The 70,732-nt window shown below is 39.3% G+C and overlaps 5 protein-coding genes and 1 non-coding gene across 10 annotated transcripts in view; 1 reads left to right on the plus strand and 5 right to left on the minus strand.

Annotated features, from left to right (window-relative positions):
- Positions 1-10,949: 10,949 nt before the first annotated feature.
- Positions 10,950-16,499, minus strand: mtx2 (metaxin 2). 2 transcript variants are annotated; one of them, XM_046071264.1, is made up of 10 exons: positions 16,393-16,499; positions 14,164-14,211; positions 14,018-14,064; positions 13,855-13,927; positions 13,316-13,392; positions 13,099-13,191; positions 12,686-12,724; positions 12,464-12,589; positions 12,236-12,312; positions 10,950-11,731 (listed from the first exon to the last, which is right to left on the minus strand). In XM_046071264.1, the coding sequence occupies exons 4-10, from the start codon at positions 13,913-13,915 to the stop codon at positions 11,572-11,574; spliced, it is 633 nt and encodes a 210-aa protein (XP_045927220.1). In that variant the 5' UTR covers positions 13,916-13,927; positions 14,018-14,064; positions 14,164-14,211; positions 16,393-16,499; the 3' UTR covers positions 10,950-11,571. The 2 variants fall into 2 exon arrangements, with proteins under 2 accessions (XP_045927220.1, XP_045927219.1); XM_046071263.1 differs by lacking the exon at positions 16,393-16,499 and adding an exon at positions 14,781-14,962.
- A 1,325-nt stretch (positions 16,500-17,824) lies between these two features.
- LOC123984403 (homeobox protein Hox-D4b-like) lies at positions 17,825-19,301 on the minus strand. The gene is made up of 2 exons (XM_046071265.1): positions 18,863-19,301; positions 17,825-18,150 (listed from the first exon to the last, which is right to left on the minus strand). Exons 1-2 carry the CDS (start codon positions 19,299-19,301, stop codon positions 17,825-17,827), a joined length of 765 nt encoding a protein of 254 aa, XP_045927221.1.
- A 15,499-nt stretch (positions 19,302-34,800) lies between these two features.
- trnaq-cug lies at positions 34,801-34,872 on the minus strand. Its single transcript has one exon. It is a non-coding gene; the product is annotated as a tRNA-Gln (tRNA).
- Positions 34,873-39,352: 4,480 nt separating this feature from the next.
- Positions 39,353-42,868, minus strand: LOC123984241 (homeobox protein Hox-D9b-like). The gene is made up of 2 exons (XM_046071020.1): positions 42,110-42,868; positions 39,353-40,449 (listed from the first exon to the last, which is right to left on the minus strand). Exons 1-2 carry the CDS (start codon positions 42,789-42,791, stop codon positions 40,205-40,207), a joined length of 927 nt encoding a protein of 308 aa, XP_045926976.1. The 5' UTR covers positions 42,792-42,868; the 3' UTR covers positions 39,353-40,204.
- A 3,897-nt stretch (positions 42,869-46,765) lies between these two features.
- Positions 46,766-50,369, minus strand: LOC123984527 (homeobox protein Hox-D11b-like). Its single transcript, XM_046071449.1, has 3 exons — positions 49,715-50,369; positions 48,472-48,613; positions 46,766-47,436 (listed from the first exon to the last, which is right to left on the minus strand). Exons 1-3 carry the CDS (start codon positions 50,367-50,369, stop codon positions 47,343-47,345), a joined length of 891 nt encoding a protein of 296 aa, XP_045927405.1. The 3' UTR covers positions 46,766-47,342.
- A 6,124-nt stretch (positions 50,370-56,493) lies between these two features.
- The window catches only part of lnpk (lunapark, ER junction formation factor), a 28,794-nt gene continuing 14,555 nt past the window's right edge, over positions 56,494-70,732 (plus strand). Inside the window, exons 1-2 of one of the 4 annotated variants that reach the window (XM_046070490.1) lie at positions 56,494-56,683; positions 58,908-58,977. In XM_046070490.1, coding sequence (XP_045926446.1) covers positions 58,951-58,977 — 27 coding nt within the window. In that variant the 5' untranslated portion in view covers positions 56,494-56,683; positions 58,908-58,950. The remainder of the gene's footprint in view (positions 56,684-58,907; positions 58,978-70,732) is intronic. The other 3 variants (XM_046070488.1, XM_046070489.1, XM_046070491.1) reach the window with 3 other exon arrangements.

Genomic DNA, 70,732 nt, shown 5'->3' on the forward strand with positions numbered 1-70,732 from the left:
GTGTGTGTTTTATGTGTGAGAGAGAAGTTTCTCCGACCAGCCACAAAACATTGTCAAGAATAAATGTTACAGTTGAGTGGTTTAAGTCTATTGAAAGTAAAGCCTGTCAGGGAGGGCAGAGCACTAACTGTAACTGATAGAAGTTTATTTTCCTGGCCAACCAAACCAAATGTCAACCAAATTATTCAAAATGGAGAAAATGTCGACTAGTGAAGTTCAATCTGTAAATGCTGGTTCTGAGGATATTTATTCGGGTCCTCACTTCTCAAAAAACAAGTTTGAGATTTTAGATTCTATGTTTGTGATTTGAAGTAGGTGTAGCTTAAGGGTTGGGTAAATGCTTGCCAAACACATTACACAACTACCATATTGAATATGTATGTGTAATCATACAAATTAGTTTACAAAGTCATAATGTGGGGACCGTGAACTTACCTCTGATCTTATCAGAGGATAAACCATTAATTTGGAGTTCAGACTTGGTTTAAAGGTTAAGTTTAGAATTATATATGTTAGTCATGTCATGATGAAATTTTATGTATCCTTTCTGCAATTTAGCAAATTGCCTGGTCTAACATTACCTGTCAATGTACTGCACGCTTTCTCCCTACTGTGTCCAGTTCTCCCTACCGTTCCCCAGTTGCCTGATCATCACCTACCTGCAAACCTTCCCCTCATTATCCAATCAGCCACCAAGTATGTGCACCGGTCAGAACCGGTCCTGACCTCTCTGGGGCCCTAAACAAAATTCTGCCATGGTGCCCTCCTACTTGATTCATGAGGTATGTAAACAATTTGCCATTGCTGCACAGTCAGTGCTCTCACTACAGTCCCTCTTTTAAAACAGTCTGTCTTTGTAATAAGCCTGAATGGAAACCTATTTTAAACTTGTCTTTAGGGCAAAAAAAATCCATTGCTGGTTTAAATGGACCTCTGTGCCGTAACTCAGTCTTCATAAATTCTGTTAGACTGGGGGCCAATCTGCTGGGTCATATGGTGGAGCAGCAACTGCATTTACCTGGGTCTGTGTGACTTGCTAAAGATGTCTGTATTGGGTCTGTGCTAGCTGAGGCTGGATGTGGATCCACTGTGCTTGTATTGGCTGGCAATTCAGCATCTACTCTACTGATAAACTTCAGCATAGCCCCTGTAAATAATAGATAACAATACTAGCTAGATATTGATGTTATCAGCTCCATCAGGTCTATTCAAACTGGCTCCCCCAGGTTTCCTTTAATGCATTTTCAAATGTAAAATACTATTTATTCTATGACTGTATGCGTGATGCTTATTATTTATTGAGATATGTGTATCTATATTGCCCAGTCTGTCCCACTAATCAGCATTTTAACAGCCATTAGTCAATTGTCAATCTATTACTTTCCATCTTGTATTAGTCCAGAGTTGTAACTAAACTTTGACTGAGAGACAGATAATCACTTTCTTCTTTTAAAATGAGGATTGCTATCAGGCCCATACACTGTCTATTTTTTTTCTATGTCTATTTTTTCCGAGCTACAGTTTATAAACACTGTTGACCGTTGTCGGTTTTATCAGATGTAAGAAACAGTAGTATTTCACTCTTACATTAGTCAGGCACAAAGTCTGTCAAGCAACCAAGACACAGACAAACCAAGAGATGCCCAGCCAGCTAGGTAGGTAGATTAGCAAGACAGACAGACCAGAGAGAGATTTACTGCGAGCTAGTACATTACCATTACTGTTATCTGCTGACATCAGACTTTGTGAGGAGAGAGCACAAGTTCACCTGATTGCTGTTCTGCAATTCATTCTCATTAAAAATTTTTTCTCTTCCCTCTTCATCCTCTCATTTAAGATGTAAACACTGACATGAGAATGAGGCGTGGCCCTTTGCAACGTGCGTAGTGAGCGTTTAGGACTTTCTAGCTCTGACACCGGTCCACTAGCAGCTCACGTCTGCAAGATTGTTTATTGTGCTTCTTACCCTTCACATCCAGCCCTATAGTTTGGCATGTCTATACCTGCTAATTATCACAGCTAAATTTTGGTTTTCATTACCTTCCTGCTCTGTTTTTGGACTTGTTGGCTTTCACTGACTGTTTTCCTGATCCAAACAACATTTTCCCGATTTTAAAGGTATTAAATGTTAGGGTGGACAAAATCCCCTAAGGTTTGCAGTGTAGCACCACTCTTTTTTCTGTTCAGGTTACAAACATGTTCTCCTTATAATGTATAGGTTATGGCCAGCCCACTGGGTGTAGACCCTTTTTTAACAGATGTTTACGAATGAGTTCATCTAGATCTCTGGAGCATGATAGAATGGCTGTGGGATTTTATGAAAACCATGTATTTCTATGTTGGGTTCATGCTTTTAGATCTTTACTTGCTACCTCCTAGGATTTTCAAAACCTTTAAAAACTTACTTAGTCATATGTTACAGGTACACGGTTCTCAGCAACAGATTATTTGTTCAGGTGGGGCAAATAACTGCTGAGTGAGTGACAGCAATCGTTCTTAACTACAGAATGTAGCAAAACATAATAAGTATCCAGTCCCAAGGACCACATCTTGGTCTCCCCACCCTTACCCCTACTGAAAAAGCTGTGACATTCAACCACTATATTTAGTATGTCCTGGCACTGCCATGTCTTTCCTGCACTGAAGGCTTCTTACTTTTTGTCTCTTCTTTGGTAGATTTCTTTCTGTATGAGTTGAACACATCATTGCAAAATGACAGCTCTAGAGAAAGGCTCTTTAATTTTGAGTGACTGACACTTAAACCGGACATTTGTCACAGATTTTTTAGATGACTAAAATATAAAAAAAATAAACTATGAAACTCCAGTGTAGCTGCGCTGGATCTGTCTCAATATAACATTATCATTTACTCTTTGCCAGTTGTCTGTAGGAATAAGAAATTGATGCCATAACAAATTACGACATCAACCCAGTAATGCAAAGCACATGACTAAGACAGATCCAGTAAGTAGAAGAAGAAGCAATGACATAAAAGAGACAACAATAAGAAGTGAAACAGAGGACCACTTAAACACTGTGCAGTATAGGGACTTGACAAGAACATGATAAACACATTCTTTCACACCCGAGCACACACAATTTCACTTTCTGTTCTCATGTTTCCTGTAAACATCACTCTCTCACTCACAAAAACACACACACACACACCGTGCTGAACACAGCCAGTGGAAATTTAACGTAAGGGGAAAAAAACACAAATCCCACTGAAACACAAAGAAGGCACAGCATCCATTTCCTCTCAAATACAGGGTAATGCCTCTGTAGGGACATTGACATTAATATTTGTGTTTATGTATACTTCTCCAAAAGCCAGACACCAAAAGTTAGAGGATTTTAAAACAATAACTGCATCTTTGAAACGCACAACAGTGTAGGTGAGTGTGTGTGTGTCTCAAATAAGCAAGTGAAAGAGAAAAAATACAAATGACAGAAGGTAAAAGTGACTGAATAGAAACTTACCTACCTTTCTAGTAAAACTGCAACAACAGTATCGCCCACAGCCTTTGTCAAGACAAAGAGTATTCTGCCTTGTGCAGACTGGATCTGGGGTATTCATGGACCATTGGGGTGTATGTGCATGAGTGTGTGTGGGTGTGTGTGTGCTAATGTGTATTTGCATGTGTGTTTTAGGTCTGGTGTTAATAGGTCTCATTATGAACTACCTCTAATCAGTTACAATAGCAATGTAGATCAGTGTTTAGTCTGCACACACATGCATATAGTATGACACACACACACATTCTTTATGTTTCACATGGTCATTAAATTTCAAGGCACATATGTGTGCGTGATTACATGGTGCTGGGGTCTCTGAGGCGACTTAAGCCCCATGGTCATAGAGGGCCTCCACACACACACACACACGTATACACACACTTGGAGTGAGGTCATTGGAGAAAGAGTGACAGCTTCAGGAAATGAAACACACCTCAGATTACAGTTAAACAACATTAACTAACATTTAAAACATGTGGCTTTTGCGTGACTCGTTCTCTTCATCAGAGCCGTGGGTATCTTGATTGAAACCTTTCCCTCTTCTGTCGGTTGCTTTAAACGCAAACAGTGTGAAAATGTCACTCGGAGAACACCCAGGCTTTCTATCCTGGTTGAATTCTTCTCTGTGTTTCTTTATTCTTATTCTTTGTGCAGCTCTTGTAGTTTCTCCCCTCTTTCACATTCTTCCTGTAGGTGTACGCGCACACTCAGCATGGTAGGCGATATCAAGGCTTATTTTCCTCCCCTCAGAAGAAACCATCTGCTGCTGCTTAATATTAAAATCAAGTTTCAGAGTTAAGTAAACCGTCACAGCAAACACGTAGGTTTCTGTTGAGTGTTTTCATATAAACACGTGCATCAAGTTACCCATTGCTTGCTGTCAATCACTCAACATCACAAGAATTCTCCACCTGGAAATAAACTTTAAAAATATTATGTTGCCTCACAAATTTTACTGTTAAATCCATGCGGTGCTTGAACTTAAAGATAAAAGGTGTCTTTACTCTAAAGCAGCAACTGCACAGCATGCAGCCTTTATGAATAAGTGTTTATGGTTGGCTTACTGTGACAAAAGACTATTAAGAGTATAGTTGTGTTTTTTCTCATTTGTCTCATTTAAAAACTACATACAAGTTAAAAAGTGAGGCCCTTATGTATAATACCATCTTTCATATAAGTCCATTCATCCCAATGTTCTCAGGTTTGATGCTGGGAGTCAGGGTTGTCTTAACGCACACTAAAGTCTGCCACAATATCTGTTTTGATCCTATTGCTGGAAGTCTCAAAAAGACCCCCATTCTTCTTTTATTTACCACATTTGACTTGTATTGAGTCAAAAAACTGTTGAAACCACTTTTCAGAAACCCAGAAATCGAAACACACTACGAGTCTCCTCGTCGTAAAGCTCAACAACAACATAAAAAGCTGAGGAAAGTGAGTTCAAATGAGTTTACAGAATCAGAGGACAGTTTTGATGAGAACCACTTTGAAATGACTTGGGAAAAAGGCACCTCACACCGGTCCTGTCAGCAAAATCAAAGTTTTTCACCAGCTGCTGTGCAGCTTAATTAAGCCACACCATCTCAAACAATGAGAGCGGAGCACAAAATGTAAGGGACGGTATGCTAATAGAACTAACTAATACTAACTACTGCTGAAAGGTGTCTGTAAAACGTTTTTAGTCCTTGACTGAAGTTGGAGGCAGGGATGTGTTTTAGTTTACAGTGGTTACAATGGATCCAATAATACCAAGCTTTCATGCTGGAGAAAGTCTAAAAACCGTACTCCATAATCCACTCCTTCACCAGTCATCCGTGTACTCGGTACGTTCTAAACAGTCATATTTTTGCCAGAATTTGGTTTAATATGCTGCTTTCATCTCAGTTTACATGCACAACCCTGTAGCTCAGTCACTGATTATACTATAAACTAAACACAGACAGATGTAAATACTGCCTCTAAATGACACCAAGAATCTACTTTGAAACAAGCAAAATAATTGCTGTCTTGTCCACAAAACTCATCATACATCATCACTGGAGTTCCTGACTGACTTACAAAACAGAAACATTATAGTTTTTCAAACATTGTCAGAAACCTATCGGATAACAGCTTACTTACAAAATGGATTTAAAGTGTTTTGAAATGAAGCCCTTCAACTATGGTGGAAGATTTCCAACACAGACTCTGGGCTCAAATCCAACTTGTTGGTCTTCGTTTGTCCTTAATTTGGACACGCACGTTTATATTCTGGTAAGTGAGAGCAGGAATGTGCCGCTTGGATTGGCTTGAAGTCTCGTTATTTTTGATGAAATGAACACTTACACGTGTTCCTTACACTCTCTCTGTCTCTCAGACATCAATATGAACCCTTCCTACACCTGACTGGACTATTTCCTACATTTCTATCTAGTTGAATGCACCTGAAGAGCACTCATGTGGATTACAGTCCCTTGCATGCCTTGCTCAACTTGTGGGGGAGCATAGAACATTTAGTATTTATTTTTAAATGGATGTCGCCTACTACACCAGGGTGAGAATAATCCACTAGGTGATCTGTATGTAAAACTGTGAATGACTAAAAGCAAAGCAGAAGAATATGAGAGTCTGAAACCGTTAAATGTTTACACTTTTTAGAGTAAATACCAACCTTTCCTGAGACAAATCAGACTTGTTGGGTTATTTCAACATGTAAATTCGCACTTTAAGTCTGCTGCAGCAAAGCACGTTTATCTGCGTAAACTGTGAAGGATGAGGCTAAACACGAGTATAAGAAACATCATGGTCAATTAGAAGAGACATGAAAATCATGGAGGAGGGAAGTAGCCAAGTGTTGAAGAGTGTGTGTGTGTGTGTGTGTGTAAGCATGAGGGGACGGACTGTGAGAAGAGGAGGGGATTATCGACACACAGCTAATCTCTTTATTCCACTCAAATCTACATCGCCTCAAAAGAAACCCCACTTCCTAGCACTTAATGAAACTACATAACTACGCACACACACTTACAAGTACAAATGGTCGCATTCTCACATTATGGAGGCACATATGTGCTGGATGAAGGAAGATGTTGGAGGAAACTCATGCTTACAGGTATAAATTGCCACTTATACACACAAGCTACACAGGCAAAGAAACAAACACACATTCCTTGGTATAGGTGGACCTTCCATAAGGCGTAGTCCAGCTGTGCAACCTCTGGACTGATGAAGTTTGTTTGCAAACTTCGGCTGCACGCTACAAATAACCAACAAATGTATATGTATGGCTTCTTCCCCTCGCTGTTTGTACTCATGTTACTTTGAGCTAAAGACACAAATCTGTCTGCTTGACGAGAGACAGTGTAAGAAGCATTTTCTTTTTGCTGTTATGGTTATTTACTGTACAGTTAAAATAAACCAACACTAACTGCTTGTAAGAAATGAGACAGGAACAGTGTTCTCTGTTGTAAATAGCAGATTTTATTGACCCAACCCAAAGGTGCATTCAGGTTCCAGGCTGTTGCTAGCTACTATCAACATACCGTACATGTCTAAGCCTCAGTTTGAGCCACCCAGAGTAAATACACGTCTATATGCTACCATTAATTTACATTACAACAGTACTGTCTGGTACTAGACAGATTTAAATAGATGACCTGACTTTTAGTGTGTAGAATGGTTCAAGATTTCCCATAACAGCATTTTTTATTTCCTGATGACATCAGGGTTATTTTCCAGGACTTTAGAAAGCACTCTCCAGAGCCACAGAAGACATTTTGCAACTGTTTCCACAGGCTGAGTAGTGCTCCTCATGGCAAATAAACTGAACTTCATGTGAATGTAAAGCAAATGCTAATTTTGTTGTAATTATACAAAAAGTAATTATTCAAACAACCACAGGAAAACATAAACACAGTTTATTTAAATTGTTCAAGCAAATGGCTAATGCGGTCATTTTTCTACTTAAGACATCAAGTTTGCGCAGGCTTTAATTTCACAAAAGTAAAAATGTGTTTAATTTTGAAATGACTTAATTTTTAATCATTTTCTTGTCCCTTTGTCTTCTTCTAACTGAGTGAAGGGCGATTACCACACATTCAAAAGCCTTCAGTGAGAAGGCTCATTTGGCTTTGTTCACTGAAAAGAGCAAATCGTTTTAGTTTTCTTGCCAGGAGTGTGTAATGCGAGGTAGAGAAGGGCAGGGTTTCCTGCAGCGCTGTCACTGTGCCCAGCCTTGGCAGGGTGGTGGTAAATCACAGTGAATGTAGGGGATTGTGTCATGTCATATTCTGCAAAGTCAGCCACTCAAGCTTAATGAAATAATTTTTTCTAGGTTCAAATGATTTTGTCATGTAAATTCTCTTAAATGTTCTGTGTAGCCTAGCTTACGCGCGCACACGCATGCAAATACACACAGGCCCTCAGCTCAGTCTATGCCTGCCTGGGGCCTCCAAATCACTAAAACTGTCCCTGTGCTTTGACACCTGAGACATCATGCTAATCCTGTTTATGTGAATGAGATTACAGATAAACTGGGTCACAGCACCTGAGATGACTTATTGCATTGGTTTTATCAAATTACAAAAATACACCATTTGCATAGACATATGAAAACCATCTCACCCACACTCTCCAGCTACATTAAAAACATTCTTCTCTTGCTGTCTTCTCTCTCACTCAGAAAGTCCAGATTATGTATCATGACTCACTCTGATAATCAAGCTGTGTAATTATACGCCTCCAGTTATATTGTCTAATCTGACACTTCACATCAAAGCACATGTACTTATATACATTCACACTCATGAACACAAACTCTTCATTTTTATCTGAACGAACACACACACACACACACACACACACACACACACACACATATCAGATGTGTCTTTATGAGGTCCTTTCAGTGACTATATGCGTTCTCTACCACACCTACCTAAGACCAATACTTATCCCAAGTTTAAATCTCTGTCAGAATGGAAAGGAAATAGTATCTAATAGCATTTGAGTTGCACACATATTTTTCTTATCACACATTCAATTACGCATTATTACGTTGTTAAGTGAGCTTTGTTCCAACACAACATCTGATTGTGATTAACTGGTTTTAATAAAAATCTGTTTGCTATCCAGCAACATCAGTAAATGAAACCGTGATTGTGCCAGTATGTGTTACATGTCACCACATAAAATGAACAGCTGAAATAACTGAGTGCATTTAGACTCCACAGCTCTACCCATTCAAATTCCTCATGGAGTTTTTTGTTTTGTTTGTTTTGCATTTTGTTGCATCATGGCCCAGCATGCATCAAAAAACAGAATCAGTGCAACCAGCCCAGAAGCCGATCCACCCAGTGCATCACCTACACTCGGTCAAATAAGTGACACATAAAGGAAACACATTCTAAAAATAAAACTAACAAGAACTCCTCTAGGAAATAAGTCCAAATTTTGTCAGATTCGCCCAAAATTGCAGAGTAATTAAAAATAAACTATATTACTATACTAATCATTTTTTCAGCTTCTTAAATATATCCATGTACAATTTTGCCTAATCAGCAGTAGGCCGCTAAACTTTACAAATCTCTGCAGCAGCAGGTTCCTTTTCTATCCTCATGCTGCCCTCTCCTGGAAATAAATTGTTATTACAATTTGTGTATCTGATGCTCAGAGTAAATCTTTGCTCAGTGCAATGTTTAAAAAAAAAATAAAGGTTATTAAGACAATATGATTATGTTTCTCACACTTTATCCACTTTGTGTATGTATGTATGTATGTATGTATTAGTTTTTAATTAGTTTGTGTTAATTTGACCAAGCACAAATGTGTTTCAGTAAAATGCAAACATGAAAAAGGGTCTTCACACTATACCTCCCTTAAATGCAATTTATTGGCATCCATTTGTGACATTTTGGGTTAATGCTCATTGGCTGAAGTGCCAATAAATTGCACTTAAGGGAGCTAGTGTGTGTGTGGACCCTTTCCATGTTTTCATTGTTGTCTTACATTGGCCCAGCTGCCTCAAACGGTATTTGGACTTGTGTGACTACTACGCATGGTTTGTTTTTGTAAAAGGCATCATTATAAACACATTAAATAACGAAATATTTAACACAAGACCACTATACACAAGTTTTTTATTGTCCTTTAGTCAGGGATCTAGTATTAAGAAACTGTCAGCAGATTTCCAGCTTCCTGTGGTCTCTCCCAGCAGGAGAGCTTCCTGACTGCTATAAAGGCTGCTGAGCTCATGCCAGTCAGTCTCTTTTACTCTCACAGCCCATTATGTTGTAAATAGCCTACATTATTTTCACTTTAGCTCAAGAGAGTTTCTTATGTGTAATTCTTAAAAGAAATCACATGGGTTCTCCTCATCAGCATGGTTGTGACAGAGTTTTCAGCTGCGTGTAGGACAGTATGAGGGAAGACACTTGTATCTCTCTGTCTCTTTTTTTGTGATGATTTCTCCTGTAGGATGGTTCAACATCTGTGTAAAATGGCGGCTCTAGAAAGAAGCTCTTACCCTTTTATGGTAAGGAACTAACACCAAAACACATCGTAGCTGCAATGTCAGATGACTCTGCATCATCTGCAACTGACCCATTATCTTCCAGAAAATGACAAATAAACAAGAAAAGATATGTACATTGTTCAAGCATGTTTCTTAAGAGTAGGTATTTGATCTACAACTTCATATAGGTTATGGGGTCAAGTGGCTATTGGTGGCCTGAGGCTCCAGGTCATCTGGTCTAAAAATCCACAAATTACTGTGGACTTGTACCTTTCTGTTTATTTCTCTCTGTCGTCTGCCTGTTGTCTGGCTGACGACCTCTAACTGTGCAGAGTTTGGCCATTGCAAGTCATCACTCATGATGTCACAGCTCCTGGAAGTTCAAAGGTCACACTCTGACCTCACAGGAAACCTGGAAGACAGACACTGGCTCAGTCACACACACACACACACACACACACGCAAACTGGTCAGTTGGAGGGCAATCAGAGGTGATCAGACATTACCACTGAGCTTGTCTGTGACCTGGAGGCAGAAACACACAGCTGTGTGTGAACCATCTGGCCCAAAAATAGAATTCAAGTGATCTTCTCATAGACTGAAGCTGTGGACTTTCCTCAGTTAAAACTTTTTCTAACTAAAATATTTCAGATGGTGAGAATGTTTCAGCAACGCTTCATGGAGGAATTTAAAAAAATCATCAGTTACAAGTGTGTGTGTTAGGGTTAGGGTGATTTTTATTATTTGATGACAGCATGCTTCCTTTATTTCTATTATCATTTATCAATAAATTATTATACATGAAATGTTAAACACAGCATAACAATTACAACTGGTGTAATTTTGTAATTATTATACATTTCTGTTATGAAATCCAACATCAAATAAATAACTTCCATGCTCAAGTCAAAGCTTTATATTGGGAAGAAAATAAACAAAAATATAAATTCAACGACTTTTATTTTGTAGGCACTTTCAATTCACAGAAATAAAACAATGTTGGAAAAACTAAGGAATAAGTCACATCCTCATCATCACCTTCTGGGATTTGTGAAGAGTTGCATTATTATCATCAATATGCTTGTTGTGATCTTAAAGGCGCCATGGTCTACTGAAAACTAATTTGGTGCTTTCCTGAAGCACTTCATCTAAAACAGTTATGCATATCAGACTGACTAGCGCACGTGGTGTGTTCTCGCCAACATCCATATTTATTCTGTGTTTAACTGTGAAATATTTTTTTAAGAGAATCATCTTTACTGTGATGTTGGGGTACTCTGATGCCAGCCATGCATGGACTTATATGTAAGAACTCCCTTGCTGGTATATTTATTTATTTGCAGTAGATACATCTTATTCCTTAAAAGAAGTGGCTCCTCTGGATTCCTATCAGCATCATGCAACAATGTTTGAAGCAAAAGGGAGAAGGAAAGGAAAAAAAATCACATAGGGACAGGTATGTGAAAATAAGCTTCTGAGTGCTACAGTGAGGGAATGAGAGAAGGAAGGACATAATGTACAAGGTTTAATACACAAGGATAATACACAGGTTATTTTAAAGTCACTCAAGAGGTCTTGTCTTCAAAGTAGGTCTGTTCGATGCGTCTGCAGAAGGACAGCAGGTTGCTGTAGCTCTTGATCCTCTCTGCCAGCTCAGTGCTGGTCAGCCTGGTGGTCAGTATTGTGAAGAGGTGACCAAACACCAACGCATCCAGTTCTGTAGGCCTACAACACACAAGCACACACTTAGGTTAATTTACTATTTTTACTTTAATTTTAGTTATGTGTTAAGCCACATCTCATTTTTTGACCTGAGTGGCTGAGTAAAGCTTAGGTCAGCACTAATATTTCTAAATAATTATGTTATAAATGAGATATCTAATCTGTGAAGTTAAAAGAAGCCGAAGAAACATTGGCTATGGTTTTTATAATTTATTTAAAGGCATTAACACATGCTAAACCTTCTGAGGCGTTTAGGAGATCATTACAGTATTACACCACAAGGCGGTGCTAAAGAAGATGCTTCCAAACACTTCCTTTTTTGCGTGGCCCTCAACAAGATCAGCTACAGAGCAGAATCTGCAGGGACTCAGCATATTTTTTAAGTACTGAAGCCTACCCCCTCCCTGTGCCACCCTATTCCTGTTTTGTTATTCAGCTGCTATAACAAACAAATAGAAACAATTCACATCAGATGGGCATCATTCAAAGAGATAGACAATTGCGTACTGTTTATTAAAGAAGTATGGTTGTGTTCCCAGCCTCTGGGAGAGAGCCTGGCAGCACTGACTCACATCCTCATAAACCTGAAACACATGAAAGGACAAAAAGTTTTGTTTAATCATGTTTTTGTCAATTTATGTCAATTTTTTATGAGAATATAGTATCTGGGTTGGCATGAAAACAATTGCCAAGCATGTAAAAACCTCAGACATTTGTTGCCGGGCAGCTGCTAACCTGCTCCAGGGTTTTCCCTCCCCAGCCGATGGCGTTCATCTTCCTGCGAACCTCCCACTGCTTCTGATAAGCAAGGATGTTACTGAGAGGCCACGAGTAAGGACTGCTGTATCTGGGGCGGGAGATCTACACAAAACACATACGTGTAATTAAGAGGCACTGAATTATCACTGCCAAATCTTTTTTTATTTTCTTTTTAAATCTACAGACAAGTATACACACCTCAGCAGCTGTAGCCTCATCACACCACTGGATATACAACTGTAGAAAGGAAAGGAGACTTCAATGAGAAGATATTATACACAAATATTGATAATTGTGTAACCTACCAGTTTATGGTTTCCTGGAAATGATTGTACGAATGTGTGTGTGTACGTCATGTTTTTATATCTCGGTGGGGACTTTAATGCACACTAACCAATCGTGATGACGACGGCCCCCTCAGGTAGAGACTGCTTTTCGAGGGGTAAGACTTGGTTTTAGGGTTCGGGTTACAGTTGGGTTAAGGTTAGGCATGTAGTTGTGATGGTTAAGGTCAGGGTATGGGGTTAGTGAATGCATTATGTAAAACAGATGTCCCCATGGGGATAAAGGAACAAACATGTGTGTGTGTGTGTGTGTGTGTGTGTGTGTACCTCAGCAGTAAGCAGCATGTTGTTGACCAGCTCCATGTAGGCTTTCATTTCAGCTCTCTGAACATCATCTAAGCCATCGCTCAAAGAATGACCCTGAGAACCCAAAAACACAGAGAATTTCTCTCATTTTAAATAAATCCTTTTTTGATGAAATGTTTTAAAGGTGTCTCTGAGAGTTAATCAAAATCAATAACTTAACGATATTTGTGTTACACACCTTAGCTTTGGTGAATTGCACTATCGGTGCCAGTTCAGACACGACCTGGTTCCCTACGTGGATAAAGGGAATCTTACCTACAGACAGACAAAAACAAAACAGAGAGAGTGAGGGAAAATTGTTATTTTTTTTTTATTTTTTTTTTAAAGGAGCAACCCCAGTGCCTTCAAGTTGCTATCTGTTTCACCTGCATCTAGACACAATCTGGATACAAATTAGTGGGACAGACCAGGCCACAAGGATTGAAAGGGACATACAAGTTATCACACTTAATGTCCAATTAAGAACAGCTGAAAATTTCTGAAGCAGCTAAAGTATAGAGACATTAAAATCTTAGTCTTAACACCTGAATCAACTTTTGGTTAAATGTTGACACAATACTGGATTTCAAAATGTCTCTGTTTCTCTGAACTGAAAGATACAAAATCGATTTTTTCAGTGAGATAGACCACACCACAAAGACCACATGCCAGAATCCCAACATTGTATTCATAGCATGGCAACGGTAAATCCTCCTCTGCAGCAGCAACTGTACTAACCAGAAGGTGACATGTATTCAGCATTTGCTCTGCAAGCCACCTGCACTGGTAGACCGCACATCCTGAGGTATGCCTGTACAGGAGAGAAACAGGACATGGGTGATTCAGTGCTGATTCACAATGTGCAGCCATATTTGCTGAGAAGATGCAGACACAATTTCACCTGAACAGCAAGAGATGAGGCGCAGTCTGACAGCAAAATCTGATCTTCTGTAAAAGCAACACCAGAGTAATATAAACAACTAATATCCATGTCTCTATAGACACAATTTATATTGTTTCTCCACTTTAAAACAAACGCTGACGTACCCTTCAGCGGTTGGTACAAGGTTGCAGTTTCAGGCCAAGGCTCAGCAGCTGTCAATGTTAAAAATAAAAATAACACACAGATGCACAATTATAAGGCATCCTGACTGAAAACATCACCAACTGTCATGGGACGTGCACAGCCGAGACCCTCAGGGCTCTACAGCAGGTGATTAAAACTGCTCAGACGATCATTGGTGCTCATCTCCCGAGCATCAGTGAGGTGAGGTGCCTCACACGATTTCCGGCTTAAATTCGCTGTCCTCCAAAAGGGTTTGTATTCTTAACATTAATCTGATAAACAGATTTATTGGCATCAAAAGCCGAAAATGGGTGCTACACTTGGTTAGCCATCTAGGACTGAAGCCAGAGTGACAGTCATGTATGTGGGCTAGGCTAACCCAGCTAGTCTTTGCTAAAGAAACGAAACAGGGTGGACAAGGACAACCATCGCTACAGATGTATTTGAACAATCCTGCTAAGTTAAACGGCAGTGATCTCTTATATGTAATTAACTAACGTTAGGAAAAATTGGCATGACTGTAAACGTTAGATGGTGTTAGCTAGCTACTTAGCTTAATAGACAATAATAATAATAACGGGGAAAGTCAACACATTACCTGCCATCTGCGACACGAAAGCCTCTGCCGCAAGAGACATTGCGATGTTGTAATATCCTTTATTGCTAATTAATAATTATAATAGCAGATGAGGTCAATTCTACTGCATGCAAGTTTAAGGGCAAGTGCCTGCTCTGCAGTCATCGACTAGTCCGCCGGCGATTAACGTCCCGTGGATCAATGTAACTCCGATTTTAGTTCCGCTTTACGCCTGAGCTGGAGACGACAACTGTATGGCGCAGTCGCTGTGTGTGAAATATCCCAGTCTGTCATAAAAAAAACAAACCTGTCTGTAGGTGTAGTGCGGCTTTCTCTACAGTCTGATGGGCGGTGACACTGTACACGGGTGGACAAAAAAGTGTCAGTAGAGCTAGTGTTGAATCAATTTTGACACAGTTTTAACAACTGAACATGAAAAGCTTTGCATACGGAAGTTTGTATTGCCGGTTTGTTTCCATACTTGCATGTGTTCCTTTCATTGTCACTTCTTGACGTTATGCCAATCAGCGTTAATGCAATCTCATTACATCTCACATTTTCCTAATCCATGAGGACTGTATAGCCAATCCAAAACTTTGCCATGGCATTTTTTTTTTTGAGAACATCTCTCTCTCTCTCTCTCTCTCTCTCTCTCTCTCTCTCTCTCTCTCTCAGGCTAGTACTTAATGTAACCAGTCGGGGGCGTTCCTGCCTCACCACAGTCATACTGCAGAAAGGCAGGTTACATGCATAACGTTTCACCAAGCACAAACGCATACATCTCGGCATTACAAAATATGTTTAGAGATGTTTACAATACAAAAAGCACAATGCACAGTATACCATTAGTGGGACATCAGGTTAAATTGAATTCAGTAGAAATAAAGCCTATTTTGCACCCTGGGAATCTCCAGAGATGCACTGCTGTACTAGTCTTTTGTCCATTTAAATGGACATAACAAGAACAAATTGTCACTGAGCATATACCGATATGTTTTATTTTCTTTTACTGATTCTGTACTTATAAAAGGGTCTGTTGTCGTTTAGTGGTTTACTGAATTCCCCACAAGTTGAGTGTCCCTCAGTTGGTCAGCCCCGCTGTGCCTTCCCTGCACACTTACCGCTTCTCGACCGGAAGCCACCAATTAATGCCTCTCATTTCCCTTACATTTCACCACTCACACACAGACACACACACACACACAGAACGAGTGTATTTCTTTCACCTGAAATAGTCCATGACGTCCTTGCGCTGTGCGTAAACAATGCGTTTTTTAACTATACAAAGACGCTGATATGTAAAGCAGACTACAATTCATGTCTGCCATTTCAGGCAATATTAAAGTCTACTAAACCACAGTCACATATTTTAACATTTGACATTCCATCGACTTGTGCGCAACAACAACTTTTGTGCAGAAACATCTGCCTCCACCACCGGGTCTTTTAGGCTACTAAATCTCAAGACAACAGTTAAAACAAGCTGTCGCTCTAATGATTAAACGTTAAGGATCGCCGTTTATCCACGGAAGAATTAGGAGCACATTTATAAATCCTCCCACAGGAGAAAATCCTTACTTTTAAAAATCTTCTCAGTTGAGACATCGCGGACTAGGTATGTGCACTGGCTCACCTCAAGTGACTTCACGCTCCGTTAAATTATGATTGTAACAAATATCGTGTTTGGTACAGACGATTGCTCTGTAAGGGGAATCATTATGCTGAGCGCTTTAAGTTTTCGTCTTTCATTCCCAAACCATCTTTGGAGTAATTTTCGCGTCACTTCCGTTGATCCTCTCAACATCCCTTAGAAAAAGCCACAGGCTACTTACTGTGTATTTGTGCGTATGTGTGCTAGAGAGAGATGAGAAAAAATATTTCCAGTTTTGCAGCTTGAAATATTTTTTAATTTTTATCATCTAAGTGTTTTTTATCAAAACATTTCCACATATAAACTTCTTACACAAAGAGAATGTTTCTTTTGTTTTTCAAAGATGAACACATTCACAAAAGAACAGAGAAGATGCTTGCTACAAAGAATAAAATATGCTTCTAAATAATACAAATAAAAATAAGTACTGGCGTATAGGCTATAATAGAAATCAATAGCATATTAAACTGGACTCAAAGAGAGAACATATTCTGTGAAAATGCGAAAGTATGCTGTTTCAGAGATCACTATTTAAAACCTCTCGGTGCTGAATCAGACAAACGTTTCAAAAAGTTCCTTTCGTTAAAACCCTGTAACCCTGAGAAAATAAGCTGGATTTACAGTCAGCGTCGTGCATTAAAAACCGGTACGTTTTTTATTTTCTTTATTTCCCCTGTGTACAAATATGACACTTCCCCTAAAATATTCAAAAGTTTATTCACCTTTTGGATATAAAAATTCCGCACTATATGGCTACTTATCCTAAATATGCATTATTTTTGGATGCTCCTATGTACAAAACAAAAGCTAAAACATTATTTGTCCAACCATTCTGCAAGTCAGCCGCCGAGCAATTTGGCTTTCTTCTGTTTATTGTTTTGCCCGTGTAAGCGCCAGTTGGTGGAAACAACATTTGGTCATGTGCATATTCGACTATTTCATCTTTTAAGTAGCTATAATAAAACCCTGTATTATGTTTACCCTGTAGAAATAAAACCCTGTTTTCTCCAAAACACGCTATCTCTCCTCACGGTGGAGCGCCTTTAACATCAGATGTCTAAATATGAAACATCTCCCTAATTTCACCAGAGAGGTGTCAGACCATCTACAAACTTGTAGTTTACCTAAATGTAAGACTCAAAAACATTCAGTAATGAATTAAATATCAGACTGGAATAGGATGTAACCTCTACACAACAGAAAAATATTAAAAACACTTAAAAGTAAACGTTAAAATATTAGGCGAAATACATTAATGAATTTATAAAGCCTTATTTAGGCCTATAGATGGATGGCCTCGAATTTTAAAGCAGTTTAGAGTTGTTTCAGGACTGCAGTCACCCTGGATCAGTTAAGCAACATCAGTTTTGGAGAGTGAAGGTGCTAACGTGGCTGCCTCAGCCAAAGTCCGTGTTCAGACAGTTATCACCGCCCTCACATCACTGTCGCTGCTGCTGCTGCTGCTGCTGCTGCTGCTGTTGTTGTCGTCCGTTGTTTTCTTGTTTTTGCTCCTTCCTTTGGTGTTCGGTAGCTTGTTGTCTTTCTTCCAGCGCATGCGCCGGTTCTGGAACCACACCTTCACCTGCCGCTCGGACAGGCAGAGCGCGTGGGCTACCTCAACACGGCGGCGGCGCGTGAGGTACCGACTAAAATGAAACTCCTTCTCGAGCTCCAGAACCTGCTGGCGCGTGTAGGCTGTCCGTAGCCGCTTTGGCTCCGGGCCCACATGGTTCGGATTGACTGTACAAATAAAAATAATAAAAAGAGAGAGAGAGAGAGAAAAAGGAGAATTAGATCAAGTTTTGTTTGTTTGTTTATTTAATTGTAGGCCTAATTACTTTTATTTTCGTATTAATATTATTGTGGTCAGTGTCGCCTAAACACCTATAGCCTATAGCCTGCACACTAAATTAAGCTACATGAAATGTAACCTAATTAGCCTGGAAGTCTAGCATCTTAAAATCTTATTTAAACATCATTGCAGATATTATCACTTGGCCATTTTTTGTGTTAACCTTCATTTGTGGTTGACTGCGAAGAGGTCCAGAAACGAGTTTTACTTTAACTTGCAGATTTTTGTTCAGCCACAGCGTTGCACACAAGAGACACACAATTTCGTAGCCTACACGCACACACACACACACACACACACACACACACAAAAGCACACACTGTGGCAGGGCCATAAAACTTTATAGGGGTTGTAATTCTCCCCAACTCTCACTGAGATCATAAATAACTCGACAACAAAAAGCGATGTTCACAAATGGACAAAACACTAGAAAGAAAGAAAGAAAGAAAGAAAGAAAGAAAAAGAGAGAGAAAGAAAGAAAGAAGAACGAGAGGGCGCCTGGCAGGCAAAATAACAAACATGGGAATCAAACTTAAATTATGGAGAAAATAAAATGAAGAGAGCATGAAGTAGAAAGATGAAATCTTCAGGCTATCTCACCATGAGCGATGTGCACTTTCTTCATCCACGGGTAGACAACAATAGGCGGCTTGTCTTTCCCCTGGCATGCCGTTTTTCTCTGCACCTGAGCGGACTTTGTACAGGTCATCCAGGCCTGGCACTGCATGTCACCCACGGAGAACCTCTCCTTACTACCGGGTGCGTTTGTCTCTCTGTAGCCGGGGAAGGGCGCACCTTGGTGCTGCGACTGGACCTCTCCATCCTCCCGGTGATTCCCCTGCACAGAGGGTTGATAGCCGGTTTGTTGTGGTGTGTATGGAGGTGGAGGGGGCTGCACGGACTGATAACCCCCTCCATAACTACCACTGTCCTGGGAGTTGTTGTAATACCCCACTTGGTTACCAAAATTACTATAATCTTCTTCACAAGGCGGGAACTGCGGCTCAGCATATTTACAGCTCACCACATAGGACTCCATGATTGATTTATAGCGAGGTTGGTAGGAGAATACTAATTTTTCTTTCTCTCCCCTCTCTCTGTCTCTTTTTCCCCCTCTGGCATCAAGCCATCCTGCGGCTGTCAAATAGACGGACGGCCGCGCGGGCCACGTGACCCTGCGGCCAGCCAATGAGAGAGGGCACATCGGGTTGTTTATGTCAGACGTAATGGGATAATTTGAAAGGGGGGAAAATGTTCATTATTAGACTAATGAGGTTTTGCTGGCGGGGAATAATGGGTAAGAATAGATGTGTGTGGAAAATAACGATAAAATCCGATACCTGGCATGTGGAGTCTAATCACTCAATGTGTAGCCTATTAGATTTTAGTATACATGGATCTATCTATCTAACTATCTATCTATCTATTCATCTATCTATCTATCTATCTATATATCTATCTATCTATCTATCTATTAATATATCTATCTATCTATCTATCCTATTCTTTCCTCTTTATCTGCCCACCCCCTCTCACACACAGCACCTATTGAAAACGCACGGACTGTAGATTTATGACTTTTAGCTGAATGACTTTAACACCCACACAGATGGTCGTAGCTGCAAAATTAATCTAGCCCATATTGAGGGACGGCGGGGCCATATTTGGCCTTGTGGCCAGTCAAAAGATGGACAACAAAACATGGTCGGTCAGAAAGGCCTCCAGTAAAAGAATGAGATAAAAGGTTCCCAGACAGTGACTAGTAGTTGGCTTTGTTAGGCCGGGGTCAGCCCGAGGTGTCCCGTTCACCACCACCAACTCGGCTTTTAAAGGGGGAAAATAAATGCATTGCTTGGCTTGAAAAAATTATGCTAAAGCAAGCTGGATGAGAGAGAAATGCGACAGGGTTGAAAAATGAAAGCGAATTAGACTGCTGCTAAAATCGAAAAACGTGAAAGAGATAAGTGAGAATATGCTAAATTCAAGCCCCACACGAAGTCACATAATGAGGGTGCTTGTATTCCGGGAGCACTTCATGCGTGAACATCTTGTCTTTCGCTAAAATCAACTCGTTTTTGTCCAAAGTGCTAAATCACAGATGCCAGGGTTTTAAAAATAAATATTCTTTGCACAGAGGAGCCAACCATAAATCCGTTAAGGATTTCATGAGGATTTCTTCTTTAGCTGCAGCTGCTCTCTGAGGATGCTGTAGGTCTGATGCTCAGCCAAAACCTCTTAATAAGTCCTGCAATGTATTATTACCTCTGCCTAATATCCTGTAATAATACTCCAATAAAGACAAGAGGGAGAAAATGTTTTTGCTTGCCTGGGACATTAAAGGAGCTCATGTGGAGGGTGTAATGAGTTTGAAAATGTGGGCATGGTTGACAGAGTGCAAGTGAACTAAAGATTATATGGGCTTAATCTATCTGATCTAATGAGTTGCAGAATACTTTATAATGAATGACTGGGCTACCATATAGGTAATAAAGTGGCTAAATCTATCTCTTTTTGTCAGTTGAACTATTTTTCTCTTCGTTTCATTGTTTCAACTGTTTTAACTTGAAATCAAAATATAGGTGGTGAATGAGGCCCTTGCCTCAACATATTCCATTGAGATGCCATTGGGCAAAGCATTTACACCATATTTTGTGATGGGAGGTGTTAATGCGCACTGTTAAGTGGGTGCATTTGCAACTTTTTTATTTCACAGGAGGATGTTCCGCCACTAAAAAATATTTTGAAGTATCAATTTCAGACATTTAGCGCCGTTTAGGCAAGGTAAAGAAACATTTATACGAATTACTGTGAAAAAAAATATATAGCTACAATCCTTTATGAATAGAGTGGGCTGCAGAAGTGATTTCATCAGGGCAGCAAGCCATGTAAATAGTTCTGAGATCTTTATTAGGTTCTAACCAGAACCCAGATCAAGGCGTAATGTTGTTCTGATTGCTTTTTTTCTGTGTTTAAGCTTCATGCTGCAACCAAATTAGTGTTTTGCTTCCTTTAATCAACACTCAACTGAGCACACCTTAATGCTACCAGGGAATTAAATAGTATCACATCGCATACTGTGTAACGTGGTGTGTGAAAACCATCCTGCTCAATTTGATAATCAGTTTGGATGCAGAGAAAAACATGACAACCTATAGACAATTGTCGTAGGTAGTAGCCGCTAGGAAAGGGTGCATTGTAGAATGTATAAGCGAGGAGTACCACAAAGCAAAAGCACTGTTAACAGTCATCAGTTTTCATTCTCTTCCCTTGAATTTTGATAGATGGTTAGTCATCGCCCATAGACTCCCCCAGAACCCAATCTGTGACTGAGGCAGCTCCACACACATTCGGTTCTACAGGGTATGTATAGGCGAAGGTTCACTTCACGGCTGGCTGCTGATGACTTCTTCTTGTTGTTAACAGTGATTTAAATTCTCATGTTCACCCACAGGAAAAAAAAAAGTCATTGTATTTACTATGACTCAAAATAATTGCAGTAAAAGACCATTCGACCATTCATTTTTAAGATGTGCATGCATGTTTCCATTGATGTATCAGCGTTGTACAATTTATTGAAACCATTTATGATGCTGTAGCATGTAGCTGTTTGTCATCAATAACTCATTAAGGCAAACCACATTAATTCTGATAGATGCGTGTAATTACTGTAAGCAAGCAAGACCATCACCTAGAAGACTGTCAGCCCAAAGAGTGCACTTTGGACAAGGTGGATATTGTGCTAGAGAATATGGATAAAGTCTGTCTTGTAGCGCAGCGGGAGCGTGATTTACAGAATGAAATAGCAGGAGGGGGAGCTGCTCGTCCACTGGACAGGGATCTGAATGTTTTTACGTAGTGAAACACCAATGAAAGAATAAAGTAGCTATGATAAACACCAGCATTAACAACACCAGTGGATACGTTTGTGACATGGAGTCGGCCACCTTGTCTCAGCCACAGTCTCAATTAAAGTAATTAAACTATACCAAGGTTTCAGATATTCTTGGAAATAATTTATGTATTGATCTTTAAATACACTCCATCATAATCATCCAGCTCAGCACTGCAAGAGCATTTCAAATTAATTATGTGTGACCTCGGTGGTATGTAAGCACCTATGGCTCTTTCAATAACTGCCAAGCTCTTTGTTGAGGGATAACATGCTTACTGGATTGGTAAAAGTACAAGGATTATAAATTGAATAGCAAAATGAACGATTTTCTTCCATAGAAGAGAAACCTGTGTTATGTTATACAGTTTGTTATGGAGGTGGTTGAACAAGCCTTGTATATTTTGTTATTTTAAACATCTGTTGTACAGGCCACAGCAGTTGGTAAATCCACCCTTTTCACATTTCCACCAGACATCTTGGTTTTGAGCTGAGAATGATGACAGTTGGTCACCTGCCAAAGTTGGTGAGTAGCTTGTTTACAAGTTACCAGCCGCAATACCAACGTGACCAGCGTCGGGATAGTTGTTAATGGCAAATTTCCGAACTTGGCCTGAATTGACCTCAGATTGGACTAAAATGAAGATTGCAATGCTTAAAAGAGCATGCCCTGGGGGCAAGTGTAAATTTCTCAATTAGAACCTGCTGAAATACATTCATGATGGACCCCAGCCCCTGTTCAACATCTGTTGTCAGCTGGCCAGTGGAGGCACTGAAGGCTATATATCCAAGGATGCTTGAGTTTAAACAATAATCAGGCAATCTGCAATGAAAGGCCATTTTACCAATATGATTGATAACATATACATTATAGATTATATCGTTAATATCTTTTTGTACACTGTGTTTGCTTGGGTAGGCCTATTTTATTTATATATATATATATATATATATTATATATATATATATATATATAATTGATTTTTATCCCACTCAAGAATCAGTGTCATGCTCTGCTGAAGGCAATGTTATTGTCTTTCCACAGATCATGTCTTTGTTCACACACGTAATGTATTATTAAGGATGTTGCTGTCATTTACTTGCAACATATGCGCAAATAACATAGGGTGTGTCATGCATGTGCATTTACTGTAGGTTTTGGTCAAGATGCCATAAGGGTTTTCTGTTTCAAGTTCTTGCCTTGGGCAATTTTCTGTGTTCTGGCAGGAACTCATTTTAGCTGTTTACGTTTGCTAAATTCCCATGGCAATGATGAGGGCTGGTGAAAACCCTGCTCTGAACCATTTATTGCTGAAGCAAAAAAACAAAGCTTGCGTTGCATGGAATAAGAGGAACAGCAATAGCAAGATTGGTTTCATATTTTGGGAAAGGTAAACACAAAAGAGTTTTAAAGCTGAGCTAAACATTGATTCAAACGGATTTGATTGAAAAATGAACCTATAGTTTAGAGCTCCCATGTGCACATGTAGAAAGTACAAATGATCAGAAATCTATTCAGTTTAGACAATTAATCCATGCCTTGACTAAAAAGGACTTTGACCTAAAACTTTCATTTTTCACAGTGATTCCAGCCTAAACTCCCCCGTTGAATAGAGGTTGAAGACTGGAATCATTAGCTTACACCTTTTGAATAGGGTTCCCTAGCTCTGAACTTTGGTGGACTCCTTTTAGAGGCAACAACAACAACGGAGTGGTGTTTCGGTTTTTTGAAAGAGCATTCTTCTTTAAGAATGTAGCCTAGCTGCTGTCAGGTCGCCAGAGGGTCAATCAGAATCGTTGACCGCTGGTTCACAGTTTCATTAGTCCTCACGCTGGACAGGGCCATGCAGGGGCTCGAGCTGGGGACCATCCAGAGTTCACGCGGCCTGCGGGAGTCGCGAGGCCATTGTTTCGCTCTCTGCCTCTGTAGATAGATTATTGTTGTGCAAAGGCAAATGCTGGTTGGAAATTAAAGGGTTAAAGGGTGAGAAAACAGCACCATTTTATATCAAAATTTAGTCCACTCATTTAATTTTAAAAGATGGCATTAGCAGAAATTGAATAGGCTAGATTTTCTACCTTATTGACTGCTGTTGCTGCGTTTAATTATCCCTTATATCCATTTTCAATTATTGGTAGAGTAGGCTATTGATTACCGTCAGCTCGTAGATTGTAAACCTGTAGCTTACTAGGACCAATCTCCATCTAATATTCACCTAGTTTTTTTCTGGATAGTCTAGCTGTAGGCTGGATTATTACTTTATATATGATTTTGAATGTATAATTTTGCATACCTCCCAGTTCTGATTTCAACACTACGGTCATAAAACCACAAACAGCACAGTAAGACTATAAAAAGCCTTTTCAACGCCTTTTAGACAAACTCGTAAATAACTTCGCCTCTCATCCCGAGTTGGGTCTGTGATATAAAGCCATTCAGATGTGTCTTTTCTTTCTGGGGTCGTTTCACTTTTTCATCTTAGACAGGCTGACCGCCGGCTCACCCCTCCGCCCCCGGCCCTCTGCCGGGTCAAAGCCGAGCTGCGAGCTGCTTTAACCCGGTTTAGACATTAACTGCGACCTCCAGCCCTGGGAACCGTGCACCGTCTCGGACTGACCAGTGCGCACAAGTGGACGCCGCAGCTTCTGACTGTATATTAGGCAGATGAAACGCTGAGCGCGATTTAATGGAAGCAAATGCAACAAAAACACTTGAGTCGAGAAATGCAGAATTTTAGAATTTGTTATTGCCTGCAGCACACAATCTGTGGGGATCACTGTTTAATTGGTCTATATGCATGAGCGAATTGTGATTACAATTGAATCAGATCAGTTTAACTGCTCTGAAACTAAAAAGGAATTACAGCAAATGTTGGTTTGCTACAAGGAAAAGCACGTTTCACATACTAAAACTAATGACCACATCACAGAGATCATTAAGTAAAGAAATGTGCAGGCCAGGAGCATTTATTTATTTATTTAGCATAATTTAGACTACAAACTAATATCTAATCAAATTGATATTAAAATATTGCACTGTGAACAACACAAATCCTGTTGTCCTAACCTATGTATTAATAGCTGTATGTTGTCTTGAATGAGTCCATTGGATGTCGGGCAATATGATCTAAATACAATAGTTTGCCGTTTTCCGCTATAATAAAAATAAATAAATAAAATTAACTTTTTATTTTATTTTATTTATAATAATAAAATTATAATTTTTGCCTGTGTGCGGTTAAGATGTAACTATAATCAAAAATTCCTCCTGGTCATAACAGCTGGCAAATAGTTCTTATTCGCTTCTGTTCATGTAGCCTGTGGAGGAGGGCGGCTTTGTGTGAGCAGAGATCGTCGTAAAATTTAACATCACAAGAAAGTGCCATAACTCTTGATACCTCATACTGTGTTTACACGAAAACATCCACCGATTTTGAACGCGCCAAGCAACACTGTTGCTCTCAGACTAACGACAGATTATATTGCTATAGGCTACTGCTTATATAATATGTTAAATTGCTATAAAGTGAAAACTTACAGTACAGCCTGCAAACATAAACAGTGCAGGCCTATGTACATGTGTTTTCTGATACTATATAATCTCAATGACTTGGCTAGTATTATGCGTGTGGCTTACTAAGACGTCCTTAAATGGCAGATTATGATGTCAACATCCTCAACATATGGAATACCGTTCTGCCGCGTCAGAAAGTAAAGGATATAGCTTACTGTCTGTCCTCTGAAGAACACACACGCTGTGGTACCAGTGCACACACACATACACACACGCTGTTTCGTTAGGACTTCCTAGGAAACACGTTAAACCACGGACTGTTAACTTAAAAACAGAATCACAAGGGACTGATATTTGATATCAACCACCTCTGGAGTGTGAGGTCAGGGCAGACAGCAAATACTGAAGACGTGATCCTAAAAAGCCCTCCCTAAAAAAAAAAAAAAAAAGGTTGCCCACGGGCCTTGAACACTTTTGATTGAAATAAATAAAGACAGACTGACCTCAAATGTAGGGGTCTAAATTATTTAATAATCCTTCATGTCTGATGAGATTTATGCTTTATTGACTAGTTGTGTTGCAATTTTTTTTCTAATTCTAATTTGACACGAAGAGATAAAAAAAATCATCCACAATATGTAAAGTGAACCAATGTCACGTCTTACCGCTGAAAACACGCCTTGAATGTCACCAACACAAGGCCCTAAAAGGGATTGAATTTGATGTCCAGCAGCATTTAAGTGCCCTTTTAGCCAAAACTATAACCTCTGGAGTGAGTTAATTAGATTATATGTTGGACCACAGGTGGATCTCTGGACCCCCTCATTCACTTAAGCAAGGGCCCATGGGGGCTTCCCGGACCACAGCTTTAACCCCCACCCCCACCCCCCCACCCCATCCGCCACCTCTGTCCCTCCAACTGCCCCCCATGCCCCTTACAGTCATAACTTTATATCTGTGCCAAATATTAAAACAAGACACACTTACTTGTTCTGCTCTGATCTCGCGTTAAAACACGGATGTTCGTTACTGTAAAATCCCGTTGGAGCGGATCGAAACTGATTATTGGAACCGTCTCCGTTGTTTCTCTCAGCGACACAAAGAGCATTCTGTTGATTTCGGACAAATATCTGCTACCAATCCCATCTGGCCGCCTGTCGGCTATTCTCTCTGAGTTATATTTTGGGGCTTGTCAAACCGCCGGCAATAAAACACACTTTATTACCGTCACGTGCTCGTTTTTTTTTTTTTTTTTTTTTTTTTGCTGCTCCCACGCGGGTTCATAAATTATTAGGCCCTGCACCGAGAACCACTTTATTCGATAATGGCGCCAACGAAAAAAAAACTTTAATCTCTGGGGTTTGTGCTGTTGGGGATTAAAAGATTATGCCTGTTGTGTCCATTTCAACTCACACACAGCGGCTGGAGTTTTTTTTTCTTTCGATTTTGTTGTAGCTTGTTTTTGAATATAGGGTTCTCGTTTTTGAAGGTACCAACGAAAAGTATTTTAATTGTGTTTCTGGATTTTTAATAGAATTACTTCATTGATCGTTGATATAATTGGGTATTTTGGCTGGTATAATAAAGAAGGGCGACATGTTCCTTCAGGAAATCGTGTTGGACATTTGTGAACGGAGTAAATTCCCTGCGTAAAAGCGATATTTCGTGTGCGTAAAACAGAGTCTGCATGCCGTTACCCTGTTGAGACCCCCATGTAGGTTACACCGCAGTCCCTTCCTTCAAAACAAGCAGAGGGTGAACCCTGTTTGCATTTTTCCGGATGTTTCTGGAATGTTGTTTGGAGCATTTGTTTCCTGCTTTGATTTCCGTAAATGGGGAGCAATAAAACCATAAAGTGTCTCTGTGAAAACAGACCGCGGGTCAGTGTGTGTGGTTGTGTGTCAGCTCTGAGGCTGCTGATGACATATAGGTGTCACAACAACACGTTAAACCAAACGTTACATATACAAAAACCTTTAAATATAGGCCTACAGCAAATTACTGATAAGTTAATAATAATAATATTAATAATAATGCCAAAACGTTTGGAGTTTACGTTATTAATTCACATTAATTCAGCCATCTCTCTATAGGAAAATACATTTTGAATAACACACATTTCACGTGCATTTTTAATGACGTGCAGCAAAAAAACAAAATATTTGGGCTATTTATTGTCTTTTTGCAACTGGCTGCAAATTTTTTATATTTGATTGGTTTAGAAGACAAGAAATCCAAATGTTCAGGAACTGTAGTGCAAAGGTATAGGCTACGTTTTCTTTAGGCTATCTTTCCTTTCATTTTAATTAAGCGTCACCGTAAAACACATCCCACTTGATTCCGTGATTTATAGCGCGTTAGCTTGGCTTCCTGCCTAATAACGCCTCCCAGCTGCTGTAGCATAAAATCATGTCCAGACCAAAAAAAAATGTCCCTGGACAACAGAGTGGAAGGAGTCGCCCTGTTCGAGGTGCATTCATGGTAACTGGGAGAAGAGAGTTCTCATGGCCTCCAATGTGAATGAACTGGAGGGTAAGATGGTGTCGTTACCGGAGTCTGAAGTCTTGTAAGTGAAAATCCGCAGAGCTGGAATCGATGTCCTAATGCTATTGGAGAAAATATCATCATTGAATCTGTAGCGCCATCTAGTGTTCAAAAGATACACAACACAGCCAGCTGTGGCCTGTGTGAAGCCAGTGAAGGATGTCGCATTAGATCCACACTGTCATAGTTTGATTTTAAGATTTTTTTTCCCTACTTATTATGATTTTGATAATGAACAAGGATAATGTATTTGCATTTGTGCGGAGTATTAGTATTTTCCCTAGTTATATCGATAGTATTGGAAACATTTTTGTTACACTTATTTGTTACTCAGTATGTGTATTACCATGCAGATATGCGTCAAAGATGCAAGTTAAAAAACAGTCTGATCATTTTAAAATATTATTCAAATAATATATTTAGAGAACAGTTTTGATGGAGGTATTTGCTTTTAGCACTTGCACTGTGTTTCACCGATTTCCTGACTGTTAGCACCACCTGGTGGCTCATAATGACAATAGCACTCAGCATTCGTTTACTCATTTGGCAGAAAGTCATTTTCATTCAAATTTAAAATAGATTGGCCTGAACATCCATCAGCAGTTTAACCAAAGTAGTTCTTCCAATATAAAGCCACAAATTCAAAATGGTCCCATGTGACACAACATAAAAAAATTATCTCACATTTCTTATAATCCAGACAGAAAATAGACAGTCTATATGGCAGAAATATTCCTTAGGCCTACTATTTGAATGGCTGATGATGAAATTAAATAGCATTTGGTTTTTGTTAGCTCATTCTTTTCTCTCTCTCTTTTGTTACCTGCATCACAAGATAATGTCCAACTGCGTCATTTTAGGGAAACTGCTCAAGCTGTGTGAGATCTGAAAAATAAAACATGAAGGAAACACTGTTATCAGTGAAATGCATGAGAATGAGCTTCCAAAAATGTTAGTGGATAAACACATTATCAATTCTTAAATTCAGTTGTGCTTTGTTTAGTGGCTGTTTGGTTGTTATAAATCTAGCCAAGTTAGGATTGTTCCCTTAAAATCAGGCTCTCAAGACAAACCTGCAGGTTGTTTTCTTCTATGTAAATGTCTGAATCTGAAGTCTTTGCACCATCTTGCAGGGACAGCGAGACAGACGTGTTTTGTAATATAGTGACAGGGGACACAAACACACCTCTAGCTGTAGGTTTCTGTCTTTGTTATTTTGTCTCTGTTCTGTTTTGATCTGTCTTTCTGTCTGTCCCAGGCTTTAATTTAATGTTTGCCTCTTTCTCTGCATCACTGTCTCCCCTATCTCCTTTTGTCTCTTTGTTTCTCTCTCTCACAAACATTGACACATAAACACTTACACACACACACACACACACACACACACACAGATTCCCTGCTGCATTGCAGTAGGTTGTAAATAGTGAGTGCCAGCTGAGCTTGACTGAGCAATACCAGTGAAATACTGTCTTTGTTTCTTTCTTTCAATCTCTCACACCCCGCCTGCTGCCTTCATAAGAGAAAAAAAAAGGAAATGTAAAATAAAAAAGGGCAGGGAAATACTGTCTCTCTGTCTCTTTGTCTCTCTGAAACAGAGGCTGCCCTCATAAAAATAAAAAGGACGTCAATGAAAACAAAAACACAGAGGAAAGGATTCCTTCTGTCTTGTTCTATCCATCTGTCCAAGTACGTTTTATGGCGTAGGAGCAAGAAATTCAACTTCTTTTACAGAGGCCTCAAATGATATCATATAAAAGCAGTATGAAGAAAGCTAACCAGACAAAGAGGAGAAAGTGTAAAAAGAGGACATTATCTGATCTGTCTCCGCAGAGTGCAGGTGATCTGTAATGGCATCTAAATGTCCATTATTGAAGTCTGTTTGTTTGCATTGAAAAAAACAATAGTTGTTCTTTTTCAGCTGAAGGACAATCATAATGCCACTTTGATAAATAAAAAATTCACATGCATGTGCATTTTGTAAATATTGTATGTGTGGTATGGCCACAGTGAGAACTGTTAAGGGCTCGAGGCTGCACTTTGAGAAACAGTCCTTGTATCTGCATCATACATCCTTCATCCCACATCCCAACAGTTATAATAGTTATATTGTTCTTTAGTGCAATTTTTTTACTGCACTGAATCATCTGTTAGTTTGTACACAGACTTATACACACTTATAGTAGATATAACTTAAAGTTCAGGCTTAGTTAATGTAACCAAATGCAGTTGTGTTATTATAGTAAAGGAATCAAAAAGGATGGCACTGTTGCATCTTGTATTCCATTTTATCCCAGTAGCTTTATAACTTGTTTGGATCATTTGGAAATACAGGAACATGCATGTTACAAGGATCTCATGTCTCAAAATATGCAATTTAGTCTCAAAGGAATTATGTTAAAATGCATCTAAGACCTACATTTTAGTTGTTATATGTTTGTTCGTTAGCTACAGTAACAACAGCATTAGTAGTTTAGTGTGCAGATTAAGGGAATTAACGCATTAAAACGAAACATCACAATAAAACACATTAAATAGGAACACATGCAAACATTAGCCTGAGATGGAACAACCAAGCAAATTGGTCACAAAGCCATTCACTCTCACACAGGCATACATCTCAAAACATACACACCTTGATTAGTTCTACATAGTATGCAACATTAATCTACACACACTCATCTAGTGGAGCAATGATTGGATATTCGTTTTCACACCATCACGAGTGTTAAATTGCAGTTCAAATGTCAAAGCTCAGTGTCGGTACCTGGTGTGAGCTTTATGCTGGACTCCATTTTCCTCTGCAGCATCCTGAGATCAGCAGAATAAAATAGAAAACGAAATGAAAACCTCAACGTAGATAAAAATTTCGGTCAGAAATCTGTGGAAATTGCATTTGTCCAAAGAAAGTTTGGAAAGGTAGCCTGTAGTCTCTCTAGACAGTCGGAACAGGAGAGGAGACATGCGAAATAAATCACTATACGCATTTTCTATTTCGCCTGAGAAGAACCGGTTCGAGCAATAAACGTTATTTTATGTTACATGTGTGTAAACAAAAGACATTTTAACATTAAAACACAACATTTAACGAATAAATTAGGAAACTCTAGATTTTTGTTCGGGGAAAATGTTGCAGAGAGACAAAAAACCTAAGAGAAAGAATCGGTGCGTGGAGGCGCGCGGGTGCAGAGGAGCAGCTCTGGGCCACCGAGAGCGCGCGAGGTAAAGCTGCCAGTGGGTACGCACTGCACGCGCACACATGACAGTTTTGCGGCCAATGGCGGGCATTGTCGGCTCGTAAAACGGTTTTATGACGTGTGTGTCAGAGAATCATCCCGACAGAAAGGGGAATTTGTAGCAGCTGCACTCAAGAGAAAGCTGCATTTCCAAATTAAAGAAAACAGACAGAAACGTAGGCCTACACACGCGCGCGCGTGCCTTGTTGAATCAAGCCCACACAATTTTATAGCTGCAAAAGGCCTTTAAGCCAGACCCCTGACGTCGGAAAGGTATTTCAAATGTACAAAATTAAATGTCATGTAGGCCTGGAAAACAGCAAAGGAAACCTAAATCTTAATCAGTTCGCCAAACCTACAGCAATTTAATCGTACATTTCCCCATGAAATGGAATTAACAAGAAAAACAAACGACATGTTTTTTTCAGCAGTGTAAAGAACAATTTTACTCTGATGAAAAAATATAAACAAATCGACGGCTGTTTAAACTAAAATGCTAATTTGTGTAATACAAAGAAAATGTGCACTTTTTCATAATAACAGATTTTCAACGCACCAATTTATGTGAGATCCTTTTGCGCCAGCTCAGTAAATTTACAAGCCAGGCATGGTAGCTATTCTGCTTATTTTCTTCTGTGGCGAAATTATTAAATGAATAGGCTATAACGGTTATTACGATTGTTTGGGGGGGGGAAGTTTAATAATAGCAATATTAGGAACATATCACAAAATACTGTGTTCTTACTGATGTTGATTAAACCACTTGGGGCACAGCACACACAGAACACAGCATTGACATATCATCATCTTTTAAGTGGATATAGCATTAGCATTCATTTGAAGTCATGTTATGGCCACCTGGTGAACTCCAGTCTGTTCTTTAAGCTCTGTTATTGGTGTCTTCCAACTCCTGACTAAATGTCCATCTCTTTAGCTATGTTCACAAGTTGCTTACTTTGTCTGTCTTTTGTTGCTGCAGATACTGTACTGTGGTGTTTATAGAGCTTTAAGGGCTAAAAGCAGCTACCCAGTGCAGCCAAAAACACTTCTGAGAACGATAAGACTGAAACAAAACAGTAAAGTTGCAGCCAGGCAGCTAAACAATGAGCTGAAACTCACTATGAACCTAAAGTCAAGGGCAGATTTAGGTGATAATTCTCTAGGTTCAGTATGATTGACCCCTTTCATGGTGTGATGTGTTTTTCACATTGTCATTTGATCACTTGTTAGTGTAAATTACAGCAGCTTTAAGAATACTTTATTTTTTCCCTAAAGAATAAGCAATAAAGCTTCACAACCATCCTTTCTTTCACCTTTTACAAGTCAAACCCACAGTTGACTGCATTAAAGTCTTGCTTTTATCTGGGGATCTTTGGAAGCAATCTGGAAAACATAGTAAAAGACTAACTGTAGGTTAACTGAAAGTAAGTTCAAAAACTTATAGTACTTTGTTGCTCTTGCAGAATAAACTCCCTTCCTTTAAGGTCCACATTATATGTAGCTGAACTTTTCATGAGCCAAATGTCCCAGTCGACCACATTTTTTTTGTAACTTAATACCGTTTGTCTGCCTGTGATGTGAAACACTTTTAGGATCTGATGAAGGTGTAACACTAATGTGCGCTGTTTATGGTTTAGTCCTTTAATAAAATCTGTTTATTATTCAAGAACACAAAACCCCCACAGGCTTTAATCTTTTATGCTATAATACTATAATACATTCTGTGGTCTCTTACCTCTGGCATAGCTAATAAATACATATAAGGCTGTCTCTCTTTGCTTCATCATCTTTATCCTTAAAAGAGGTCAGAAGTTCTGTTTTTCCTCAACAGAGTTGAACAGTATATTCACTTACTTTCTTCTCCTCTTACATTGTTTCTTCAAGGGAAAATGACTGCCATAACAAATACTGCAGTGTCAATAGTTCAAGCTCTTTTCAGTTTTCATTTAACTGAGATTGAACTGTTGCCAGACTTAAGGTAAAAATCTTGGGAGTGCATTTTGGGGTAAAACATTCACATTCTTACTCTTTTCCATTTGCATGACAATGACACCCATCTTGCTTTATGTAACCAAATATCACAATCCATCTGTACATTTCTGCCATTTTAGTTTAAAGGGCTCTAATAGAAAGACGCTTGAAACACACAGGGCAAAAAAACAAACAGAAGCCATGCAATCAGGTGTTAAAATGCATGATTTCTCTTTCTTGAAGCTGACACATATTCCTTCCTGTATTTTGTCATCTTGTCCTGAGGAAACATACAATTGTCCTAAAAACAACTCTCCAAAACTGCAATTCTACATGATCATAATCACAGAGTTGAGCAGAATCTTTAATATTTTCAAGGATCTTTGCAAGGAAAAAAAAACCTTGTAATTATTCTACAAGGTGGTAACATATCTTGTTAATGTCTATTATTTATGGTTTGTGTTTTTATAGCCATGCAACTTTCTGAGAATATGAGCAGAAAGATGACTTGACAACATTTTAATGACTAGTAATTTATGTCATACTTACTGAGCAGGGAGTGGGCTTTTTTTTAATGAACTGACTGTAACATCACGATTTGTCTTTGCATTCATGATAGTCTCTTACAAAAAAAAATAGTTTTTTATGTGCTTCTTCTAATTTTGTTATGATATATTTGTAATTCTCCCTTTTCTCGGCTTAAAGTAAATAAAGCCAATGTCTAAAGCCAATGAGAGAAGAAGGAAAGGGGTAACAATGTTAAGCCATAAAATGTGTTTTTTCTGTTCAGTTAGAGGTATGTTGAGTTTGTTAGTGTGCTTGGGATGGTGGGCAGCAGCTCAAGCTGACTGCAGAGACCTTAAGGTATCGGTTTTATTTTGAAGAGGAACCATAGAGTGCATTATCACACCCCTCTGACTGCAGTAATGAACCCAGATGCCAGCATTTTTATCCACTTTTCACATATAAACGATTTGCTGAGCACGAGTTGGTTCTTATTCGTGTAACTTTGCTGTCTAAATTAAAACAGAAAAATGAGCATGGCCTCATTACAGAAAGGCTCTTCCCCTTTATATAGTATCTTTCATTATCTCCAAATTAGGGAATTTCCGAAGAGGTTGAGAAATTAATTATTATATCATTTTCAAAAACTCTCTAAGCAGACTAAATATCTAAACTCACCTGTGTTACTGGGCAGAAACAGAGCTATTTCCTGGAATGATTTCAGAACAACAGCCGCTGTTTCTCATGCTAAATGTTCAATCTGTGAGTACAGCCTTGAAAGAGGAAACAAGTCATGTTGTATAAATGCTGTTTGTTAAATGTAAAAAGTCTTTGAAATGCTTATCCAAACGTATTTCGTCGTTGTACATTTTTGTGAAAATTCAGGTTCTACTGAGATTTGAACTCAGATCGCTGGATTCAGAGTCCAGAGTGCTAACCATTACACCATAGAACCGGTGGGGGGACAGTTCTCAGTTCAAAATACACAACGCCTCCACCCAGTGGACACAGTCGGTTATTACACGTTCAAGGATCAGTGCTGACTCCTGGTGCTGTGTTTTTACTTGTTTTTTAGTTTTTAAAAACCATTTCTCATCTTTAAATGTCCCTATCCAGTGGCGTCACTGTGAGACAACAACATTAACAGGATCTGTTTAAGGACGAAATGTGTTTCTAATCATTTTATTCCACACAAAGGTGCCACGTTAATTTTGTCCCTTTGAAATGGACAGCTGTATCAAATATGGGTACTAAACTATGCTACAGGAATCCTTTTTATAGTAGCCTATGTAGGCCAATAATTTTGCAGCATGTAGGTATAGCCTACTATGTTAATGCACTGCTGTGAATAACTGTGTTACTGCAGACATTGTTTTCTGCAGACATTTGTTTGAACATTACTTACCGTCCTATTTAATTTCCACAGCATAATAAATATTTCCGTTGTTGCAGCTGACTGTTAATGTGGTTGTTTCGTTCATTTTATTTCAGCACATTAGTTAATCGGAATTTCTAAACTCTTTTTCTAGTTATTGTTCCATTTTCATTTTTGTAGCCTATAATTAGTTAGTGCAGTTTATCAGATTGTTATTTTGTTTTTAAGGAATGTTTAGCTGTGCATTTGTAATATATTTGTAGCCTATAATTTAGCCGATAGAAGTCATTTTGCTGTGCAGTTTAACAGATTTTTAATTTGTTATTAAGGAATGTTTAAAAAAATATGTCAGCTTTCTTTTTTCAGCCTTCATCTAGGCTACTTTATTCTAAAGCTTTATCAGCCCTCTCTCAACATTTGGAAATAACTCACACAACGCGTGCATAATTAGCACTGACATTTTAATTTAGAAAATGAGATGTTCTTAAGGAATGTTTAGCTGGGACGAGAAGGTTATTTTCTACCACATCTTATTCAGAAATTAATTAATTGAAATTATGTCATTTCAATAAATTGTGGCATTAAAGCTATAGGTCACTTTCTTCTGTTGGCTTTAGGCGGCTACATTCCAGTGTTAAATTATTTACAGGCTAAAATCAGGGAGGTAATCCTGATTTTAAAAATGAATGACCTCCTACGTTAGTGATCGTCGATACAACTATAGGCTGAAGACAGATTTTATAGCCTAGCAAAAAACGGAGACAAACCCGGACTCCAGCGCTATTCAGGCCTTTGTTTTACGTTTTAATTCCCTGTATAATGACATTTCCTGTTTTGTGGTCTCCAGGTCTGTAGAATATGTGATTGAGGCTGTCTGGTCTCATCTGCAGACAATGACTTTAACATTTAGAAGGACAGTTGAGCCCCCAAGGCAGGAAGGGGTGTCCAATAAAACCATATAGTCACAATGACTTGTCTGGGCTAAATTACTTTATGGTACGTGTGTGTGGGTGTGTGTGTCTGTCTTGAAGGTGGGGAAAGTCACGTTTATTCTCCAAATGCATGGTGTTGGTTTATGACCCTGCAGTAGGATGAGCTCTGAGCAGATTATATGGCCGCAATAAATGAGAGAAGCTACGAGGCACTGCGCTGACTTTGACAAAACAAGGAGGCAGAAATGTCTCTCTGTGGACTGAAACCCAGACTACATACCTGAGAGCGGTGGAACACCTTGACGTTGGAATAATATAATCGTAATAAAAAACATAACACATGGTATTATTGGTCTGTAATCCGGTGAAACGTGATACTGCGTTTGTACTGTTTTTTTCTCTTGGAGGATCACACCATAATAATACAGGAAATACCATCAGAACAAGACACATTTTCTTTTTGTAAGTAATAATTTTAGTGCAGTAATGTAGTGGTATTTAGTATTTATCTAGTCTATTTCATACCAAAAAGTAAACACTGAACAAATGAAAAATAAATAACAAAAAAACGGCAATTTTATTACAGTTATACTAATCTAACCAAACGATTGCACAGGCCTACGCACAATTTGTAGGAATATTATTATTATTTGTGTTAGTAGTAGTAGCCTGGTATTATGACCGTAGGCCCAATTATAGAACCGTACGGTTACTACATAAAGCCTCTATAGAACTAGTAGCTATTAGTGGAAATATCCAATAAAACCAATGTAGCCCAAATGTCTAATCCGTCACATAAAATCGCAAAACCATCCTCTTCAGTGAGTTTGTAACTCTTCCCTAGTTGTAGATTTAGTGCCACGATTCAAGTGCAATCGGGGGGAAAACGCCTTTGTTCCCCGTGTAGCTCATCGTCACAGGTAACCTCACATTTTAGAAATTGATTCATGTTTTTTTTTTTTCAGTATACTTTATGGTCACATTGTTGTAATTTATTTTTGTTGTTTATCTGATCCTTGTAGGCCTGTTTTGTCGTGTGCGCTGACTCTGACATGTCTTGACTTGGGATAATAACAAATGAACTGAACTGAATATGAAGTGAAAACAACAACAAACCGCACAATTAACAATGCTGTAATCCATCTTTTATTTTATAAAAAAAAAAAATCACCACGAGCAGCATATTCAGCCTAAATGAGCAGACGAAGGCCTCTTTTCATCACATCTGGACTCCAGTAAAATCACAGCGCAGGACAACTGCCGCTGTAGGCTAACATAGCCTGATGTGTTTCCTTTTCTCCCAAAGAGAATGTGTTTATTTTTGAGTCCATCTCATCCTCGTGAAAAAACACAAAAATAGGCTACCTTTTGATATGCCTATAATATTTCAACATTATTGTAGCTACGATCTAAATGAAAACGGGTTGTGCGTTGTGTCTGTATGTGATCCTTACAAAACGTCTTGTTTATTCTTACATGAGGTAACAGCGAAACAAAAATAACCATCAGACTGCTGCCACACCATAGCTTAGCCATGACTGGTGTGCATGTGTGTGAGGAATATAGGCATGACCATATCTGCATATTAGACCCACAGTAACAACAGATATACACAGCAACAATGACAACAACAGCAACAACAACAATAACAACAAATATGCCTTTAGGCTACATGCACAGTTTATAAAACAAAACAAGGAAGCTTATTCTGTTTTCAGGAACAAAATGTTAAAAGTCCCCTCTGATAATTGATAATTATTTTAGGGGGGCTGGGATTGGTTGTAACACAGTAAAGTGCTCCACTCTGGAGCAAGATAAACAACTACTGAACTACTGAACAACTACATGATTATAGGCCTTTTCCTGACAGCATTACTCACCTGGGTGCACCTGGAATACATCTTGAATTACTCAAAAGTCTTTGATATTACAGTTTTTAATTGTGTTTGCTTGTTTGTTTATTTTAATTAAGTTTATAGTTATAATTGTGCAAACGTGACATTCTTTTCTGCTCCAGAATAAATGCTAATCGTCCACACTGAGGTTATAGATGTAAGCTAAGGTTGTGGATAGATATAACATATTTCAGCATGTTGCGACATGTTGCAAATAACCTCAGGTTGTCCAACTATTATGATTTACAACTGTTTCTTTATTTTTAGGTTGTGGTAACAAGAAATGCACTATTGGATCTACTGCAGAGCCTCCAGAGCCATTCTTGTAGCATCTCATCTCGTTGTAGGAGAAAGAAAATATCAATCTTCAATTGCTCAAGAAGCATGATGTTGCATGTTTCAGTTTACAAAGGAAGTTCCTTGTAACTTGCGTATTTGACACTTCTGAGTCTGGTTCGAACAACCTTTCAAAGCACATGTGAATTCATCACATTTGAACATGTGGACAAATCATTTACCATGTTAAAAATAAACATTTAGCCACATGTGGTTTGCGAAACAGTATCTCACGTTGATGATTTCACATATATGTGCGTGTTGTTTTTATTTATTTCACATATAGGCTAATATCTTGTGTGAAATCGTGACATGTGATAGATTTACATTTTTGTAAAGGTAAGACAATTGTAAACCAGTACCAATGAGCCTGAATAGCAGCACATTGACAGCAAGTCCAGCCACAGTAAATGTGGTTTGTGTCTTAAAGCTAGGGAAGGCGACGACAGAGAAACTAGCAAGAGACTGCTAGATTTTGAAGGTATCCAAGCGAAGAAATTCCACCTACTCCTTACAGGCCTCCCTCCAAAGCCACTCCACCACATCACATTTTCATGTGCAGTGAGTGCACAAGCAGACTATGTAGGAAGGATTTTTTTTAATCATTTTTGTGTCAGAGCATTTGATTTATTGATTGATGTGGTTGATTAATATAACACACCAATAGAAGAAAAATGCTTCTCAGTCTGAATCCTGAGTCAAATTCCTTATGTGTACACATGGCTAGCAAATAAAGCTGATTCTGAAATCACTCGCCTAGCTCAGCTTTAAGCTCAAATAACGATCAGTCATGCAAATGATTGAGAATTACAGTATTTTAAAACAAGAATATGATCAGATTTCACCTTTAAATTAAGCTAACTAAGGGTTCAGCAAACTACCGGTACATCAGTTGCTCATCTTCCTGTTTACATCACTTGCCACTGAAACTCACAGCTTAATTTCCCCAGTTTGGCCCACCCTCTTGTCTGTCTTAAGCAATAATTTCATTAGAAGTGTCACGCTTCTGTTTGTTTAGGTTTCTTTTCCACAATTATTTTATTTTAATTTCAAATAAACACTCTGCGACGAGTTTTCAGACATAAGACAGGCACTCATTCACGGGATCACTCATGGGATTTATCTTTTGATAGCACAGTCTCGTCTGGCACACTGAGAGCACTTTTTATGAGGCTAATAGTTTTTAAAACATGATTCACATTTTGGCAGAAAGCACAGACAATTTATGTGAAGTCAAGTATGTGTCAAGTAGTTTCAGTTTTTGGACATTGTGAGATATACACCCTTATCAAAAACAGATGTGTTTTAAAGTGAACAAAGTCTTTGATATCAGCTAGTGTGTTTTTTGCCTAAATTTATGGATCTCCCTATAAATGTTAACATTTCATTCTGAGCGTTATTTACAACTACCCCACGTTACAGGTTGACTGTCTTCATTTTGTAACATGCAGATGGAAGAATTCTACACCAGAGTTCAGAAGATCTAACATGAAAAGGCCAAAAGACTTTGATAGGAGTCTTTTTGTGTTACAACCCATCCTGGTCTCCCCTGAGGAGTTTGACCACTGCAGTGCTCCAAGGCAGCCATGTTAGCTCCACAATCCCTCGCTTAGTAGCAGCTGATCATGATAGCTGAGGTTAAAGATGTTGGACATCTCGGAGCACTGCATTCTCTTTTATCAGCTATAACCTCACCTCCTCCTCACCTATCCTGCAAAAAAAACAACCCCAGCCTCTTCTCCAAATCCATCATTCATTCAAACTCCTCCTCTCCCGGGTCATCAGCTTCTTCATCTTCATCCGCCTGTTCTGGAACCAGATTTTGACCTGTCTCTCTGTTAAATTTAAGAGCCCTGCCACCTCCAGGCGCCGGTCCCTGGTTAGGTACATGTTGTAGAGGAACTCCTTCTCCAGCTCCAGGGTCTGGTGTTTGGTGTACGGACACCTTTTCTTCCGAGTGGACTTGGCATAGATCCAGCTAGCTGATGGATTTTCTGTAGAAGAAACAGGGTGGCATATATTTTAACTTTAACCACACACCAGTATTTACTTTCAGCTGGTTGGCTTGTATTTGAGTGTGTGTGTGTACAAGTGTGCTGTGGGGAGTTCAAAGACTGACATAAAAATCAAAGACAATATTCTCAGGAACAAATTTTATGAGCCTGCTACTTCTGGCTCATTAGAAAAAGAAACAACACCACATGCTCAAAACACAGCTCCATAAATAAAGGCAATATTCAATTCCTTTTTTTTTAAACCACATTGCTCCTTTTATCAAAGCTAAAACTGTAATGGAGTTTTATTAGCCCTAGGGTTGTTTATGCTCTCATTTTACAGTTCCGTCATTTCATTAATTTTCACTAAACATAATGTGACATTGTGTAAAATAATTTTTGTGGATTCTGATGTAGCTGAAGCCCTTTTAAGATGAAAATGTTTTTGGGAGGACAGCAAGCAGCAATAAATAGAGCAGAGTGTTCCCAATAAAGATCTAAAGAGTAAATCTCTGTCTGAGTGCAAGCAGTGTTGATAAACAGCCAAACTGAGCCTCATTTTTAGAATTATTAAACTGCAATTGGGGAGAGATATCTGAACCTTTGACTGATATAAAATGCTTTATTGGCCACTTAGTTAGACAGAGAGCCACCAAGAGAGCAACAAGTTTTTTGGCTTTGGCTTGGTGCTCAAGGCTCACACCACACAGTTGTTGCTCCCTTTGTTTCAGTTTCTGAATTATTTATTTGATCAAGTGGGACTTCTGGTTGGAAAAGGTCTCCTGAAAATCTGTATTTAACAATAAGTAAAACTTGTCTAATTAAAAATTTCAAACCTAATTTCTGACACAAAAAGCTTATAGAATGTCATGGTGTTTTATTCTGTTGTACATACATTTTGACAATAAACCATTAGCCCATTTGTAAAAATGTAATGCCAGGAAAGAAATATTTTATCAAAGAAATATATGTATAGCCTAATAGTCAATAAAATGTATTTTTCTTCTTCTACTTATTATTATTATTAGTAGTAGTAGTAGTAGTAGAAGTATAAGCCCAGTCATATTGTTTATGTGTTGCTTGACATCATGTATTTTATTCGGTGTCCCTCTTTAATTTCTGTTTATTGTAATTCAGACTTTTAAAAAATACTTTTGTGGGTCTTAATTTAAAAAACGAATAATTAGGCCTTTGTTTAATGCATGCTGCAATCATGAGGTTACATCTGTGCAAGCTATGAAACATAAAATTGCCTGTAAATTAATATGGCGTTTTTGGACAGACATTCTAATACAACATATTGGCTATAGATTAGCCCATATTTGGCAAAATAAGCTTCCAGCATTAATTGAAAGAAAAATAATAGTGTAGCCTACTTTCTGCACAAATCCAATCCGAGGAGTGCAGTGCAAGCCTACCTGTGCTTTCCCTCTGGTGAAACATTTTTAAATAATAGCAATAGCAACTTAATTATTTTAATGGTCAATAAAGTGCTCTATTTACAGTTTACAAGACATTTATAGGGCTATAAAAGTCACACGCACTTACGTACTCACTAGGCCACGTTCTTCTTCTCTGTCACACTCTCACACAGACACACACCTGTGTATGCACATGCTAATAAACATTCCTGAGTTTGGTATAGCCTATTTGTCTTTACCGGGGTCAGGCTGTTCTGTTTCTCTCTCCGCGTCCTCTTTTTTGGGCTCCGGCTTTCTTCCCAGCTCCTCCGCGGTCCCAAGCCGCTCGAGGACCACCTCAGTCGGGCTGGCGAAGCTGGAATCCTCGGGGCTGCCGTGTGGCGGCGGTGAACTCTCGGGTTTAACCACCTCGAACCTCGGGCTCAGATTGGAGAGGTCACCCTGAGAGGGGAGACACCCGGGAAAACCGGCAGAGGCATGGGACAGAGAGGTCTCCGAGGTGGGAGTCGCCCCCTCCCAACAGCGTACGAACCGGCTCTCGGAGGCGACCGCGGATGAGAGGTGTTCGGCGTGGGTCTGCGTCTGCGGACCATAGTATGGGTGGTGGTGGCTCAAGAGGTGATGTGGATGAAAAAGGCCAGAGATGGAAGCGCCGGGGGTGGACTGCAGCTGCGGAGAGGAGGACGAAGAGGAAGTAGATGTGTTTGTCCAAGGAGAAAAGCCGTTTAAACTCGTTTGTTTGTTGGAAAAATGTGAAAAATCCGGAATGTGTGAGCCCGGGGTTCCCTCCTCCTCCTCCGTTCCCCGGACTGGCTTTGCGCAGCCGGCCGTAGATCCCTGCAAGCCTCCCGTGATAAAATGTGTACCGTACGGCTCTTCGGTCTGGAGCCCCATCATGGAATAATAATTCGTTAGCGACATGTTTATTTTATTATTTCAATAAAAAGACACTTAAGTGCGACTGTAAAACGTTAGATGGGCTGGTATAGTGGCTTACATCCTCCCCTAAAATGGTAGTAATTTTTTTCCTGCCCTTACCTTCTTCTCGACTGCCCATTGGTTATACTGTGGATCACATGGTTAGACTGTATTTACCCAGAATAGGAAATAAATCAAATCATTCTTTTGTGCTCAGAAATGTGTTAGTAGGCCTACTAGCCTGTTGCCAGATGGGCCTGAATGTAGCGCGTAGGTTCATAAAACTGTATTTGAAACACCGTACAAGCTGAATAAAAATTAGCAGGGAGTCTTTACAAGTTTGTTTGAAGTTAGCGCGCGCGCGTGTGTGTGTGTGACGGGATTGAGATTAACAGACAAGAGAAAGTGATTTCCTTGATCTTGAGTTTACAATGAAAACATTTTGTTGGGATAAACTCTCCCTCGAAGTGGCATCACATGCGCTTTCTTTTGCGCATGGGCTATTCTACTACCCAAAACAGGGCATGTCTAATTGGATTTGTGTTAGTAGACTGGTCAAAAAATGCTGTTATTTTCAGATCACATGATTATATTAAGCTGTCATTTGTTTTATTTATTTAGTAGCCTTCTTATTATTGATAGGCTAAATAAAATTCTGATATCCGTTTGCGCAAAGCCGCATTAATGTTACATGATTGCTGGTCAGATAAACCCGTGTTTACAGCCTATTGCAGTTGTATCCTATATATTATTTAGATCTAGGCCTAGATTGTTCTAAGATGCTGATTTCTCTATTCACCATCATTGGGCCCATGTTTGTGTGTGAAAGTGAAATTTCATTGGCTGGAGAAGTGGGTGACGAGAAGAATGGGGGCGTGGTCTACGTAGACAAACTGGTTGTGCTCCTTTCCTAAATTCCGTATCAACCCTCTGCTAACATAGACCTTGATCGCTGTCTCTTTTGCACTCTTAGCGCCATCTACTGGCTGGATGAGATAAAACAGGAGGCATTCCCAAACGCCATCATGTATGGTAAGAAGGCACATTAGATCTGATCCTGTGGAACATCATTCTTAGAATATTTTTTATTAAATATAACTCCGGGCACACTGTAAGTGAGTTGATTCCAACAGGATGAAGCAAAACAATCCTTTCAACAACTTCCAAGGAGTGACATAGCTTAATAGTGAAAAAACAACATTGCAAATGATCTTGTACCGGGGATCCACTTGCCTCTGGAAGTATCAAGTTCCTTTTTGACAACCAAGAATGTCAGACTATTAAATAAATAAACAAAATATTACAAAAAAAAAACAATATTTGAGCTGCCAACCCTCTGGTGTATTTCAGCAAGCTGGGCTCTTTACTGCATCGTTTTTTATTTAGCACAGTATCACGTTAGTTTAATCTCTATCTACTGGTCTCAGTAATACAATGAAGAAACACATAATTAAATCAAAGGATAGACTATCCTTTCATTTAGCTGGACCCTGGAGGATTCAGGCCAGATGCATGTTATTGCAGTAACTTCCTGTAGGTGGCAGTGTCATCATGACTGCCCTGGTTGGGAGGGGGTCAAGCTCAACCCGCTGTTCATTTGCCAGTCTATGTTGCAAGCAGGTAAAAGTCGTGCAGGCTGACAACATTTATTTGACAAATTGATGTCAACTGTTTCAGAAATGATCATTGAGAAAATCGTCAGGGGAAGTATTATTGTCATTATTATTTGCTCTTACATTACTATTTCTATTACTGTTAAGCTACCTTGCTATTGCTGTTACTAGCACTCCTACCATTACTTTCACTTCCTTACTAGCATTTAAAAAATATTTATAACACACTATAATTAAAGCAGATGTATGGGCTTATTAAGTGTTTATTAATGTACAGTATTTGTCAACAATTCTAACTTCTTCTATACATATTTTCCATTTCTACAACTGTGTTTTACTTTATTGTCATTCATTATCTGTTTATACACCAGCCTTACCCACAGGAGTTATGTACATTAGTAAACACTTATATCTGCTTACAAGCTAACACAATGTTAAAAATACTAATTCTACAAATCTTAATACTACTACTAAAAATAATAAAAATACTGCAATGAACTACTGCTCCTGCCACTTTTTCTCCTTTCCACAGTAATGCTGCTGCTACAACTACTACTGCTACAAAAACTGCTACTATTACTGCTGCTGATACATATACCACCCCTTATACTGCCTCTTCAATTTATTACTATTGTTTAACTACTCAGTAACATTCACTGTTGCTGCTTCTACTAATAGTTTTATTAGGCTACTGTGCTTACTTTCTACTTGTCGACAATGATTACTGTTACTGCACTGTCAATTTCTTTAAAATTCAAAAAACTGAAAAATAAAATAAAAATAACAATGCTTAGCATTTATTAAAAAACAGCATATAAATAAATCAGTTTAAAACATCTCTGTTGGTAAAAGAAAAAAATGGGCCAGCAGGTTTGTGGTCGAGTTTATTGTAGGCCATTAGTATAAATGTCTTTCAACCAGAAACACAATCTCTTCTTTCATCTCTTCCTTTTTTTACGTCACACACAAATACACACTTACACACGGACTGGGTGAATGTGTGAGACGAAGAAAGAGAGAGACAGCAGACTGTCTGTATTGCCCCAATAAAAGTCATTACATTGACGAAATGGTGGTCGTGTCAGTGTGTTTGCGGTTCAAGGTTCATCTGCAGCCTTGGACTCACTGTGTGTTTCTGCTGTCTGGTCCTGGTGTTGTTCAAAGTCTGGGTCGGAACCTCAGAGTGAAAAAAATTGAGAAAACATGACAGAGAAGCTATTTACTACTTTTACTCATTTTCCTTTATACTTTGACATTTCTACTCTTCACTTCTTCTAATATTTTATATTAGTATAACCTGGGGTTGCAATGACCTGCTTAATAACCTGTATTTTAATTAGAATGGTTGTCTTTACAATTTAAACATTATCCAACTAAAATGTGATCCTATTAAATTGTGTTTCTGTTTTTTTGTTGAAGTGATCACACATGATGCTCATTTCATTTCATACAGTGTGATTATATATTTTATTTCAAAACTGGGCTTGAGTCTTCTTTTCGGAGAGAAAGGAAGGGGAAGGAGTTGTCCTGTAACAACCATAATGTAATCGACTAAGAAATGAAAAGAATATGATTAACTACAAAAGGAAATGAAGAAGATCATGATTTTATTAGTATTTGATTAAAATGTGTGTGTGAAAAGAATAAGAGAAGTAAAGAGTAAGAGAAGTGAAGGAACATGTTGAGACAAGTGCTATGTTGAAACATTCAGACCCCTCTGAATGACCCAACGCTGTAACAAAAACAGCATTTAAAATAAGTAATATTTGTATAAATATATTCTTATTTTATAAGAAATTCTATTATATATGTACAATTTGACATTAAACCATAACATGAATTTGTTGTGTTTTTATTTTGTTTTGAAACCCGTGTAATAAAAATTTAAGTAAAAATGCTTGAAAAACTTGAAAAAGCATATGGTAAATCTTTCACATCTTAAAAGTATTTAACATCAAATTAAAGATTACACACTCCTCTATAAATTCCCTCCAATCCATTTGAAAACAAACACCAAACTGTTTTCCTCACAGAGATATTGTATAATGTTGTCAAATATTTTAATACATCACGCTTACATGTTTTGAAATATAATCCATGAATATTTAGAAATGCAAATAATACTGTTGCAATAAATGGCCTCACACTTGACACAAACATACAGTATTGATTCATTGATAACGGTGGGTCATTCAATATTTATTCACATTTAACTAATCACAAATTACTTCGTGCTATTTCAAAGTACATCAAAGTAAACCAAGCAATATGATTGCACTCATATGTCTTTACAGCCTAGATGTTATTGAACACAGCAAAATGGTACCCAATTTTAAATGTCACAAATATCAGAATGATTCATGTAGATTGTATTCGCTTGCCTGAAAATGATTTTATTCATATGCTAAATAGATGGTTACACTTTATCAAGTATTTCGTCATTAGTTATTAGCTTTGAGCAGGTACATCAATTATAACCAAATTCACATAAACAACAAGAGGATTCATAATTAAAACGCTCATGACCACGCTCACACATGAAAAGGATGAAGAATGTATGTCCTCATTTCTTGGACATGACACGAAGGCCTGAGGCAGAGATGTGTAATTTCTTCAATGTAAGCCACATGATTTAAGAAGAAATTTGGGTTCAAATGAGGAAAGAGGAGTACTCTGAAAGTGTTTTTGATGAGAGATAGAATATTCAATATAAGCAGCTGTTGTGTTAATTGAGAAAAAACATGGATGGAAACCTGAGTCTTGGAGTTCTCCTTTAATAGCAGTGAGGAGCTGGGTTTATTTATTTATTTGTTTGTTTTCACCTCTATCCCTGTCTACATGATTGGAATCATACAGTGCTGTGACAAAGTTTGGCAGAAATGTCACACAGTTTGTGCATGACATTGAAAGTCTTTTGTCTTCTTTGTCCCTCATCCGACTATCAGAACAGGCAGTATCCTGTGTAGTACTGCAGTCTCTCTGCTTTCATTTTCTTCTCTTTCATTCGTCTGTTCTGGAACCAGATTTTCACCTGTCTGCATCAGCAAAGAACAGAATACAAACGTGCTTTTACCATTTGATTTCTTACTTACTTACTTTATTGTAAAACAAAAGCCTGCAGAAACACATCAAAGTGTAAGATGCAGAATACATTATGAGCAAAACATAATGCTGCTGTTTGTCTTCAATATATCATAGAGAATATTCATGGGGGTGCATGTGCATAATGGTCATTGCCAACATTTTTGAGTGGTTATGTCTACAACATAAACACATGCCAAATTAATATGATTTTATATTACTTTCATAATTCATAATGTGACTAATCCTTTGGTCTACAAAAAGTCAGAAAAATGTTGATGCCCATCAAAGGCCCACAATAACATCTTCAAACATCTGGTCAACAATCAAAAGCCCAAACATATTCAGTCTATAATGATATAAAACTGAAACAAGAAGCTGGAAATCTCCACAGAATGACTAACCAATTATGAAAATAGTTGTTCATTATATTCTGTCACTCAAATAATCAACTAATTGTTGTATGTTTAATTGTTAATTACATTAAGCTTTTCACTGTTGACTAAAAGATTATTATACGTTTTCTCCTTCCAGATTCAAAAACATGTAAACTTACCTGTCATGATCAAAAAACAACTATTAAATTTTCATACTAATCATACTACCACATGTTCCATAGCACTTTGTTAACAAGTGGAACCAGACACCAGTAAGGTATTTGTGTTTTTACAAAGCACAGAGTACTTACTGAAAGTGCTTCACTGCAGCCTGAAGCTTAGGCAGAATAACACCTGGTATGGGGAGTAAAAATCCCCATACCACCATAACCACAATTTACCCTGATTTAACCCCAACTGGAACAAGGTTAGATGTGTTCCTTTGACCAGATGTAACTGTGCTCCTGTGTCAAGGCAGCTTGTATTTTACAGCTCTTTCATATCTGAGTCAGTGAATCAAAACTGGGGTCTGGTCCTGACCTATATTTTTAACAATGCAACATATACCTTTTATTTATATCAAATTAAAGAAATATTGCAACATGCATGTACCGATCTGTCAGGCGCAGAAGGCGGGACAGCTGCATGCGTCTTTCCTTGTTGATGTAAATGTTGAACAGAAACTCTCTCTCTAGCTCTCTGATCTGCTGTTTGGTGTAAGGACAACGCTTCTTCCTTCCCACACAGGGTGCTGCTGGATAGATAGATAGATAGATAGATAATTTAATATCACACTGATTAGGAGGCTATTTTTCAAATCTTTCCAGGTAGAAGGTGCCAAATAGTCTGGGTGGGGCTGTTAGGATGGTCAAACTATCTCTTCAAAACATCCAACAGAGATGAGCTACAACTGTTAAATTGGCCTGCAAAAATCAAACACATGTGAATCAGAGTTGAATTTAATGAATTTTAAGTTAATATAAAGTGAATGTCAAGGTCTAAGTCGAAACAGTGAGTTCAAGAATTTAACATAAACTTCATGTGAGTCAAATTTATGCTCTCATCACAAAATGTTCACATTTGTTTGCAAAACTATGCTTATTTGGGCCCACATGCATGGTTACCAAATGACTGTTTGTTATTTCAGCAGCTAAACACTATCAGTTGGGCCTGCATCTCAAATTGCTAACAAATGGAGGGAAATAAATAAATAATCACAATTACCAGCGCTGTTTGTTAGGAATCATTCACAAACATAAAACAGACCGATATCTGAGGAAATTATTATATAATATGTAGCCTATTTGTAGCCTATAAACATCAGCATAGGCCTACGACAACCTACGATGTGGCTTTTCTATTTGAGACAGATTATGTTGTTATATTGGGGCCATTAAATAACCTAAATCCCTTCAGTTTTAGACATCTGGGCTACAAGAAAAGTGCACCATTTCTATTTTTGTTAATTGTTATGTTATATTCCTGTACCACGTCTATTTTTTAGCCTAGACAACGGTTTATTAATGACCGTTCATGGCTGCCCAGCCTGGGCCTATCCTGGCTCTTGACAGCAATTTACGTGCCAAGAGGTTGAGTCGGTTTTTGTAACATTAGAGTAGACTCTATGGAGTCCCTGTAGCCTCGTATAGCCTAATATGTTTATTGAAACATGTAGGTATCAAATAGGCTATATCAAGTTATCAGTTGGACAAATCTCTGGTGAGCTTGTCTGCAAGACACCCCACGTGGGGTGTTGATGACTCCAGAAACTCTCGGATTTTTCAGAGGTCTCCGCGTGGTCTCATTTAGAAGTTAAACTACGGTATTTAATTGGCTACGCTATTGTGTGACTTACTCGGTGCATAGTCTCCCCCACTGCCGCTGGAGAACGGCGCATCCTCCTCGTCCTCCTTCCCAGCCTGGGGTGACTCTGACCCCGCCCTCACCTCGTCGCTCTCCCCGCTTTGACAGCTCGTCCACTCGGCCCGATTCTCCTGTTGGCTCCCATGTGTAATCTCCGCTTTCGGGTCCACTCCCTCTTCTGCAAATTCGAGAAACTGGTCGAAAGCCGGCGGCAGGAGTATGTTCCGCTCTGCCGAGAAGAGACGTTGTGAGTCTGGATTGAACTCTGCAGAGGAAGCTCCGCCAAACGCACGTGCGTAAAGACGGGGACGAGAGGCGCCGTAAACCGCAGCGCCATACAGAAAGCAGTCCTCACTGGTATTTAATACCGTCTCCGACGGGGATGGTAAGCCCTGGCGATAAGCAGCTTTACCCGGCAAGTTGAAGCAGGTTGGCGGCGGATGGGTGATGCCACTGTTCGCCTGGTAGAGGGTCCATTTCCAGGGAGGAGGATACTGCTCATAGTAGCAGCAGCCTCGGGACTCCGACAGTCTGCTCGCTGTAGCGGTGCTGGGGTCCAGCAGAGCGGTGCCATTCTCCGTTAAAAACGGTGAAGCGATGGAGCCAAAGTCAGACTTTGACGGACAGGTGCAGCTCGGTAAATACATGGAAAATTAAAATAGGCCTTCTTTAAATTTGAACAGGCTGTGGTTTGGACAGTGACTTAACAAAACCTAGAAATTTCATTAGTAGGGTAGGCCCTATGTCTACCCCTTTGTCTTTTTCCACATTGGGCACAGCAAATTTGTTACCTCATAGCCCTAAATGTAGCAAACATAATCAATATAAAGTCAGTATAAACCAAGCTAAGTTAAAGTCACCAACAGAAATATAATATAAATAATACGCCTGTCTCCACACCTCTTCATTACCCCCAAGACCACAATGAAACTGCCTCTCAAAGTCCTTTGGAAAGTGAGGAAAACTAGTCTTTGACTTTGAGCCTGGGTCTGCTGAGTACAATTAACTTACTAACTACAGTGCAGGCTGGGCTGCACATTTTTGCAGTCAGACCAGCCCCAAACACACACACACACACACACACACACACACACAAACTACTAACAAGCCTTTTTGGCATTCTGTATAAATCATAAATACATTGCCAGGAGGTGAAATTTAAACCTATAGGGAGTGTTGTCTGTAGCCTATAATAAAAATCAGTTTTTCAAGCACAGAGAAAAACATTCCTTTTGCATGCATATTGATTCTTTACGCATGTGTGAGGGTCATAAGACTTTTGGATATTTTGACTTGTTAAACTATACCAGATGTTTAAAGCAAATTTCTTCAAATTTTCCTGGAAAAGGAAGGAGCATCAACAAGTTTTGCCGGATGCAGAACTCAAAAGACCATTCAGGACATTCATGAGGGAGGATTTAGTTGGGGCTAAAAGTATTTGGTTAAAACCCAGAAATGTTTGAATCGTCTGTGATTGTCCATTTTTGTCCAGTTAAAGGAAAACAAATCAGCAATTCACCTAAGATGGGAGAATGAAAGCTGCTTGGTGTCTGTTTTGTTTCTTTTCGTCTTTCTTTACTGAAATATTGGGGCTTAATGATTGACTTGTTGTAACAAGAAACCACAACTTTATATAAAGAATATAGGCATGTATAAAGGTGCATAGCGTCAAATTTAGGTAAAATATGTTATGTAAACATTTTCTCCCTTCAAACACATGGTTTTAAGGCTCAATTACTATATTATGATATTTTGCTGACAAATGTGTTTTGTGACACTATTGAACATCATCAATTTGCATACCAAATGATTAAAAAGGTTTTTCCTGCTGAATGTATCCTTAGCATCAAGAGAAATTGTGATAAAGTTGCTTTAAAAACATTTATAAAACTTTCTCCCAATATGTTGAAACATAGTTTAATAATTACATTTCTTTCTTAATTTGAATCCATTTTGTTGGTGGATTTTACTTGATAATCACCACCTTGTTTATTATTAATCTTCCTGGTAATGTACGCAATGCCTTACTGATTGGAAGACAAATGGTTGCTATGTCTTCACAGTGTAGTCCTGTTTACAATATGATCAGTATTATTGCTAGTAATAGAAACCTATGGTAACAATGGTATAGTAGTTGTAGTAGCAGTAGATATAGTAACAGTATCACACAGCAGCAGCATAGCGGAGCAGTAGTAAATATGTTTCCCTACAACTGGTGGTGTATAAGCTGGTAGTAAGAGTATTCGTAGCAGACAATTTGGCCAGCAGTAGTATTAACAGGGCTTCCATCTTAAACCTTATGCTGGTGAGAGCAGAGAAAAAGCAGAGTGTGAGGGAATGCCACGGAGGTTTGGCTTGCAGGTTGATTATCTTTCTGTCAGAGTGACTGCCGACAGGAGAGGCCTTATAGGAGATGTCAACACAGACTGGTACACACCATTGTCATGAAATATAATGCAAATTGTCAGCATGTATGTAAGTGTTACACGATAATCAGGTTCTACAGTATAAATAACAAACATTCTCCTGCCGACCAAGAGGCGTGTTTCTCCCAAGACACTTTGACATTCCACAAAGCACAGGTGTAAATAATAAAATGGTGGCTGAATTTCAGGGTCTTGCTTCAGTTTCAGGGTCTTGCTGTTGTTCATCTCGGTCACTCTACTAGGACACTTAAGAACAGAGCTAATGTTAATGTCAGTAATGCCTGTGATTTTCCTACTATGACAAGTCTGCTGTGAAAAATACAATAGTTGTTGTAGTTGACTGCTGATGTTTAGCTTTCATATGGTCTTGGATTCCTTAGGTGCTGGTCTGCCACGCTTAAGACATCACTGTCATTGTTAAAAGATATGATTGGTCGGGTTTTTCTCACAACACAGGTGTTCACGCATGTTTCTCAGACCAACAAACTCTAGGTAACTGATTATTACTGAGTATTCTTTCCACAAACAGATTCTTATTCATGCCTTATAACTAAGAGCAGTGCAGGGCTGTTGCAGCCAGAGTGAACTCAATGAACAAAACAGATGTAGACCTAAAATGTTCATTGCCTAAATTTAGGTCATCACATATCACAGGCAGATGGAAGTCCTTAAAGGAGCTGAAACAGGCTGCACTCGGAAAACCTTAGGCCCATAGTGGTGTATGGGGATTTTCCCATTCATTGCGTAATAAATAATTTTGTCTAATTAAAAAAATATTTCCTTTTAATGTTCAGCACTAGGACATCCGAATGAAACACATTGTCTTAATGGAAAAGGCATCACTTTCAACCAATTTTCAACAACTCCTTTTCCTGTTTTTGATCTTACACTGAACATGTTATATGGTGAATTACAGGAGCACACCACTGTTTCTCTATTTAACAGAAAAGAACAGAACAGTATTGCCCTGCAGTAAACATGCTAATTGCTAGGCTATTGATTACATCCACCTCAATATGACAACCTAAAGCCTATAGTCATGTGGATTTGCTTGGTGTGTTGTAGGTTATGTTAAGTTATGTATGCTTAAATTAACATACCTGCAAAATTAGAGGAAAGGCAATAGCCTAGCCTACTATGGGATCAAAAAATGCCAGCCAATTACTTTCACTTTAGCTTTGTGTTTTTATGTTTGGTTACACAATGTTAACCAAAGAATGAATGAATGAATGTAGTGGCATTAAAGTAAAAACACCGGGGCTGTTTCTTGTTGTTGCATTTTATTATGCATCTAAATGGATGAACAGGCCGGAAGACATTAAGTGCAGATGGCCTCACCACACAATCAAACCTATTAGGAAATAACTAAATAGGCATGCAGCAAACCTGAATATTCAAGGCACACTCAAAATTATTTTCGGTGCCACTTGGGGGAAAGAGGTTGAGATCACTATCACCATCGTCATCATGTTCATTACTATTATCATCCTCATAATTGTTATTATTACTAGGCCACTAGTAGTAGTAGGCCTATAGGACACAACTGAACTCTCAAATGTGAGCTCCTGAAATCCACCATTTCCCTATTAAATTTAAAATCATATCAGTGTTTAAATCACCACCCATTACCCCCATCACTGCAAGATACCCTGTAAATAAATATATAATTGAGTAAATAATTTAAATTATGTAAATAGGGTGAAAAGACATTTGGTGCTCGTTATTTTTTCCCTTAATCCTTATTTAGGCATTGCTCTTAAAACGTATTATAGACATATAGAATTCCCTAGCTTTTTTAATTACTTGTTCTTGTTTAGTTTTTGTTCATTTAAACGATTTTACACATGTAGGCCCTGCAGAGGAAATGTGCGCTGAAATGGGAACAGAAAAGTGCAGAAACATAAAAGTAAGTAAAAAATAATCACATTTCGATAGGGACTTAATGTGAAGAATTGATAGCGACATAAACTGTGCTGGCCTATAGGTTTTTCAGCTGAATTCAGCAGGATAATGGAGGCTTACCTTGGATGAAAGACCGAGCAGCAGCAAATCCAGACCAACGTCACGGCTGTGCGTCGGCACGGACATCTGTCCTAAAGCAGGTGTCTCCTGTTTGGCAGACGCACACTGACTGCCAAGTACAATAAATGGTCTAACTCCACAAACTAAAGTGTCTTTGAACCATGTGCCGTTCACTTGAAATGTCCAGCCAATAAAAGTGACACGGGGTTGAATGGAGCCATGCAGGAGGCCTTTCATCCAAAAAGACCGTGTGGATTAATAGGAGACAATATTAATGACTCTATAATATCGAACCATGGCTTTGGTAATGCAACACATGATTAGGCTATATCTAGTTGAGTCTAATAATACAAATGCATGTTAGAGATTTATAATTAAGGCTCCAAGGAAAAGCATAAGTAACAGATCTTTCATAACTTACTAATTTCTCCCCATTTTTCTGTTTCTTCGATTCTAGTTTTAATGAAGCAAGTCAAAGTTTACTTTTGCCACAATGTGGAACAAAACCTGCTAGCTATAGGCCCTAATGTTTTTTTTGAGTATCGAGTGCTAATCAACAAATTAATAAAGTAATAAAGACTTGCTAACAGTGCATTTTAAAAATATAAGGCTATAGGCCTACGTCAATAAATAATCTTACTGCTCTGTTTAAAAAACAACACTTAAATAGACTATAAAATACAGTCTGTTTCAATCTCTTCTTTCATTAACAAAAAAATAAATAATACTCGCTTAAGTGCACATTTTGTTTTATTATATTTTATTTTTTTCAAATGATCTGATGTTTGTTTTTTATTTATTGTTTATTTGTTGTTTGTTGTTCTGTGACTTTGAAACTCACATTTGTCCCGCCACGCACGCAAACACACGTGTGTGTGTCTGTGTGTAGCCTACTTTGTGTGAGCGGGCTGCGGGAGAATTGTGGGAAATAAAGTCCCCACTGTTCAAGGGTTTAATTTATTAAGGGTTAATGAAACGGAAATAACATCAGCATCAGGATTACTCATCAATAATATACATCAACAGCATATCGCGTGTGTGTGCCCGTGTAAGAGAGAGAGGTGAGTGAGGGTGGTGATAGAGAGGGAGAGGGAGAAAAAAGAGAGAGTTTTATTAGGCCCATAACTCTTCAGACTCCAGAGGAAGCTGTAAGCATTAAAGCTGAAGGCCAAATCTCTGCACACTGCAGCCTAATCTGAAACAGCTCAGCTGGGAATTGAGAAAATGGTGCTAAATATTCAACCAGTAGATTCTATAGCTTCACAACATTTCCTACAAGGTGTGTGTTTTAAGGAGCTGAGCTGGGTCTCAATTTGTTTTGGTGTGTGACATTCAGCAGCCTCGTATTATTGTTATAATTATTTTGCAGAATAAGCCACTTTTACTAAAAGGAAAACTACAACATTATTCACTTATTGTAAATGTGTATCTGAGGTTCTGATATCTACAACATGTGTAGGGAGCATGTGGCCTCAAAAAGCTGAAAAGTGCCTCACCAGCTGTTGCTACCTGCAGAGAGGAAGAGAGGACATTGCTGTCAGAATAACCACTTCACAGCGTGTGTAGTTGTTGCCGTTTGGCTGGAAAGGAAATTATTACGTTGCAGATATTTTAAAGGGTAATCTTTTAAATTAAAATACATGTTGGCACGATTATAATTCAATGTTAAATTAAAGATGTGATATCATCACAACTTACGATCTGATGTAGTATTCTCTGCCCCTCAGATCAGCTCACATTAAACTCACATAGCCTAATAAAATTACGACATCTGGTGGCGAGATTTTGACTTACACCTTAAAATGACAGCTGACCGTGGATATGTGCGGGAGATCCTTTTTAGGACTTTTCTTATTTGATGACTGGCTTTATATTATTCCACCTCTGTATTCTTGTTTGGAAGGCTGACCTTTCATCAGCCTATTTGACTTGTCTAAATGTAATGTTTAGTGTTTCTTATTTTCTGTGAGTGGGCTGTTTATCATTTCATGATGTAGGCTACATATTCAATAACTGTTGTGGTCACTTATTATTTCAACACATTGAGTTTTCATTAATATATGTGATGATTAAGGTTAAGTAGCCTAGTAGCCAAGCCAAGGTAGAATAAATGCATCAAGTGTGTGGCTCCTGTGCTTGAGGCAGTTTGGGGGAAATTGACACAAGACATTCCAAACAATACAAATACGTTTTTTAAATACTTTTATTGACTAATCAAGTCAATAAGTTGTATAAATTGTGTCAAGCTGTTTCTGAATGCAGCCCTTGGTGAAAATCGCATGACTTCGCTTACGGACCCGAACAGACTACAACGCAAAGGGCTCTGGGAAAGAAATCAACCTCTGCTTCCGGGTCACTCATGAATTACATCCGTTACGTCCGTTACGTTTCCACGCCGCGCAAACTCGCCTGGCAGTTGAGATGATGTCAGTTCAGAAAACGGCTGTTTGCTTGTTTTCTGCGCTAGCTTGACCAAATGACCGGCTAACAGAAACACTTGAACACCAACTAATGTAAGTACTTCTTTAAATTAAACGCCGAACGAAGACGACCAAGCTTAACGACAGTGTCCTGCTGGTAACGTTAAGTTACTACTAGTCAGTTACGTTAGTGTTATTGTCACAGTTGCTAACTAACGTTAGCTGAACTCTGTAACGGTACAGCAGTGAACATATGTTGCACTTTAGGTGTTATTTTGTTGAATTCACACCACATGTATGTGAAGTTAAAGCTTAAATTAAAGGACTAACGGCCTCCGTCTACCTGGTTATGTAGCGCTACTGGTGCGTTTGAAATATCCTTTGTTTTGTGGGGGCAGCTAACGATAGCCAAAGTTAACCTTCACTTCATTAGCTGGAAACGTGTTTATTTGTCTCGTGCAAAGGGCCAATGCCAAATAGTGAAATCACGTATTTGTCTGCAAACAGCTATATTATAAACATTATAAATGCGAGGTCAAAGCCAGTTAACGTTGTACCATTGGTGTTGGTAAGTTTTTTTGTAGTGAGTATAACGTTACTGGGATTTTCCCCTCCCAGCCTCATACTCAACCGTCCCAGAGCGACAACCCACTTAATAATGCACACAGTATGCATCTACATGTAACTGAGGTCATTCTGAAAGACTGCTTATGTGTTATCAACATGTCAATTTATTATAAGCAACACAAGACATTAATAGCCAATGACATTTATAGCTGGAGCGACTGGACTGATTTCCTACTGTTTAGTGTTAATCGCCATCTAACCCAGATAGTTAAGAGCTACATTTAGCCTTAGATGTTATATGAATATAGTCCATGTAGCACAGGTTTTATCAGCTTTCTTTTAAGAGTACAAGTTGCCATTACATTAATGGAGAGTTGAGGGTTATCAGTAGCAGTATTAACAATTACAATTTGAGCAATTCTATCACCATCAGTAATTCATTACAGAATATTATGAACTTAACAGTGACGACACAAAAAGCGGTCCACGTCTTCTCTAGCACACTTAACCTTTTAAAACCATTGTCAAAATTAGGCTGTGTACTGTATCAGCTTAAATGCATGAGAAAGCATCCAGGAACTACTACTTCCACTACTGTACACACACACACAGTGGGCCTTTCCGAAACTGCTTGCTACTTCCTCTCCCTACCTGCTTAAAGTTCGTTTCATCTGCTGAAGCTGCAGTGCCACCTGGAGCGGCAGTAGCTTCTGGGGCTGAGGTTACTTTCGTTTCATATCTCCTTAAGTGATTCACATTAGTTAATTTAAATATCTCCAACCAACTGTGTTGTTGTTCCTTGGTAGGTGACGCCAGGTCACAGGCCACAGAAGCCCCAATGGTCCAAAAGTCATTGCCTCGCAACACAGACAGGGTGAATTTAAGAATGAAAGTGTGAATGTTCTGTCACAAAACAATGTTGTACGTATCAGCACGCTTTTTTAAGTGGATATACAGAAATCTTTGACAGTTCTAAGTGGGTATAAGGCGTATACCTGCGTATCACATAGACTAAACCACAGAGTCTTTACCTTTTTACTTCAAGCAATGTGCTGAAACTGTTGTTGCCAAGAGAGCCAACCATTCAAACTTGAATTACCTTAAAAACAAAAACAATTATCTCATTAAACATTTTGCTCATAGTCTTTAGAAGTTAAACACAATTTGATTGTAACCATATTATGCTGTCGAGGTGTACACTGTTGCCTTTCTTGCTGGTCTCTTCTTTAAAATGCATTGCTGGAGTGACGAGCCATGTGTTTAATTTAGCTACATGTGGTTAAGTTATCTGAAAAATTGAGTCGTGTTCTGATTAAGTCAAAAGGTAAACTACTCCTGTATGTCATCATAACCTTTGAGTAGATGTTGCCCTTTATCCAGATAGATAAAACAAGAGCTTTTTGCAGTGAGTTTGTATTGGCCGTGCAGAGTGAGCAGTTTTCAGTGCTGAATATGTTTTTTTAAATGAACTAAGTCCACTTTTCAGCAAGAGACCTACCCTGCAGTATGATATTTGTTGGTGTTGTGCAGTCCTATGTTTGATGTTGAGCAAAGATTTTCTCAGTAAATCTACAACAACGGCAACCATTGTATCCAATTATTCTAGTGGCAGTTTACTAAAGCCTGTGATGACGCAAGTGTTGTGTAAATGTTATGGGAGGGCTTAACTGTGGTGTTTAACACAAGTGTGTAATGGTAGGATCATACGCTTTGTTTACCTGTTGTTTAACTGAAACTTTCTGTTCCATAGTGACCCAAAGGAATCAAAAAGGACAATACTCTAATTTACAGATATGGGGGCCCTGATATCCAGATGGAAGGTAAGTGTTGTGGTGTCCGAACAATAATGCTGCGATGATGTGTTGAGAAGAAATCCGCTTGACACTGTTCTTGATCATAAAAGTTTATTAAATCAAGGAGTTCAGCATCAATTACAAGCTCTGCAGCAGCTTGGAGAGTGACCCAGCCCGATGGCCACTCTGTCTCTCTGTACATCAAACATAGCTTATATAGGACATGTTTAGGTATCTGCTAAATACCATATAAGGGTCAGAGTCTGCAATCTAAAACTCCAATCCATATAAGAGCAAAGTTCTATAGGATAAGTGTAGACATCTTGTTGGACACCAGATAAGGGTCTGAGCCTCCACGTAACCACTGACCTCTGCTCTCCCCTTAAAGGTCACTAATCCTCTATCCAGCTGCTACAGTACTATGTTAAACTGTTATGCGTCAAATGCACATATGTTATACACCACAGTGTGAACTGAATGAATGAAATAATCTCATTAAATACTCCTTTCTTTACATAGTTGAATGTGCTGACAACAAAATCACACACAAATTATCAATGGAAATCAAATTTATCAACCCATGGAGGTCTGGATTTGGAGTCACACTCAAAATGAAAGTGGAAAACCACACTACAGGCCAATCCAACTTTGATGTAATGTCCTTAAAACAAGTCAAAATGAGGCTCAGTAGTGTGTGTGGCCTCCACGTGCCTGTATGACCTCCCTACAACGCCTGGGCATGCTCCTGATGAGGTGGCGGATGGTCTCCTGAGAGATCTCCTCCCAGACCTGGACTAAAGCATCCGCCAACTCCTGGACAGTCTGTTGGTGGATGGAGCGAGACATGATGTCCCAGATGTGCTCAATTGGATTCAGGTCTGGGGAACAGGCGGGCCGGTCCATAGCATCAATGCCTTCCTCTGGCAGGAACTGCTGACACACTCCAGCCACATGAGGTCTAGCATTGTCTCGCATTAGGAGGAACCCAGGGCCAACCGCACCAGCATATGGTCTCACAAGGGGTCTGAGGATCTCATCTCGGTACCTAATGGCAGTCAGGCTACCTCTGGCGAGCACATGGAGGGCTGTGCGGCCCCCAAAAGAAATGCCACCCCACACCATTACTGACCCACCGCCAAACCGGTCATGCTGGAGGATGTTGCAGGCAGCAGAACGTTCTCCACGGCGTCTCCAGACTCTGTCACGTCTGTCACATGTGCTCAGTGTGAACCTGCTTTCATCTGTGAAGAGCTCAGGGCAGCAGTGGCGAATTTCCCAATCTTGGCGTTCTCTGGCAAATGCCAAACGTCCTGCACGGTGTTGGGCTGTAAGCACAACCCCCACCTGTGGACGTCGGGCCCTCTTACCCCCCTCATGGAGTCTGTTTCTGACCGTTTGAACAGACACATGCACATTTGTGGCCTGCTGGAGGTCATTTTGCAGGGCTCTGGCAGTGCTCCTCCTGCTCCTCCTTGCACAAAGGCGGAGGTAGCGTCCTGCTGCTGGGTTGTTGCCCTCCTACGGCCTCCTCAACGTCTCCTGATGTACTGGCCTGTCTCCTGGTAGCGCCTCCATGCTCTGGACACTACGCTGACAGACACAGCAAACCTTCTTGCCACAGCTCGCATTGATGTGCCATCCTGGATGAGCTGCACTACCTGAGCCACTTGTGAGGGTTGTAGACTCCGTCTCATGCTACCACTAGAGTGAAAGCACCGCCAGCATTCAAAAGTGACCAAAACATCAGCCAGGAAGCAAAGGAACTGAGAAGTGGTCTGTGGTCACCACCTGCAGAATCACTCCTTTATTGGGGGTGTCTTGCCAATTGCCTATAATTTCCACCTGTTGTCTTTTCCATTTGCACAACAGCATGTGAAATTGATTGCCAATCAGTGTTGCTTCCTAAGTGGACAGTTTGATTTCACAGGAGTCTGATTGACTTGGAGTTACATTGTGTTGTTTAAGTGTTCCCTTTATTTTTTTGAGCAGTGTAATTTGCTAAATAGAACTTTACTTCAGTCCGGCAAAGATATTGTACAACGCCATGATTACCGACTTGCTCATCTGATCAGGGGTGTACCGGGACTGAAATTCAGCCCTGGACTTATAATGTTTTTGTGGTAGGCTATAAAGAGAATCAGATTATGCTGACATGCCTGCTCAGTCTGTATAAATAAGTCACTACTGCACTGAACAAGACCAGGTCAGGCAAGCCGGAGCTGGAACACTTAAGTCACAGTATACCACTAACTACTTATTTTTCCGGCACCACACGTTTCTTTGTCCTCTTTCTTTCTTTCGTCTCTGTTGTACTTGTCACACAAATTAAATGGAAAATGAAGTTCATTTGTTAATTTAGGTTCGGGAGCGGAGCCACGCCTCAACCACACCTCCAATCACCTATAAAGGCTATATATACTGCTCCGCTCAGCCTCAGATCGCTTGATGCAAGTCAGACAACGATCTACGCTCAACAGCACACGCTTACGGTATTAGCACGCTTGTTTCAGATCGCTCGACCCATCCTCCCTTTCCCTTCCCTTCATCCCTACACACATCCACTCATCCTGTCTTCCCTTATGCCTTCATCCCCTCTTCCCCTCTTCTGAGGGGGCTTTAAATAAGCACGGGCGAAAACACTTCAGAGACGGAACCCCCACACTGAGTCTCTCTGCACGGTCTTCTGTACACCCTCTCAGACCAGCCTATCAGACGACATCCTTCTTCCACCATTACCCTTCCCCTCTATATGTATTAATCCATCCTCCATAATCCATGCATTCCATATTTGCATGTACCTAAATCACACATTGTTTTGGCGTGGTCCTTGCAAGTGAAGTACACTCCTATGATGAGCAAATCAGATTTAAGCAAAAACGAGGAACAGTCTAAGTTGAGAGGGGCAGCTCATATTCCCCCTTAATATTGAAATGATTATTTTAGCCGAGTTACAGACAGACAGACAGACAGACAGACAGATGGCGTTCTGCTGCAGCTGACTGGCCTGAAATGGACCGACCGTTCAGGAGTCTTCCCGAACTTCCCAATGGCCATTCCGCCCCTGCATCTGATCCCCGTGGGTGTGGGTGGTACAAAAGCTTTACTCAAAACTATGGTTGTTTTGATTGAGTCAATAACTTGAGGAAACTGGCAGTTGAATCCATGCGAAGCGTGATACAGGTAACCAGAGTTTTACTGGTGGACAGCTTGTAGTTCAATGCCCTTCATCTCCAGACATCATCTGACAAATAGCTCCTGTGGAGTTTCACTTGAGTGAACTAAAATGAGGTACCCCTATAGATGTATATTTTTATTTTCATTGCAAGATTATCCTAGCGGAGGCTAGTAACATTTGCTTTTACATTCTTCACTGCTAGAGTTAGTCAAAGCTCAGCTTTGAGAAGTAAAAAGAAAGGCCTAAAGGACAAGACGAGCAGACTGAGCAAAAAAGAAACAGAAGTGCTGGTATGTTCAGCACAAACAAAAACTCCTGTACTAAGTGGATAACTGCTGTGCTGACCTCTGTTGAGTTTATTGAGCAACGTGGGAAGATTGTTCTTCTCTCACTTAACTAACTCTAAAATGTGTTAGATTTTCTCACCTCTAATACTTGCAGTACCCGCCTAAGACCCAAGCTACCACACTCATGTCAGCATATATTCTTTGCTAATTACAGTGGGACTTACATGCTCAATATACAGTAACAACAACACAAACACCTAATAATAATATACTATTACACTATTGTATCAATATGTTATATAATACCCATTTTGTTTACATTAATTTTCTTTTTGAGACATTTCTGGTTCAAATCTTAAATGATGCAAACTCAAACACAAAGATAAAATAAAGAAGGTGTAGCTTATATATTGTTTCTTAATAATTCTAATATATATATAATAATAAAATCTAAAGGAAAGACAAGTGAGGAGTCACAGAGAAAGGGACAGGCAGTGAATACAGAGCTTCAGTATGAAAGTATTCAGTATTAAAACTCAGTCAATCACGACTTTAATCCAAAATCCTAAATCACATGTTTTCCCATGTGTTCAGATTTAGGTTATATTTTCAGAAGTTTATTGATATCTGCTGCTAACTTATACTGCCTAATCCTTATGTCATTTTAACATAAGTGATTTGTCATCACAGCTTATGTTAAAATGAGTTTCTTGTGCTTAGCTTGCTTCCTGCCAATTACCAAGTTACCTAGATTGGACAGTAAGTTCACACGGTCTATTCAGAAGATGTATTTCTCCATCAACCCCCTTCTGCAAATATTCCCGTTTAGAGGAGCAGTATTCAGACAGAGGAGGATTAAATACGTTTCCTGCATTTTGGACTCCCCAGCGCTCTGTGACAGATTTAGTGCTCAAAAGATTAAGGCAACCATTAATCATCACAGTGTAACATCAATTTAACTTCAGAGATATCAATCTATTGTGAATCTATGAAACTTGTTTTGGTGCAAATAAAAGTTACAACAGGTCCACTGGAGACGCAACAGCAAGACAACCCACAAACAGGAAATGGTTTTCCACAGAGAGTTGGTCGCTACTCATCCTTCCTGACTGACTGTTCCCTATTTTGCGTTTTGCTAGTGTCCTTAGCATGTCCGTAGCATGAGGCGGTACCTGCAGCCCATTCAGGTTGTTCAGCTCCTCCACGATGGCACATCCATACGTGCCCTCGCAAGAAGGTTTGCATTCTCTCAAGAGCATGAAGGAGATACCACAGACAGTTGGCTACGTAAGGAGAGCTGGACAGGGCCGTAGAAGGGCATCAGCCCAGCAGCCAGACCAGTATCTACTGGTTTGTGCAAGGAGGAACAAGAGGAGCACTACCAGAGCCCTACAGAATGACCTCCAATGGTCTACTGGTGTGCGTGTTTCGGACCAAACTGTCAGAAACACACTCCACGAGGGTGGCATGAGGGTCTGAAGTCCTCTTGTGGGACCTGTGCTCACAGCCCAGCACCGTGCAGCTCAACTGGCATTCGCCAGAGAACACCAGAATTGGCAGGTCCGCCATTGGGCTCCGTTCTCTTCACAGATGAGAGCAGGTTCACACTGACCACATGTGACAGATGTGAAAGAGTCTGGAGACGCCGTGGTGAAGGTTGTGCTGTCTGCAACATCATCCAGCATGACTGGTAGGGCAGTGGGTCAGTGATGGTCTGGGGAGGCATATCCTTAGAGGGTCACACAGACCTCTATGGGCTAGCCAAAAGTACCCTGACTGCTGTTAGGTACCAGGAAAAAATCCTCAGAGTCATTGTCAGACCTTAAGCTGGTTCAACAGGCCCTGGGTTCCTCCTGGTGGAAGACAATGCCTCATGTGGCAAGTGTGTTGGCAGTTCCTGGATGATGAAGGCAATGATGCCATTGACTGGCCCACATGTTAAAAAAACACAATGTCATTATAACATGAAAAATATCTTGCTATAATGTGAAAAGAAACTTACTGCCATACAATACTCCAATTTTAGCTTTTATAAAATTCTACTTTCTTGTCATGATTTTCAAAACTGTTTAACAATCACAAAACTGTTTTTGAAAGAGTTTTCTGAATACTCCCTCCTTGCATCTGCATCTAAAACACACCAAGTGGGATCAATTACTTATTTGTAAGTGTACTGAAATGATTTTCTTCCTTCCTGGAAGGTAGAAAATCAATCAAAACGGGTCAGCAGTCATGTAAATAAAACATGCAAAATCAGTGTGGTCCTTTAGTTTCTATTAAAATTACTTATGTTATCAGAAAAAGTTATGTGACTGACTGAAGTACCATCAAATTGGAACAAAAGGGATGTAAATCTACTAAAATTATCTACTTTTCACCTACCGCCCTGCATGGTCTCTTAGATCAACTGAACTTGGTTCATTGTCCATCCCTCGTTTCCGGTTGTCCACAGTAGGTGGAAGGTCATTTAGTGTTAATGCTCCAAAATTATGGAATTCACTGCCCCTTTCACTTCGAAATATTTCATCTGTGGCTACATTCAAGACACAGTTAAAAACATATCTATTTAACATGTATTTCGTTTAAATGTGACTATATGTATCCTATGTGATTGTAAGTTGTGTTGTTTCCCCCCATTCATTATGAGCTGAACTCAAAGATCTAAGACTTTCCCTATGTACACAAAAGGCCTATTTGTCTCAAATATTGTTCACAAATTTGTCAAAATCTGTGTTAGTGAGCACTTCTCCTTTGCTGAGATAACCCATCCACCTCACAGGTGTGGCATATCAAGATGCAGATCAGACAGCATGGGGATTGTACAGGTGTGCCTTAGGCTGGCCACAATAAAAGGCCTTAGGCTGGCCACAATAAAAGGCCTTAGGCTGGCCACAATAAAAGGCCACTCAAAAATGTGCAGTTCCATCACACAGCAAAATGCCACAGATGTCGCAAGTTCTGAATTCCTCTAGTGGGACCTGTGCTCACAGCCCAGCATCATGCAGCTCAACTGGCATTCGCCAGAGAACACCAGAATTATGTGACTGACTGAAGTACCATCAAATTGGAACAAAAGGTATGTACATCTACTAAAATAACCACTGTGAGCAGCGAAGTGAGCGGGTGTTTTCACCAAGCATAGAGTTGTTGCACATAGCATGGCCAAAAAGTCACATATTGTGTAATTTGCACATAAAAAAATCTAATCATTAGAGTTTAAATGCAAACAAAAACTATTTTCATAGGGCAAGTGTGTGCTGTCTGTTTGATTCTACTGTAAAACAGAATATTTCGGCTTATGTCGGCAAAGGAGAATAGCTAACACAGATTTTGACAGATTTGTGATGTGAAAGTGTTGCCTTTATAACTTTGTTCAGTATAGTTTAATTATACGTGCACACATATTCACAACAAAAGGAAGGATAGACAGGATGTCTGTCAAATCATCAAACCACTCTCTACCCATCTTGTCGCTCGTTGGGACAACATTTCTGAGGTGTGATTGAAAAAAAAAAAAGCAAAGAAAGGGCCATGTTCTTATTAATGGCTTGTCACTGGACAGCCAGCAGAAGGCACACACCACTTGACATGATATGACAGTCCCTAACTTTCCTTGAAAGACGAGTAATAATCTGGCCAAAGTTTTAAAAAGCATTTGCCTCAAAATACCTACAGAGGACTGAAATCTGTAGGAAATGTGAACAAATTAAAATGTCCCACAGTGCACCTGTGCTGAGCCTGATAAGGTGACAATCAATTTACATCTATACTCCAAGTTCTACATTCAGCTACGGAGCAACATTATCATTCATGTGGAGTCGTGCTTGTGCTCACCTGATGAATGTGAGTCCAATATTCACTCTATTAGTTCTGTGTCTGTTCTCCACCAACTCCTGAGAAAAGCCTGGGTCTTTAGCTGCTTAATGCTCCACTTTGTCCACCAGCTGTGTCTGTCTGCTGTTTGCAGCTGAGCAGGTATTGTACAGTGGCGTTTGCAGCAGAGCCAAAAACGAAAGGAGTACTTCCAGCGCAAGGCTCATCCCTCCTAAGTGTACCACAGAGCCCCACAGGAAGTCATCAAACTATTTAACTCTTCCCTCAGATTGTCAGACATATGGTCTCTCAGTTAACAGACCTTGTAGTGCAAAACCTGCCATATTGTGCAATATTCTGTGTTCTCAAACTCAATATGCAATTTTCACAGCTTCAATAGGCTACTCATGTTTACCCTGTCCCAATACTGTAGTTTTTAAGAACTATCTATTCCATATCAACTCTACCAGTACTCATTATTACTATTACTTTTTAACTCACAACTACTATTTATCATAACATTTCTGTTAATACTGTAAAATACTGTACACATCTACACTGCTTTATTTTAAAGAGGTGGTATTATGGTTTTTGGCTTTTTCCCTCTCCTTTACTGAGTTATACATCTTTTTTGTGCATGTACTAGGTTTGCGTAAGTCCACCAAAACTCTGCTTTGAGCTGCCTGAAAACAGCTCGTTTGTAAGTCCAGCTTTTACTTCCCTTTCTTGTGACGTCACAATGAAAATACGTGTCATAATGCTCGCTGAGCGACTACTTCGACACACCCTCAAAAACACTGAAAATCACTATAAAGCTCGGAGGGAGCTGCAGATTCAACTGATAATTCTCTGTAGGTCTATTGCTACAAGCGACTGCTTTCACATTGTTTTTACATGAACAGATTAGTAACAGGACACAGGACAGGACACAATTAGCTTAGCTTAACACAAAAACTGGATGCAGAGGGAAACAACAAGCCTGACTCTTGACATTTTTGTACTGTGAATAAATAATTTGACTGTAATGTAAATGCAATGTAAATACTGAGGAGTGTATTATTGTCCGGTCCCGCACCAGACAAACAGCCAACTTGAATGTCCTATGGAGGGTTTCTGTGCTCGTCATTAAGGAGAGGGTAGGAGCTCAGATATCTGGAGGGAGCTCCGAGTATATCCGCTGTGCCTTCATGTTGAAAGGAGCAAGTTAATGTGATTTGGGCATCTGGTGAGGATGTTTCTGGGAAGAGCACCAGAAAATACTGCAGGGATTACTAATCTGATCATGCCTGGGAACACCTCGGCTCCTCAGGAAGGGCTGGAGGATGCAGCCTGGGAGGGGACTGGGCTACTTGGCTTAGCCTTCTGCCACCAACACTTGGCCCCATTTAATGATTGGAAAATGGTTGGATAGATGGATGAAACATAAAAACAGTGACAGATGTGGCACACAGGTGGTGGCCAATGGGGTAAAGTTAATGCAGTCCACTGCAGAAACCCTGGATTGAATTCTTGGTATTGGTATTTCCTCTTTGAAGTGTGCACCAACAAAAACAAGTAGCCATCTGTTTGTCCACATATCAGCTTTTTCATAAGTCACGAGATGACAGCTGAGCAAACTCCATCAGCTGAAGATGCAGGATACAGTTGAAAACACCTGAAAATGCTAGAAATTGGCCATTTGAATTTGGTCAAACTACGGTTTCCAAGGTCAAGAATGAAGCCAGTGAGGGTTAACGCTGTTACTGCTGCACAGGTGATTCCTATTGGTAGGTCAGGGCCACTGCAATTACCATGAACCTCAAGCAAAATGTCTCGCAAAATAAGGGGGGAAGAAAATCAGGTTGTTAGCTGCCAAGAGGAATTAATTAAATTATCTAACTTCCACAGGCAGACGACCTAAGATTTCAGCATTAATGTTAGCTCAGTAAAATTAACCATCTCCGTCTCTCTCATGGCGGAAGAGTAAACCGAGTTTGAGGAGCTCTGTGAGCTGATAGAGGCGGGTGGTGAGCACTTCGGTTCAGTGGCATACTTAAAGTAGAAGTACCTCAGAATCTGCTACTTTCAATCATTACTACATAAATTTCTCCGCTTCATTTACTGTACGAAAGCTGTAGTTACTTGTCACTTTGCAGATTAACATTTTAAACACCTAATGAGCATATATATACACCAAACAACAGTATTTAATAAAATTTAAAAAATCAGCTCCCCCTCGACCAGCTAGAACATGTTACAAAATGCTGCTTATATGTTAATGCATCAATAATATTAATCCAATATATAATGATAAAACTCTTAGAGACACTATTTTGTCTCTGCAGTGAGTAGGGCACTCTGTTGTTGTATTCCTTTTTAAAGAACACTGAGGGAGCTCCAAATTGATCCATAACCTTATTTATTTATTTTTAAATCTATGTACTCAAACCATATTTGTCTCAAGATATTTGGCTAGTCTGAAACAGTAAACTTTGCTCAGTGGTGGAAAGTAACTAAATATATTGATTCAAGTACCGTACATCTACTATTATTAGTCTGTTCTGCATAATGAGTACATTTACTTTTGATACTTTAAAGGGTAATATAGGTATTTTTCACCCTGGACCTTATTTTTTCATGTTATTGTGTCTATGTGACAGTTACTATTTTTTATCATTGGAGTCTGGTGAGCGATATAGACGGGTTTCTTGAATACAAACACTGCTGGATGCGCGTGCAGCCAGGGGGCAAAAGCGCTTTGGTAGCTAGTCAGAAGACTGTAGTCAACCACTGTAATCCCTGTAGATTACTCATTGTTTGTAAATTCTTAAATAAACTGCCATTTCAGAGTTGGATCTGCTTTTCTATTTTTTATTTTGCATATTAATATTTACATGCGCGATCGCGCTGCAGGTCAGTGACACCGGCTGTTGTTCAAGTCAGCTGTTAGCCAAAAAAGCTAAAGGAAGAATGGAGAACGATGGAGAGAGGCGTTCTTTCCACAGCTGTAAGTACTACCAATAGGCCTAGCTGTGTCTCAAGAGCTACACTCAGAGATGCAAAGAACGTTGTCTTTCGTTGTAAATGTGCATCCAGCAAAAAGGTTTCAACTGCGACCATTGTATTGAACAGGGGAGAGTTACTTCAAAACTGTAATCAGGTACAATTACTAATTACTTGTTAAAAAATATAATCAGTAATGTAATGCAAGTACCAGAAAATAAAAGTAATGTAACCTGATTTCTTTTAGTTACTTTTGGATTACTTCAATACCAAATACGCAAATAAAGACAAGATGCATTGTCTGCTTAGTGTATTTTTAGAGAAACATACAATTATAAAATATCCCATTGCCATGAAATCAAAACAAATGTTTTTATATGATGCCTCGCACTAGGCCATAAGTCATATGGCAGGATCTGGCCCATCAATGACAAAAATTGTTGTTTTGTATGTATTATTGAATACATTTTAGTGTGTCATTTCCTGGAAAATGATTTTAGAACGTTGATGAATCATCCTGCACTGGGGGGCCTGCATTCATTAAGTGTCCAATGAAAAGCTTTTTTAATTTTTATGCCTACTGAAAAATAGTGTTTCTGGGACCGGGGCCCACTGATTACTCTAGGAAAGCACACCTTTATTCACTGATTTTTACTGAAACTGGATCACATTTGATGGAAAATATTTCCTGGTTTTCTCTCTGATGTTCCTGCTGCTCTGCCTCAACTCACTCGGCAGGAGAGAGTGGCATTAATCAACGTTTTGTGAAAGCACTCAATACTTCTCTTATAAATGCATGTGCATGAACAGTAATGTTCTAAAATCGAGACACTTGCTTGTTTTTCTTTTTATCTCAGACAGTGGCGTTAAAAAACCTTGTCGGGAGGGACCTGCTTTGTTTTTATTAGTTATAGCCTATACGAAAAAGCATCCTCTGGTCTGAGAGGCTTCAGTGTTGAGCTGGTTGTTGACTCCTCAGGTTAATTATTGTTCCAGTAAAGTGGATTCATTTCCAAAATGCGCTGCTGAACAGGTTTTCCGTCACTTTTAGGGATGGGGTGCGGTGGTTGAAAGTAATTGTAGCGTAATGAGTAATGTGACTATTTACTTTTAATACTCAGTAATAAGTAAAGTAATATTGTTACTTTTAAAATGAGTAATAAGTAAAAAGTACCAACGAGGGTGGAGTGGTAGTGGGTCGTTAAACCCTCCAATGCCGCCTGAGCAACAATGCCGGCCTGTTGAAGGTGTGTAACGCCCTTTGCTGCAAGATGGGAGACCTTTCTTTCAAATGTGATTTCCGTGTGACTTCGCTGGTTAACGTGTAGGATTTTTAAATTCACAAACTACACTAACATTTCATTTCACCATTCACAGGTTAACAACTTTGTGTTCAATAAAAAATGCTTTTGTCTGATGGAAAACACAACTGTTGTTTTTATTGAATCGTATTCATCTTCAGCCAAAACAAAATAATCTACAGTGAACAACAGGATAATAGAAAATGACACAGCTAGATACACAG

The sequence above is a fragment of the Micropterus dolomieu genome, linkage group LG15 (genome assembly GCF_021292245.1).
Source record: "Micropterus dolomieu isolate WLL.071019.BEF.003 ecotype Adirondacks linkage group LG15, ASM2129224v1, whole genome shotgun sequence".
In the NCBI taxonomy this organism is placed as follows: Eukaryota; Metazoa; Chordata; class Actinopteri; order Centrarchiformes; family Centrarchidae; genus Micropterus; species Micropterus dolomieu.

Coding starts and splice junctions, on each gene's coding strand:
- LOC123984241 (XM_046071020.1), bottom strand. CDS start 42,791: ATGTCGCTAACGAATTATTATTCCATGATGGGGCTCCAGACCGAAGAG. Junction 40,450..42,109: donor AACAGAACAGCCTGACCCCG/GTAAAGACAAAT, acceptor TTTCTTCTACAG/AAAATCCATCAGCTAGCTGG.
- LOC123984403 (XM_046071265.1), bottom strand. CDS start 19,301: ATGGAGTCCTATGTGGTGAGCTGTAAATATGCTGAGCCGCAGTTCCCG. Junction 18,151..18,862: donor GAAAGTGCACATCGCTCATG/GTGAGATAGCCT, acceptor TTATTTGTACAG/TCAATCCGAACCATGTGGGC.
- LOC123984527 (XM_046071449.1), bottom strand. CDS start 50,369: ATGTATTTACCGAGCTGCACCTGTCCGTCAAAGTCTGACTTTGGCTCC. Junction 48,614..49,714: donor TGGGGGAGACTATGCACCGA/GTAAGTCACACA, acceptor CTATCTATCCAG/CAGCACCCTGTGTGGGAAGG. Junction 47,437..48,471: donor CTTCTGCGCCTGACAGATCG/GTACATGCATGT, acceptor TTGCTGATGCAG/ACAGGTGAAAATCTGGTTCC.
- mtx2 (XM_046071263.1), bottom strand. CDS start 14,820: ATGTCTCTTGCGGCAGAGGCTTTCGTGTCGCAGATGGCAG. Junction 14,065..14,163: donor CTTGTACCAACCGCTGAAGG/GTACGTCAGCGT, acceptor TTGCTTTTACAG/AAGATCAGATTTTGCTGTCA. Junction 13,928..14,017: donor CCTCATCTCTTGCTGTTCAG/GTGAAATTGTGT, acceptor TCTCCTGTACAG/GCATACCTCAGGATGTGCGG.